At 42.1% G+C, this 72,089-nt stretch overlaps 2 protein-coding genes and 1 long non-coding RNA gene across 5 annotated transcripts in view; 2 read left to right on the forward strand and 1 right to left on the reverse strand.

The window, feature by feature from the left end:
• ltbp3 (latent transforming growth factor beta binding protein 3) overlaps positions 1-3,548 on the forward strand; it is a 26,263-nt gene extending 22,715 nt beyond the window's left edge. For 2 of the 3 annotated variants that reach the window (XM_084029568.1, XM_084029569.1), the window contains 5 exons: positions 565-693; positions 1,813-1,974; positions 2,061-2,150; positions 2,246-2,374; positions 2,515-3,548. In XM_084029568.1, the coding sequence (XP_083885694.1) occupies positions 565-693; positions 1,813-1,974; positions 2,061-2,150; positions 2,246-2,374; positions 2,515-2,666 (662 nt within the window). In that variant the 3' untranslated portion in view covers positions 2,667-3,548. The remainder of the gene's footprint in view (positions 1-564; positions 694-1,812; positions 1,975-2,060; positions 2,151-2,245; positions 2,375-2,514) is intronic. The other variant, XM_084029570.1, reaches the window with a different exon arrangement.
• Positions 3,549-14,998: 11,450 nt separating this feature from the next.
• On the forward strand, positions 14,999-42,490 carry nsg2 (neuronal vesicle trafficking associated 2). The gene is made up of 4 exons (XM_084028580.1): positions 14,999-15,170; positions 23,918-24,028; positions 39,558-39,668; positions 41,933-42,490. The coding sequence occupies exons 1-4, from the start codon at positions 15,042-15,044 to the stop codon at positions 42,128-42,130; spliced, it is 549 nt and encodes a 182-aa protein (XP_083884706.1). The 5' UTR covers positions 14,999-15,041; the 3' UTR covers positions 42,131-42,490.
• Positions 42,491-42,633: 143 nt separating this feature from the next.
• LOC311025608 lies at positions 42,634-43,458 on the reverse strand. Its single transcript, XR_014598403.1, has 2 exons — positions 42,768-43,458; positions 42,634-42,702 (listed from the first exon to the last, which is right to left on the reverse strand). It is a non-coding gene; the product is annotated as an uncharacterized lncRNA (long non-coding RNA).
• Positions 43,459-72,089: the final 28,631 nt, after the last annotated feature.

Raw genomic sequence — 72,089 nt, forward strand, 5'->3', positions numbered from 1 at the left:
TCCTTGTAATTGTTCCAAAATCACCCTAATGCCAGAGATCTGAAATGATAGCAGTAGCTTCAGACAGGCTAAACTGACTGAGTGCCAACATGGAGGTAACTTCCCCCCTTTAAACGCATACCAGACTCTTGTTCGTCAGCTTTTAGGCTAGTGACACCCTGTTTTATTTCATTTAAGCGTCAAGAAAAAATAGATGCCAAAAAGAAAGCAAAGATAAGAAACTTCACTCTGGCCGACATGGCGGTATCGTTTGTCTCTGCAGATAAAAATATTCCTCAGCGAAGTGTTGCTGGAACCAAGCTTCCTGTTTTAACCTGCACCCTTTTTGCAGCTATCGCAGTGACGTTGCATGTTTCCTCGAGACCCGACTGCAGTGTTTACGCATGACGAAGCTCATATAGTCATAAGCAGGACGTTGCATGGAAAATATAAACAGAAAGCTATTATTTATTGCAGGATTGTTGTACTGACTCTCATGATGCAGCACAAGTTTTTTCTACAGACTAAGAGCTGGCCCCAAGCAGATGTTCATACTGTAACCAGTGTCTGTGGTGCCCTTTGCAGATGTGAATGAGTGCCAGGACCCCTCGTACTGTAAGAATGGGAGGTGTGAGAACACGCCCGGCTCCTTTCACTGTTTTTGCGACCCTCCCCTCACCTTCAGTGCAGCGCTGAAACAGTGCGTCTACGACGGTGGGTAACAAATCAGCGTCGGCTCAACTGAGCATGACCGATCAAAATGAGTTTGGGCTTACCTCGACATCTGCCGCTCATGTTGGTCTTTGCCTCCCGAATTTGTGTCGCATCTGGCCTGTACTGGCTTCATGTTTCCCCTCTTACCAACTTTATAGAGACAGTTTCCCATTCTTTGGAGCGATGCCACTTTGTGTATTAAAACTACATGAACAAATATCAATATCCAGCATGTCCAGTGTGAGAACAAAAGTGATTGCTCTTGACTTTTTCTCTCTGCATGTCTGGTTTTCCAGAAACCATTTATGTCTGTTATAGATGATAACATTGATTTGTTTAAGACATTTAGTGGAGAATGGCCTGAGCTCACTAGTGATCATCTTGCATGTAAGATGTAATTCTTTTCATGTTTCCGACTGGCATTTCTACAGAGTAATGAATGTCTCTAATATGGCTGGTTGAACATTTGTATTTAATGCAACAGGAGTGTTTTAAGTGTGGCTCATTGTAACCATCACACCAGCAAAATGACATTGATTGCTGTAATATTCCACAAGGAAGGAGCTTTAATCTCAATCCGTGTCAGCATATCTTAATCATCGATGCAACACATTCAGCTCTATTTTAATAATTTCAAGTTTATGAATATTTTATTCTATTAAAGCATAATAGCTTCCACGTGCCATGACCAGATCTCAGGAAAACAGGCTGTAGGCTACACAGGTACCCGCCGTATTAAGGGGCGGACTACTTTCCGAATGCTCAGATAGACTCCCGACGTCCGTTACCCCCCAACGATCGCGTCTACAGAATAAGTAGTTGGGTGCATTACGTGCACTTACTTCAGCTCTCATAATACATGTTAGATTTATTAAGATATTATTATGACCAACATCCATCATCTTTAAGTAGATGATGGTCCGAGCCAAATACTGCATGTTTTGAAGCTTTCTTTTGGGTTCCCACATAACGAACACACCCGAAATATCGTTACGTCCTAAGATTTACAAATTTACATGACGTCTTCCACTGACTTGCATAACACTGTTTTCCTTAGATTAGAATTGTTAAACTACAGTAAACATGACTTTCTTGTCTTTTTTTTTTTTTTTTACCCAGATCGCACTGCAGCCCACAAGGATGTGTGTTTCCTGCAGGTTGACGAGGGCTTGATCTGCAGCGAGCCCAGGAACGGCTTGGTGGTGACCTACTCCGAGTGCTGCTGTCATTACGGCCGCGGCTGGGGGCCCGAGTGTAACACATGTCCACCCAGAAACTCAGGTGAGCAAGCCGAGGACCCCGACTGGCCGCTCGGCTTCGACCCCTTTGCTTGTCGAGTTAAAAAGACGTGTGTTCCTTGTGTTCAGAGATGTTCAGCCGTCTGTGTGAGATGCATCTGGAGACCGAGTCTGATGGGGAGCAGGATTTCCTGGCAGCTTTCGCCAACTACAACCCGGGTAAACCTTTTTCACGATCTTTGTCAATATGCAGTCATACGTCCTTTATACCAACCTTGTTTCCTTCCCTCATTCCCCCCGTTTGACTGTAAAAGGTGACAGTTCAGAGGAGGATTCGGACGAATGCAGCTGTGCAAATGGCCGGTGTGTCCGCTCCTACCTGGGCACCATGTGTGAATGTAACACAGGCTTCCGGCTGGACCACTCACGCACCCGCTGTATAGGTAGGCAAAAAAAATGTTTTTTTTATTATTTATTGCATTTTAAGAAAGATACTGCAGCGTCTGTATTGAGTTACTTTGTATATAGTACTTTTCGTCTCCCTTCCCCAGTTTAACGCTCATCGATTACGTTTATTTTCCAGACATTGATGAGTGTGCGGAACCCGGAGCTCGTGTGAGTCCATGCAAGAACGCTCGCTGCGTGAACACGGCTGGCTCATACAAGTGCTACTGCAAACATGGCTTTGTGGCAACGCGCAGGCCCAACATATGTATCCGACGCAGGACTCGGTAACCTCCGAGCGTCACCCCGTTTATCCTTATCTGCAGTATGCGCACACACACACACTTTCTGTCTCACAGTGTGAACGTGGGACCGTGTGAAGGCAGTGAACCCAAAAACATGTGTTCTCATCAGGAGCCAAATCATATCGATGGCCATATGAAATGTACAAAACATGTCTCATTTCACATTTAAAGAACTAATCAATACAGACAAGGAATATGTTTGTTTGTTTGTTAAACATTTTTGTAATTATTGTTTTTTTTAAAACTGTTTTTTAAGTTTAAACTGTGTTTTTTTTTGTGTCCCACATTGATCTCCCTTGTTGTCTTGATCTCTCATTCTTAATTTGAATCTTCCTCACGCCACCTCTTGTTTCATACGTATTTGTATTTCAAAGACCTGGTATTCTTGTCTACAGCCATTCAATATTTGCCCACTAGAGGAATGCCAAGAGAACTTTTACATATTATGGTGTTCCCCTTTACATTCCCATTTAAGTCCACGTTCTTTCATATTTAATTCTAAATTGACGTCACCTGATATTGTATTTTATAACCACACGTTGTTGAGTTTGTGTTGTTGTACAGTTTGTCCGATGGGTCAACAGCTTCTGTAAGAATGGTCTCTGTCCCACCCCTCGTTATTTGTTGATGTAAAATATGAGAAACCTGAAGTTTTTGTATAAATTGACATGTGCACCTAAGCTAGGTAAAAAAGAGGTAACGCACTTAGCAATGAATATAGTAGGAGTATTTTCTAAATGTAGTTTATTCCGGAAAAACCAAGAAAGTTTCACTTCTGTTGTCATGATTGCTGCATCAAAGTCTGCTGCAACCAAAGACTGTCGAGATGAGAAGAATTTGATTAAATTAAAAAGGTGTCAATCAGTCATGCGTTTTGTTTTTCTTGTGTTTTGTTCATACATATGAAGACGGGGCAGACAGACACATGCAGAGTTCACACATCGTCAGTTATATTAGTACGGGGACTGACTGCACTGTGGATGATTCAGTGTTGCTTTTCAAGCACACCTAGAAAGCAAATAAACCCAGCACATTGCAGGGTTTCATGATTCCATTAGCTTTACATCTGTTCTCTTTTTGCTTGTTACTTCAATCTTATACAAATCTCTCATTCATAAACTGAATACATTTTGGTTGTTATAGGATATTTGCTGTGATAAAAGTGTTATGCTCTCACACACATCCTGCAGCATTGCATTGGTGTTTTGAACCAGATATTTCGTTTTAATGTTAAGGTTCAGCTATCAGCATGAACAGCTATTAAAATGAGAGGCAATGTGCTGTTCCTGAGGACCTCACACAGAAAAGCCATAAAGAAGCTGTGATCTCCAGTGTTTCCCCTACCATTGTACAGGCCGGGGCCGCCAGGCCAAGGAGACCTGCCGCCAGGCCAAAAAAAAAAATCAATATGCCAAAAATAAGCCACCTATCAATTCATTCATAAATCAATAATCATTTACATTAGGAGCGCCTCCGCGCAGCCAGTGGCGGCGCCAGAGTATTTTTTCTGGTTCAACTACGGTGGGGCTAACTCATACGACGGTGGGGCTCAAATCAATGTCAGAATTTCAATGTGAATATATAACAACACCCAGTGGCGCTGCCAGCCGGAATCCAGTACGCACTGGGAGGACTTTTTTTGAAGGTGGAAAAAAAAAATGGATGCTGCTGAACCGGGCCGGACGCAGCCGCATTTGAGAGGACGATCGCGCGTGTGTGCGCAATTACGCATAGCGTGTGTTGGCCCCTCTCCACTACACAATACAGCTCGGCTCTAGTCTCGTCACCTCTCTGCTGCTGAGCACTGCGGGCCGAGCCGATGCATGTCTCTCTCCCCGGGCCGGCAGAGTTATCATACCGTACTGTGCGTGCGTGTCCAAGCGTGTGTGTGCGTGCGTGGAGTGCTCACAAGCGTGCGCTTGTGTTTAGGTCGGGGATGGAGGGCACAAAAAACGATTTGCACCGGGGCCTATCACCATGATATACACTACTGTTTCACTGATACTGAAAACATTAGATTTTGTCTTAAAAAGTATTTTTCCATTTGTTGTTGTATTTGCCGTTTCTGTGCGTACATTGAAATTGAATCCTGGCGGCGGCGCTGACAACACCCTCCCGCAGCTATAAACACGCACACAGTGAGAGAGAGAGACAGAGACAGCGAAACGTGAATAGTTACGTTAACAGCCGGGACCCGAGTGGTCATCTTCCCCTGCAGGTGTCAACGGTGTGTCCGTAGGTAGTTTTATCCAACACGCCCGCCACCGCCATCTGTTGTTCCGTCCGACGACGTTTAAAAACAAATGTATCCATGATCAATTTTGACCAGCTTACTAACGTTAACTTAACGTGAGTGACTATAAGCCGCTAACGCGAACTGCTAGAGCCAGGTAGCTTACACACTAGTAGCCTGCTGTCTCTGTGTCGAGCATACACTAAAAGCGGGCTCACATGAGTGACGTTTACGTACGGACAGTACAGTCTGTTAATGAACCCAGATCAGTGACAGTTGTCATCGCAGCTGCCTGAATGCCGTTACGACGTGACGTGGTGCTGCTGTTGAACTCCGCACTTTTCACATGGGAGAGAGAGGGGGATGTGACATGTATCAAAGGATCTCCAGCCGGGATTCGAACCTGAGGCTGCTGCATATATGCAGACATGGGTAAATGGCATGCACTCTAACCACTCAACCACCTGCCTGCCATGAATAAGCCTTTTTATGACTGTTTTGGACTCACTACACTCAGATTTTGATTGACACGCGATATAGAAGCATATGTTAGGACTTTTACATCATTTTTACAACATTTTATGAATTTTGTCGATTTTTCACTTTTTTTTCGTATGACTTTTTTTTTCCCTGAAAAAGTTGACCATGGCTTTTTATGGCTGTTTTGGACTCACTACACTGAGACTAGGCGCGTCAAGCGAGATGAGCGATTTTTATGCCTTTTTAACAATTTTAAATATTTTTTTATGAATATATCCTGACTGACTTTTTCGTGAATTTTCGACGTGCTATAGTATGACTTCTTTTGGGGGGGGGGGGGGGGGGGGGGGGTTGACTAAGCCTTTTTATAATTATTTTCCACTCACTACACTCAGATTTTGATTGACACGCAATATAGAAGCATATGTTAGGACTTTTACATCATTTTTACAACATTTTATGAATTTTGTTGATTTTTCACTTTTTTTTCGACATGCTATAGTATGACTTTTTTTTTTCTGAAAAAATTGATCATGGCTTTTTATGGCTGTTTTGGACTCACTACACTGAGACTTGGTGCATCCTCTAAAGGGACTTCATTTATTTAAGAAAAAAGAAATTGTGCAAGAAATGTCCAAAGCCGGATTCAAACCAGCAACATATCAGTTATGTGTCCAGCACTTTAACCATTCAGCTAATGCTCAAATCTGCAATTCCAGAATTAAATTAGGCTCATTAAAGACAGGCTTCTCACAGAGACACCTTAATGAACCAGGCAAACACAAAGACCACAGGAGGGAATTGGACCTACAACCTTCAGACTGGGAAGCAGTTTCTCCTCCAGCTGAACTATCTGATCTACCATGTAAACGCTTTAATGGGAGGCAACAAAACTGGTTAGTTTAGGGACGAAGACATCACGGTTTGTCACATAATTTAAAATATTTCCATGTTGGCTGAACTTCCTCACGTCCTTTCCCCCAAACTGGTAAACCACTGAAAGAGCTTTCAATTGCAGCCAATCCTGTCTTTGCTATTAAGTTTTTAATGAATTATCTGAACGTTTTCTGGGTTAAACGAAGAAACAAGAGGAGGGGTTTGAACCCATTACCTTGAGGATTACAGACCAGCGTCTCTAACAGCAGAGCCACCTCCACAGATTCTTACATTTATTCTGGAGAAATGTGTTTTTAGGGTTACAAATGACCGACTGCTGACTGTGGATGAAGGTCAAGGGTCATTAGCTTATTACGCTTCAACCTCTCCAACTTTTTGCATCTCTAAAAGTAACTAAACTTCCTCGATGGCTCCTTTCTATTTTCTTTACCCATGCTGCCTCTTGGCTAAGTTATTCATAATTCACTATTGTTATGCAGACGACACTCAGTTATTCTTTTAAATCTTTATTATCTTTCTTCGTCTTTTGCTTTAATGCCTGGGGAGGATGGTCGAGAGGTTCACGACTCCAACTTCCGACGTTGACTCGCCGACACCTGCGGGTTCGATCCCCGCCCCAGGTATGCCACACTGGAGTGGATGTGATGAATGAATGAGAGCTCTAATAAACAACAAACAACCGGTTCAAACTTGCGTTCCAAAACTTGCGTTCGTTGCGAATTTCCGTCGATTTCAACTTGCGAATTTCCGAATTTCATCAACATCAACCAACGAGGAGGAAACAGAGAACAAGTAAGTCAAAGAAAGCCCAGGTGGTTGAGCTAGCTAGCTTCACTAGCTAGCTTGACGGGCAAGTTTTTTTAAGTATGTTTTTTTAATCTCCTTTAATTACTTTCTTTTAAACCCGTCTTGTTTTTTATGGATCATCTGAAAGCTTTCAGTTAAGTTTGGTTTGTTTTAATGGATAACAAATAACCTTAAAATGTAAAGAATGACACCACAGATAGTAAAGCTTAATTTATACCTCAAATAACCTGGACATTTTAACTAAGATGCTAATTTGATTTGTAGCTGCAAAGCTCCACAAATATGGAGGAACCACATGAACGTGAACTTAAGTGTAAATATTTAGAAAGCTCTTCAGTGATCAGTTAGCTCAGCTGGTAGAGAAACTGCTCCTCAGTCTGAAGGTTGAGGGTTCAAATCTCTGCCCTCTTGTTGTATTTTCCTTCTGTTAAGCCTCATCATAGGTATTTAAATCTAAATTAGTAGCTTAAAGAACCTGGACTTTTTAATTAAGATGCTCATTTGATTTCCAGCTGTGAAACTCCACAAATAAGGATGAACATGTGTATGAATCAAATTAGAGTTGGATCAACATTCAGTTAGCTCAGCTGGTAGAAAAACTGATCTTCAATCTGAAGGTTGAGGGTTCAAATCCCTCTTCATCCATTGTATTTTCCTTCTGTTGACCCTCAGAGGACTCAGGTGTCTCTTATTGTGAAAAACCTGTCTTGAATGAGCCTATTATTTTAACAAATCCTTTAACTTTACTTTTTTCTTTGTTAAAAACAAAAAGGTGCAACACATATCTAAAGCTGGAATCAAACCAGTGACGTGTCAGTCACATGACCTGCAAATTGACCATTCACCTAATTCAGATTTAAACACTTTGTTTTGCGACATACAAGTGAACAACGGCGGTGACGTGCCTCAAACGCATCACAACAACCTTCACAGACCGGAGATTTGTGCGTAAAATCCGCTGGCTGACCTGTTAGCGTCACTTCACTCACGAGGAGATTAAAAGCACATAAACGGAACTGCTGAATGAAGTGAATCACCAAAAACATGTCCCTGAACGCGTCCTGGACCGGATAGTTTGGGGTTTGTTGGGAACAGGAAACGACCCACCTGCCTCGTGGATGTTCTCCTCGCACGAGTACCAGATGCCGGTGTGGAAGCAGCGAAAGAGGAAGCGGTCGTCCCTGATTTTTATGACTCTAACAATTTAAAATATTTTTTTATGAATATATTTTGACTGACTTTTTCGTGAATTTTCGACATGCTATAGCATGACCTTTTTTTAACAATATGATCAAGGCTTTTTTTTTTAACGATTATTTTCTTGCATAGACACCTTTGTATTTAGCGGTGGATAGAGAGGAAACATGGGAGAGAGAAGGGGATGTGACATGTATCAAAGGCAGTGGCGGCGCCAGAGTATTTTTTCTGGTTCAACTACGGTGGGGCTAACTCATACGACGGTGGGGCTCAAATCTATGTCAGAATTTCAATGTGAATATATAACAACACCCAGTGGCGCTGCCAGCCGGAATCCAGTACGCACTTGGAGGACTTTTTTTTAAGGTGGAAAAAAAAAATGGATGCTGCTGAACCGGGCCGGATGCAGCCGCATTTGAGAGGACGATCGCGCGTGTGTGCGCAATTACGCATAGCGTGTGTTGGCCCCTCTCCACTACACAATACAGCTCGGCTCTAGTCTCGTCACCTCTCTGCTGCTGAGCACTGTGGGCCGAGCCGATGCATGTCTCTCTCCCCGGGCCGGCAGAGTTATCATACCGTACTGTGCGTGCGTGTCCAAGCGTGTGTGTGCGTGCGTGGAGTGCTCTCAATTCTTGATGGGGCTATAGCCCAACCAAGCCCCTCCCTGGCGCCGCCACTGCGCGCAGCACAGTAGACTTGCTCCCGCTACGTTCTTCTTCGTGTACTTTACGCGCTTGATGTTGTTCTGATGCCGCTCTGCCTCGTTAAACCACCACGATGCCGCTTTCTACTTTGAAAACACGGAAAGTTTACACTGTATTTTGTGTGAGCGGAACAGGACATGCATTTATAAGAAAAATGCCGCTGTGTGTCTCCGTCCAAAATCCGCTTTCCTCGCGCTGCCTGCTCGCACAGATCCGCTCGTGCGCACATTCGCTGATGCAGGTCGAGTGTTGTCGAGAAATAAATGCAGAGACGGCGCTCCTTAAAAACAACATCCACCCATGCGTGTGTAGTATTAGGACGTAATGACGTATGTACAACCGGCTAACGGGCCAAAGCCCGTCGTTAGGGCTGGAGCAGTGTGAATGCAAAGCCGCGGGGGACCCTCCTGGGGCTATCGTGCCGAGGCACGCTACTGATCGCGCCCTTAGGCAGCCTATGTTAATAAAATAAGGATTGTTTTTGATAAGCTGTGGAACTCTGAGTTAACCTATTTCTCCCTGAATTTCTATGAACTATTAGGCTGTTGAGTAAACCTATAACTTATATTTTACTTGATAAAATAAGACAATATATGCACTCATATGTCGTTTTAGTGTTTTACAGTATCTGTAGCTATTAATGTGATGCTCCTCATTTTCCAGCCATATTTTTCCAGCCCCTAATTTTGGATCATTTCCATCAACCGGCACCTTAATAAGTCACTCTCTCCTTGAATCCTTGAAAACCTTGAATACACTCTGGTTGAATAAAAATGTTGAATGCAAATATAATAATATATAATAGCAGAATTGCAGACTGCTTGCTGTGCCACCTGACTTAATCCAACTGCACCAATACACCATCCCACGCGTCTCGTCTGTTTAGGGTTTTTTCGGCGGGTACCACCGGGCCTGAAAAAAATTCTAGGGGAAACACTGGATCTCAGTGCAGTTTGACTGGGACGTGGAGGAATGAAGCATGACCTGTATTCACAAATCAGTTGGTTATTACATACATAAATACATCCTAAACCATAGCATTTGCATGACTTTTTGAGCCGTACTAAATTATCATTTTTATGATATACCTCAACTTTTTAATTACCCTTTGTGACTTTGCTATGACAATTTTATGACATATTATACCCCCACACTTTTTATGACATACATGCATACGATTTTTTTCTTCTTCTATATTATGCATACTATTATGTATCAATGTACATAGCTTTTTGACAGGGCCTACTTTAAAGTGAGTTTTTTTTATCACTTTTTAGACAGTATGACAGGTGTGTGGCTTTTAAAACATACTCTTATAACATACTATACGTTTTTGTTTTCATATGTTAAGCACTATATTGTGAGAGGTTTATGGCTTTTAAAACATACTGTTCTACAACCTTTTATGACATAATATACTATAATTATTTTGTTTTGATATCTTAAACACTATATTATCACAATCTTAAACAAAGAGAAACTTTCATAAGAAACTTTCCCAAAAAAGAGAAACTTTAAAAAAAATGAAACCTTCCCCCCGAAAAAAAAAAAAAATCCCTGAAAAAGAGAAATTTCCCCCCAAAAAAGGAAACTTTCCCAAAAAAGAGAAATTTTCATTAGAAACTTTCCCAAAATTATGAGAAAACTTCCCCCCAAAAGAGAAACTTTCATGAGAAACTTTTCTACAATAATGAAAAATGTTCGCAAAACTATTGAGGTACTTTCCAAAAAAAAGAAAGTTTCAAGAGAAACTTTCCCAAAATTATGAGAAAATTTACCCCAAAAGAGAAACTTTCATGAGCAACTTTCCAAAAAACAGACAAACATTCATGAGAAACTTTGCCCAAAAGATAAACTTTCCCCCAAAAAAGAGAAACTTTCATGAGAAACTTCCACCATAAAGAAAACATTTCTTCAGAAACTCCCAAAAAAGAGAAACTTTCTAAACAAAGGGGATGAAAAACTTTCCCAAAATTATGAAAACATTTCCCCCAAAAAGAGAAACTTTCACGAGAAACTTAACCAAAAAATGAGAAACATTCATGAAAAACTTTCCCAAAAAAGAGAAACTTTCCACAAAAAAGACAAACTCCCCCCAAATTCCCCCCAAAAGAGAAATTTTCATTAGAAACTTTCCCAAAATTATGAGAAAATGTTCCCCCAAAAGAGAAACATTTAATGAGAAACTTCCAAAATAATAAAAATGTTCGCAAAATAGAAACATTCTGGAGAAACTTTCCCAAAAAATGAGAGACTTTCCCCAAAAAATAGAAACATTCAGGAGAAGCTTTCCCAAAAAATGAGAAACTTTCCCAAAAAAATAAGAAACTTTCCCAAAAAAGAGAAATTTTCATTAGAAACTTTCCCAAAATTATGAAAACATTTCCCCCAAAAAGAGAAACTTTCACGAGAAACTTTCCCAAAAAATGAGAAACATTCATGAAAAACTTTCCCAAAAAAGAGAAACTTTCCACAAAAAAGACAAACTAAAAAAAAAAAAAAAAAAAAAATCCCCCCAAATTCCCCCCAAAAGAGAAATTTTCATTAGAAACTTCCAAAATAATAAAAATGTTCGCAAAAAGAGAAACTTTTGTGAGAAACTTTCCCCCCAAAAAATAGAAACATTCTGGAGAAACTTTCCCCCCAAAAAATAGAGACATTCTGGAGAAACTTTCCCAAAAAATGAGCAACTTTCCCAAAAAAATAAGAAACTTTCCCAAAAAAGAGACATTTTCATTAGAAACAAAAAAGACAAACTCCCCCCAAATTCCCCCCAAAAGAGAAATTTTCATTAGAAACTTTCCCAAAATTATGAGAAAATTTCCCCCCAAAAGAGAAACTTTTAATGAGAAACTTTCCTAAAAAATGAGAAACGTTCCCAAAAAATGAGAACCCCCCCGAAAGTTTCATGAGAACCCAGCCCCCAGAAAAAGAACATTTTCTCCAAAAAATACTTTCCAAAAAAAAGAACATTTCAAGAGAAACTTTCCCAAAATTATGAGAAAATGTTCCCCCAAAAGAGAAACATTTAATGAGAAACTTCCAAAATAATGAAAAATGTTCGCAAAAAAAGGGAAACTTTCCTCCCACAAAAGAGAAACTGTTGTGAGAAACTTTCCCCCCAAAAAATAGAAACATTCTGGACAAACTTTCCACAAAAAATGAGAAACTTTCCCAAAAAAGAGAAATTTTCATTAGAAACTTTCCCAAAATTATGAGAAAATTTACCCCGAAAGAGAAACTTTCATGAGCAACTTTCTAAAAAAAAGACAAACATTCATGAGAAACTTCCCCAAAAAAGAAAACATTTCTTCAGAAACTCCCAAAAAAGAGAAATTTTCTAAACAAAGGGGATGAAAAACTTTCCCAAAATTATGAAAACATTTCCCCCAAAAAGAGAAACTTTCACGAGAAACTTTCCCAAAAATGAGAAACATTCATGAAAAACTTTCCCAAAAAAGAGAAACTTTCCACAAAAAAGACAAACTAAAAAAAAAAAATGTTCATTAGAAACTATCCCAAAATTATGAGAAAATGTTCCCCCAAAAGAGAAACATTTAATGAGAAACTTCCAAAATAATGAAAAATGTTCGCAAAAAAAGGGAAACTTTCCCCCCCAAAAGAGAAACTGTTGTGAGAAACTTTCCCCAAAAAATGAGAAACTTTCCCAAAAAAGAGAAATTTTCATTAGAAACTTTCCCAAAATTATGAGAAAATTTCCCCCCAAAAGAGAAACTTTCAATGAGAAACTTTTCCAAAATAATGAAAAATGTTCGCAAAAAAAGAGAAACTTTCCCCCAAAAAAGAGAAACTTTCCCAAAAAATGAGAACCCCCCCGAAAGTTTCATTAGAACCCCCCCCCCCCCAGAAAAAGAACATTTTCTCCAAAAAATTGAAACTTTCCACCAAAAAATTAAACTTTCATGAGAAACCTTCCCAAAATAATGAGAAACTTTCATGAGAAAAAAGTAATTAAAAAGTCATAATATGAAATGCTGAAAAGTCCCAAATGAAGTAGGTCAAAAAAGTCATTAAAATAAGCATAAGAGAAACATCAGCAGACAAACCTTCTCAAACTAGTTTCGAAATCATGTCAAAGCAAACAACTTGTTATTAAATCACATGAACTCAGCATCACATGTCGAACAAAGTACATTTTCATTTAGTTGGAACATCAGTGTCTTGGTCCTGTGTTTCCGTGGACTGCCACATAACCAGAAGGAACACACAACAAGGAAGGGGTGATAAAACTGGCATCGTAAAACCCCAATCTGTAGCTTAGTAGTGTCTCCAGTTTCTCATTGTGAGTTTAAACACGTAAAGCAGAGTTGCAGTACTTTTCAGATGATTAGTTAAACATGGCATATTAATGAATATAAATATTTTAATGGGGAAATTCGTTTTCATCAGGTCGCCAGTGTATTCTCCAAGTCTCTGACAGTAACCAGATATCAGGGTCCTTATCGGGGTAAAAAGTTGGAATTCCATGGGCCGGGTGAGGTGGTCAAAATGGAAATTTTATCTTGTTGTTTCTCTGTGAGTTTATCCAGACCTCGGGTCGTGACGTAAGGTTTGTCACTCAGCACCATAGTGGGGTCATGCAAACAGTTTCTGTTTTGGTGGTTTTAAGAAGATTTATGATCTACTTTACTATGAACTATTCATGACATCAAATTATGGTTATGCAATAGTGATTGTAATTGCAACAGTAACTGTAGTGAAATGAAATCCCTATATTTTGTTTTATGGACAGATTTTCTTAAATCTGACCACCAGATGGCGCTGTACGACCAAAAACACAGATTTGAGTGGCGCATGGTTTTTGTTGCTTTTAGGTACTGTGGGGAATGTTGCATATTTCATATACTATCCCATTTGTTTCTCCCTTCACATTTACAGTTGGGGAAGTGTGGATTGTCTGTTTGCTGCGTTATTGGGATGTGACGTTCAGGGAGGCACAGCTAATTGATTAGTCAATTTTAGATGTTTTGCTGAAGTTTACAATTTTTTTATTTTAATTCTGATCTGCCAATGCTACATGCATCTATTTTATTCCGGTAATCGAATATATCAACATCAAATTGATTCATTATTAAAAAAAAGAACATCCGTTTTTTATATATTTGTTGTGTTATGCAGATAAATGCTTTGCATAGACTTAGACGGGTGCGCCAGTTTACGAGGAGCCCTGAAAGGCAATTAATTCGGCTTCCACTTTAGTCAAACAAGCGAGACTCCCGACAGGAAGGAAAAAAAGAGGAAGAAATCCCCCTAGTGGCGGCTCCGGCGGCTGGGTGTAGCAGCACGCTGAAGCAGAGGCTGTGTTTGGATTAGGGGGTTGGGCTGCCTGCTGGTAGGAAACCTGCCGCCAGACATCCAGTTGGTCTCCGGCGGTGCAGCGTTGCTTTCCCGCAGCATCAGCAGCAGCGACTCCGCAGCGCAGCCTCCAGCATCACCTGCTCCTCATCCGCGCTCCCTCCGCCTCCGTGACCACAAACCCAGCCTGCCGCAGCGCAGACGGACGGACAAGGACGAGCAGCTGTAAGTAACTGATTTCTTTACTGCTTTTTTTTGGAGGGGGGATACATTGTTGTTGTTGTTTTTGTGCGATAGAGAAAGGAGGAGAAGATGGAATCTGCGGAGTTTTTCCCTCTTTGGTTTTTGGTAAATATTAAAAAATATAGATAGGATTATGTTACATTGCAATCAAAATGTGATATATTTTTGGGGAGTGTTTTGCTGCTCTTATCAGTCACTAATTAATTGCATGGTCTGAATTTGATTACATCCAGGCTCCTCATGTATAGACTTTTGTGTACTTTAAGGCCAAATTGAAGTTCAAAATGTAATTTAATCTCATGTTACACTAGAATCTTCTTCAGAAGATAGTGTCTCATTGACCTGAAAGGTAGTGAGGTAATCAGAAACATCCTTTCTCCACACCTCCTCTATTCAGGAGCGGTCTTCAGGGAAATAAAGGGGATATAAATATATATATATATAAATATATATATATACACACACACAAGGGCGGAGAAAGATGGTGAAACTGGGGAGTAATCTTCAAGACAAAGGGGCCAAACCTGTGAGCGTGGAGGACGGCTTTCAGAATGTTCCCCTCATCACTCCACTGGACGTCGGCAGCCTCCAGAGCCAAGCACCTGACAAGGTGAGAGACTGCAGCCCGCTGTGTGTGTGCCTGAGAGAGAGAGAGTTTCCCTGCTTGTTTGTGCATCTGCATATCTGTTTATATGAAGTCCATGCTGTTGACCCCCCCCCCCCCCCACACACACACACACATAGACACCCACGCTCAGGCCCCCTTTCATTCATTCACAAATTCATTCATCTCAGCTGTCACCCAGCTGCGTCCTTTGTTTTCCAGCCGAGATTAGGAGACGGATTGGGTGCCAGACAGACTGTCATTTATCATCTCGACATCCCATAGTAACTGCACCGCGGCTCGTTAATCCAGTTACCATGGTGGCGGCGCAACATGGAGAGCCCGACGGGTGTTTCTATGGAGTTGTGACAGAGAGCCGCACTGATTGCACATTATAAAAACCGATGTAATTAGACAACATGGCAATCCCGAATGGAAGCCTTTTTTCCTCCGTTTCTTTCTTTTCATGCACCGACTGCGTGTTTGGCTTGTTGTCAGTTACAGTTACAGTTGTGATGATTTCATTTTGCAGCTCTATGAATCCATATTTCAACCCCGAGCTTGTGATCAATTACTCATTGTGGAGCTCCTGGATGAAATTACTAATTACTAATTTATTATTGAATCGTTGCACCAGTCGGTTAGCTCACCTTATGAGGGATTAATGACACACAACATTATTAAAAGTAAAATCCCATCCTACCAGCAGGCACAAACTAAACCATCACAGCAGTGCTGACATGATTATTGATTAGCCCTTTTCAATATTGCAGCTCCTGAAATGTGAGGATTTGCTGCTCCTTGATTGAAAACAGGTTGACATGGCTAGCTTGTCTCTCTCCAAAAGTAAGAGAATCCACCTCTGAAACTCCCTAATTAAAAACACATTCATCTTATCCCGGGCCAAGAAACAGTCTGGTGTCCAACTGTGTTTTTACACTTTGTTTTTTTGTAGATTAATTAGTTAATAAGTTAGCTTTAGAGGTGTTGGTAGTGGATGTTATTATTGTTGGATGGAGACAGGCTAGCTACCTCCAGTCTTTATGCTAAGCTAAGCTAACTTACAGACATGAGTAGTATCTTTGAGTTTTGGGCTGTTGCTCATACAAAACAAGTTGATAAAGATGCCATTTCCGGCTCTGGCAATTTGAATTTGAATATCAATACAGTTGCAGCCTTACGTCAGATAACTGATGACTCCTCATAACAAACGAGGGAGAAAAAGAAAAGCTTCCTCACCTCAGATAAAATACTTTGGAGAGATTTCTGGGAAAAAGAATGTGTTGCACCTTTAGCAAATTTAAGAGGGCGTAAGCCTTTTATAGCATTGTGTGCACGGTCCAAGAACTAACCAAGTTACCTGCTGCCTATCTTTGAAAAGCATGACATTTGATCTATTTGGGGATAAATATATTGTCGTTTTATTGTAGAGTTTTCTCAGAAATAATCCCCAAAATGGACGTCTATTCATGCGAGACGGAAACAGCCTGAACCCTCAGCGAGCTTTCTGCTGAGGGAGGCACTATCTCTTTAGATTTTAGATTTCTGTTAACTCACTTTTCATTCACTGCACAAACGCACACGTGTGTGTGTGTGTGTGTGTGTGTGTGTGTGTGTGTGTGTGTGTGTGTGAGTCCAATGCAGGCATGTGTGCCCATGAGAGACAAGTCATTTCTGTCAGCACTTCATAACATGACATCCGTAGAGCTGTCAGGCATTTTACACTGATTAAATCAGTCCCACTCGACTCAAGAACACTGCCAGGTTCTGTAGGCAAAGCTACACACACACACACACACACACACACACACACACACACACACACCATGTCACTATGTGTGACTGCTGGAGTATATTGGACTGATTCCCTGATCAGGTAGAGACAGAGAGAGAAAGCCGGGTGGATTTGAGCTCCTGAGATCCAGGCGAGTTGTTGTCGTTGACATTTGAAAGGAAAGGAGGTCAGAGTGGAAGGCTTGCTGTTTTGTTGATCAGTGAATCTTTACATGCCTCCAGAGACGCAGGCACAAATTGTATGCAGTTCGCTCGCTAACAGAACTGAGAAATTGTCAGTTCCGCTGCTGCTGGTTCAAGTTATGCACACTTGCAGACATTAAGAAAACATGTTTTCTTTAAAAATCATTATGCAAATGAAGATGGACCCTGTTGTTTTTACATGGGATTGCGTTGGAGTTGTAAAGGTCAACTTGCTCTTTGAATTTGTCTCCGGTTGTAAGAAGAAGCGTTTGTCTTCCTGACTAGCGACGCATGAATGCAACCGAAGCCAAGAGAAGCAATAATGAAATCTGTAATTAGACATCAGCACATGTGAGGTGTTGCTGATGGCTCACACAGCTCATTAAGTGGCAAGTCTGCAGCCTGCTGTATGTGATCACACTCTTCTGTGTGATACCATGTAGAAGGATTTTTGCTGTCATTCTGAGGCCAGTTTTCAGGTTTGATATTGTATTGTGACATAAATATCATAATATTTAAATGTGATATGGCAAACAAGGATTTGACCCCTCCCCCCAAAAAACACAAAAAAAACCAACAGATTATTATATATCAGCAGATATTCATTTTCTTTACACATTTTACAGATATTAATATACTTATCTCATCTCTGGTGGACAAAATATATAATTTCTGTACTTAAATTTGGCAAAAATAAAAGGCATTATGATATATCTGCAATGAGCTAAAATCTGCAAATAAATGTGGTCTGGACCATTTGTTGGTTTGTCTCTAATGTACACGTCCAGTAGATATGGAGCAGCATTATCGTTTCTGGCCACCTGACCAATGTCAGTCTAATATTAATTAGCTCTGTTTTGGTCTCCTCCACCAACTCCTGAGGGACGTATCCGACTCTTAAGCTCATAAATGTTCCACTCTGTTGGCGTACATTGCTGTTTTTAATGTAATATTGATTATAGATTAAAGGACAATACCAGTTTTGTTAGGAAGCCAAACCCTTTATGTTTCATCTCTAGACCTAAATATGCTACAGATATAATATCTTGGAGAAAATCTCTTTAATCCAACTGAATTTAAGGTTGTTTTTCCCCCCCGTCCCCCTTCCAGAAAGAGTTTATAGTTAATCAGCTTTTATCAGCCTTTCAGAATCTGCTCTGTGACCAGTTTTCGCTCTCTCCGTCCTGTAAAGCTAAAGCGAGATTTATCGGGTCATGTGACCTGACTAGTACCCCAGATCAGCAACGCGGCTCTGAGCAGCTTTACCAATACGACCCCAGCTGTTTTGACCCTGATCCTGGCTGATGACGGCGTGACCTCCCCGGCTGCGGGGCTTGCTGGGGGATATTTGCAGGGCGGGGGTGCAGTCGCAGCAAAGTTCACACACACGACAATGCTGGTCTGGCCTGCAGAGGCCGAGGCATTAGAGAGGCATTAGATTTGATTCCATCTGGGCAGGGATGCGTCGCAGCCACCGCTGGGTCACCAATATCTTGATTGGATTGCTGGTTTGAATAAAATAAATAAATAAAACAGAAAACAACAACAACTGGAGGAGACAAACAGATCGGTTCTTTCCGTGCGGTGCCTCTGTGAGAACAAAGCTCAGGTACAAAGCCCTGCTTCAAAGGATATGACAGACTTATAATTATACTCCTTTCCTGTCCAACCTGAACTCACACTCCCTCATCCTTTTTCCGGTTCCCCTCCTCGGAGCTTTTAAGTTTCATTCATTGTTTACGTCTGTGTGTTCTTCGCCTCATGAATTCGGGAGGACTTCCTGGGAGGAGGATTTCTCAGTCAGCAACGTTAAATCAGTCACAGACTGATGGCTGATTCCCGTGACGATGCGAGGCCTCGTCACCGGATTCCAAGTTCAATTCGGACAAATGATCCAAAATAATACATAGGCCCTAAATGTATCAGGCTCTGGGAGTCGCCGTGACTCCCGAAGGCAACCAAATGTATTATGGTAATGACTCAATGGCATGTTGTTGGCATGAAAGGTTTTTGCTTCCCGTGATTCATTTTACATGTTGAATTTAACTATTAAATCTACAGTATTTAATAGTTAAATTTGGAGGATGAAACCCCAGTTTTGCAGATGAATTAGGGCTATATCTATCTATCTATATCTAAAGAAAAATAGAAAATATGCATCAACATATCCCAGAGGTCTGCCAGTTTGCATATTTAATTCATACTCTGGTACAGCGTCTCGTATGCTGTGTGATCCATCAGTGCTGCCTGTTGGTTGGATAACCAGAGGTTTTCAGTGCTGCTCCTCAGGACTCTGTGCTCTGCTGGTTTTTATTCTAGCCGTGTAGATAGAGATCGATTTACACCCCCGACGCCAGACGAATGCAAATGACTGCTTGTTCATACCTGGGAGGAGAGAGAGCCACTAGTGCTCGCCCTTGGAGACCGGCAGTGGGTTTCAGGAGTGAACCCAGTGATGTTAATAAAGCGTTTCATGCCCAAGCTTCTATGATAAACTTTTATTTTACCAACAGGATAAAGGACTATCTGTATGTGAAGCACGTTGCCTGTAGAGAACCATCACCCGTCGCTGCTGTTCTCTGCTCCACTGAGCCTTTTAACGTCTTTCAGCTAATTGTTTTGGTTTTAGTGTCGTTTTCAGCAGCTGCTGTCAGCAAAAAAACTCTAAAAACGTACTGTACTTGTACTTTGAGTTGGTGGAGACCAAAAACAGAGCCAAAGGGAATATTACGATTTTTGGACTGAATGAAGAGTATTGTTCCTCTGCTGATATTCAACCGATACATTTCATACGTCAACTTAAAGATGATAATGTCACACTTGTGTTTACAGCTGGTTTATGCTGTCCCCAATGTACAGAGACAACACAAAAACAGTTATTTGTATTGATTTTATTGTATTTTTTACAGTTCTAACGAGATCCATGAACAGGAGTAGTAAAATATATCTTTTTAGAATCACTTTTCATTCCTGTTTTTTGTCTGCATGAGTCAACCAAAATCTCTAAAAGGAGGCGTCGATTAAATATGTCACTTTTGATTTCATTCACCGTTTTTTTTTTATTCACAAGGAAAAACTCAAATCAAACAACGTCGAGAAAAAAATGTCTGCAGCTGCTTTCCAAAACCAAAGACAAACTCGTCTGCAACTCAGTCTTTGGGGGGATGAGAACCGCAATCATATAACAGGTCTGAGGAATAACATTCTGGGGGAAGACGGAGAGAAAAGAATGTTATGACAGCTCTTCCACAGAGAATATTATATCTAAAAAAACTGCTTTAAAACAGAAGGATGGAGAGAGAGACTGAGTTCAAGCTCAAATATCCTCTTCTTCATGTATCATTCATTCTCTCGTTCATTCACTCAAATATAAAGAATGAAAACGTAAAACGTCCTTAAGGGCTTATTTAAAGAACACATACCATCCTGTGTGGCAGCAGTGTTACCCAATTAATGAAGATCTATCCCATAGTTGAGAGTCAAAATGTGTCAATCTGCTGGGACTAGAGGAAAAGTCATTGGGATTTTAGTTCTTGGAGGATTTTTTTTTCTGGGAATGAAGAACATTTCATTAATTTCATGGCGATCCACCAAACACTCTTCATCCGACTGATCAACAGCGCTATTCCTAAAGCCACCGGCTCCAATTCCCAAGAGAAATCACAAATGAAAAATTAGTCAGCAAGATGTTATCACATTTCCATTAATCCTACCGGGACTGTTTGTGGCTGCAAGTTTTCTACATCAAGCTTTGTTAAACAACAGCGAGTTGCTCATAAATGAATGGTTTCCAGGCCTCGTCTAATCCACCAAACGGTGGCACTTTGCTTCGTAGATTAGCTGCTGCCGATAGCTAAAGGTCTGTGTAAATGAGGCAATGTTAATTGATAGCCACGTCATTAGGGAAACGTGAAATAAAGGAGTGAGCGGTACAGGAGGGGAAGAGAACCTGTTATTGCAAAATGAGTCAGTGAAAGAGAAAATTGAGATATTAGTTAGGACTGTGACGTCTGGTGTTGCTGCACTGAAGGCCACAAAGCTCCGGAGCCCCAGGGGTCCAATGAAATGCAATGTATTCAGTGCACCTACTGCGGCCTTCAACTCTTAGATAAGGGCTTTCTGGAGCCAGTTTGTGAGCACAGCAGTTTCTGGCTTCGCCTCAAAGTGAAGCAGAGCCGCTCAGAAGCAGCACAATTAGCCACAAGGACACAGAGACATTGTTCCGTTCCTCATCCTCCACCTCGCCTTTGCCTTGTCATTTGTACGCCATGCCCCCCCGTCCTCTTGTGCACATTCATATACAGTGGATGCACAAAACAGTAGGGCCACTTCCTCGTTTCAGTCAGTGAAGAGGTGAAACCCGGTAAAAGCACTAAAGAGATCATGCTGAAGCTGAGAAGATACATTAATAAAGTGTTTTAGGATTAAGAAATAGGGTACAAGTCAATGTTAATCCAATAATCCTATTTCATCAATTCTGTTCTGCTGTGTAATATGCCAGCTAAACGTTCATCACTCTGCTTTGTGCTAATCAGGACGAGTGGCCAGAATGTATGCCTGGTTTTAGATTTGCACATTTTTGAATAAAAGGCTGATCTATTGCATCAGAATTAGGAAAAGCATATGTGAGGAAAGGGTTGGGGGGGTTTCAAAGCAAAATCTTACTACGGATGACTTTAATTTAGTTTGGCAGTCCCTGTGGCCAACGAGGTAGTGTTTCCAAGCAGTCCCTCTAGAAAAGCTGTCATTTTACTAAAGCAGGGACTCCCTCAGTCCTGGTTCTCGTTCTTCAGGGACAAACTTTAACAATAGGTTTCATACAGACATCAGTTTGTAATTGAGACTGTGTCATAACCTCCTTAAAGTTATTCATAGTAAAATAATCAGGTATGACTATATGGTTGCATGCGTATCCATCTGGTGTCTTTGACTGACGGCCAAGTAGCAGAATTAAAGAATTATTCTGGTTCATCCAAACCCTGGCCTCATGCTTGTAGTTCCGACCTCTATCAAATGAATTAAGAGCAGAGAATTAAGAGGAGAGAAGAGAAGTAAGGTGAATTATAACTCGCTGTTGTAATCACTCATGTTGGAAAAGGGCAAACGAACGGTGATCTACCGCCTTAAACTCCAACGTTTTTTTAAACCATCCATCCACCCGTCTACCCACCACTTCGTCCTTTGCTGCTGAAGGCAAGGAGTCGTAACTCCTACGGTCACGAGGGAGCTTCATCATGCGAAACCTCCGATGCTTTCTCAAAATAAGACAGAATCATCGTTTAATTGGGGGACTGGAGTTGACCCTTGCTGGAATTAATGGGGGAAAAAATCCATTAAGAGTTTCAGAGTTTCTCTCCGTCTCTTCATCCCTCCCAACCGGTTTGCTTGAGGAGCGTTAGACTGACAGTACTGGGGCAGGACTCTACTACAGCAACTCTTATTTTGCTCCATTTAGCTGCCGGCACGAAGCACATAGTTTTCCCCGTGGGCTGGGGAGCTTGAATACCGGCCACCAGACCTCATTAACATACAGTAGAACTGTAACAGATGCCTGGCTGCTCCAGTGTTTCCTGGAAGGTGGTTGAAAGCCGTGTTGGTCTGATTTATGTTGTCAAGCCAAAGTTTGATCGGACGCCAAATTTAAAGCCGGGTCCATTCACTGCTGTTATAGTGTATTAACAGCGGTGCTATTCTATGTTATCTGTTCATCCTTGTTTTTTCAAGTCTATCTGTCTAATAGCAGCCTATGCTTTCATCTCTTCTCTTCTCTTTTCATCTTTACACTCATCTCAACCTCTCTTTTTCAAATGACCTTTAAATGGCTTTCTGCTGTATTCGAATACAGTGTGGAAAAGACCTCCTGATGTACTTTCTTTTGTTCCTGTATGTCCATCCAGTGTTTATAGGAAACAGCAAACATATTGTATTCCATATCTAAACAACTCACTATAGAATATCTGTAAATATTAAAAATGATTAAAGAAGTCTTTATGGCCAAGATGATGCTTTATGACTGTCAAATATCTGAGAAGACATGCAGACTTTGCCTTTTAAATCCTATGCCAGCCCTACGTCTATCAAACGGAACCAACAACATGCATTCGCTTACCATGTCAACAACGTATTGTACATTTTCAGAGTAGCATTTAAAAAAAACAAAAACATAAACACACAATGAACTTGAATGGCACTCGTAAGAATAAATAAAAAGTACCCGTTTAAGAAAAAGTGCACAGACTGAGTTTTGAGCAGCCCCGTTTTAGTGGAGATTAAAGCTTAAAGCTGACTCAGCTTTAAGTTGATTCCATGGTGGTCAAGGTGTGTAGTGTGTAGTGTGTAGTGTGTAGAGTGTAGTGTGTAGTGTGTAGTGCAGGGGACACAGTCTGAGCGACAGGGTCTGTTGCTTCATATTTCATGCTGTCATCTCCCTAAAATCTGATGGACACTATTGTTCTCTCTAACTGTCTAAAAGGGGAACAATCGATTTGATTGGCTCAATGTAATGAAGTTATTGCCATATTAACTGGATTAGAGAAACAGATTATTGTCAGAGCATGGGTCGCCAATTGGTGATGCCCAACATGCATAATCTGATTCGTTTAGATTGTGTCTCTATTTTAAGTGTGTGTTACATTAAGACCTTTGTGGTGACCTTTTTTTTTTTTTTTTTAAGGGTGACTTTACCATTCCCTCCTACAATAACATCCATACACCCTTAATTGCATGCAGCCCCAGCGAGTATTGGACTGCTCTAACGGTTCATCTCCCTCCTCCAGGTGGTGGTGAAAACTCGCACCGAGTATCAGACAGAGAAGAAGAGGCTGAAGGTTCCCAAGGTGGAGGAGTTCACCATCAGCTTTACTGACGGGGTGTCTGAGAGACTCAAGGTAAGGATTCACTGATAATAATTTAAATACAGTTTCTTTGTCCTTGAACGTCTACCTACTTGGTCTGTGGCTCCAGAATATCGTGAGCCTCCAAGTAAGATGTTTCCTCCTGGGTTGAAGTAATATTTGGCTCCATTTAGAAACAGGATATTTATTCATCTGACATGGCTTCCCAAAACCAAATCCTTCTAACCAGTTAGAACTTCCTGTTCATGAAGAAATACACCTTCCTGACAGTTTGCTGTGTAAATACTAATGTAGAGATACAAGCCGGACAAACAAGTTGAAGACTTTGTTTACATATTAAGTCTAGTCAAGTAGTCGAGGACTACTTCCACTGCTACTCTTCCCTGGCAAAGAGCAGGGCAGGTGACTTCAGCGCCGTGAGTGAATCACCGAGCGAGCGGTCCAGAAACATCTACATCAACCAGGCGCTGTCTGCTCCATTCTTCCGTCGTTAGGGGAGACCAAAGAGAATTCACGTTGTCATGGCAGCAAAGAAAACCTCCCGCCATGGCAACCCTGACTGAGAGTGAGAACAGAACAAGTGTGCACGCAAGAGGTGTGTGAATTGTCTATGTGTGTGTGTGTGTGTGTGTGTGTGTGTGTATAAAGATAGGTGTTTCAAAGGTCCTTGAAAGCGATCGAGGTGTGAATGAGATCTTAGGCACCGCAAGAGGCTGTGGAAATCTGTTTGGATGAGACATTGTGTTGACATGCGCTCACATACAAACAGCCTATTCTCTCTCTCTCTCTATCTCACACACACACACACACACACACACACACACACACACACACACACACACACACACAGCTAAACGGAAGCCATGTCAGAGCTCGCAGCCAAGGTTAAGTAGAAAACCGGCCTCACCTGGGCCTCTAGAGCGCTCCAAAGTGATGTCGTGAGCTCGCTGTTTTATAGCAGCATCCGTAAACAAGCGTGTCAGGAATCCACCATGTAGAGACAACATCTTCTACATACAGTAATATAGTGTTTGACATATGACATACTGTAGCAGAAAATGTTATCCATATCCCCCGCTCTTATCCTCGCTCAATCCGTCTGATTACAAATACAGGCTGGAGGACATCTGGGTAACACTTTCTATCACGCCCCCGTCTATAATGCATTAAAAAAATACTAAGAATGTGTTATAATCTGCTTATAGCACTGTATAAGTACAGCTTCAAGCACTAGCATAAATATTCATCATAATACGTCATCATTTCACCCGTTTGTCACCTACTGACATAGATTTTGCAAGGATCATAGTATTAAAATTCCCATTGATGTAATATATCATAATCTTTTTTTTAGAAATATTGAATTAAAATGTTGCCCACTAATAACATGGTGGTTATTGTCATAGTGGCTAGCACTTCAAACTACTGTGAGGCGAGAGGAGGGAGGTCAATATATAGGCTAAATACTAAAGGCTACATTAGCGGTTTCTAGCATCCGACCAGTCAGTGGGGAGCTGACTGTGGGTCATGTTTTCACACGAAGGATGAAAACAGAAAACATCTCTGGCTTCTTGTGCATCGATTTATGATCTTGTGTTAAGAGTCCATCATGAGTCTGACAATGTCGTACAGCAGCACAGGAGTGCACTTGTAAACCCATGGATATTCCAGGATACACCTGACAGCTGGAGGCTTGTGGACGTCTTGCTGTCGGGAAAACAATTTAGCACACGGTGTCAGACGTCCACGTTGCCACGCAGCAATGCTGAGCCAACTTGTTAGAAATTGTTGCTCATCCGAGTTGCTCGGAAAACGTTGCAGCAGACTTTGCTGTCATCTCCGGCTTGCCACACTGCATCAGCTTTTGTTCGGCAGAAATTCACTTCGGTCCGTGTGATTTTGTGCGATGTCGGTTGCTTTTGGGGCGCTCCACTGAACGGCTTGCTTTACTTGACTGACAGAGCTGATTCTGCAGGCAGGCACACACGCACACACACACACACACACACACACACACACACACACACACACACACACACACACACACACACACACACGGCGTGCAGTGCAGAGCAAACATTTCTGGATGAAAAGCTTGCACATCTCTTCTCTCTTCAAAGCTTTGCAGATTGTGTTGATGGATGAAGAGCTCAGAGTGTAAAATTCTCTCTAATCTGCCCTCCCTCGCCTCCTCGCTCCTGCTTACCACTCTCCATCCTTTTTCTCCACTCCACTCCCCTTCCCCACTGCTGCTGCTTTCTTTCCTGCCCTCACCTGTTTTTGCTTGCTGCATTCCTTCCCCATTCCTTTTTTACTTAAACTGCTTTATTTTGAAATTCTGTCGGGCTTGTTTAGCACTTTTAATCCACAGTGACACATCAGGCCATGAAAGTGTCAGGTGGATATATTAACAATGCAATATTGCCTAAAGAATAAAGCATCAAGAATATAAAACACAGTTAAAAAAGTAGGGCTTAAGAACAGATATGCAATGATGGATTCTCATAATAGCTCCCTCTTCTCTCATCCATTCCCTCCTCCCTTCATCCCTCTCTATTTCCCAAAGATTCCTCCCTTTAGACCAGGTTCTCCCTCTTCTCTCCCTTGCCGCTTGCCTTTTTACATCCTTCCTCCGTCTCGTTCTCTTTGTGATGACTCCCAGCAGACCTGAGAGAGAGATTATTCTCCTTACTTCTTTTTTTTTCACCAACAAACTGAGAAGGGCACGTTTCCCCCCTCATTAACTATCTGAAATAAAGCCAGACTATAAAATATCTGTGCTATCCTAAAAACAATATTCTTCTTACATTTTTTGGGATCCAATGAGATATCAAGTGTGTTGTGGTATTTGTGGTGTTTTAAATTTTAAATTCAGCTCATGACCTTTGCTGCAAAACATATTTTCTCTTCCGCTCCGGTTTTTGTGAAGCCGTGCTCAACTGCCGACTCTCCGATGAAAAGAAAATCCCACGAAGGGAAGATGAGGAAGAGAGGAAAGGATTAGCCTGGTGCGGCATGGCAGGGATTGAGAGATGCAGGTGTAGAGATTGATGAAAGGGAGATTTAATTTCTGTTGTCCTGCTTGGTTTCTGGCTTGCTTGCTATCCAGAAAACATGGTGTACTTAGCCAGCTCTCTCTCACACACACACACACACACACACACACACACACACACACACACACACACTGACCACGCGGCAGCGCCGTGACTGCCAAGCTGAACACGCCCGATGCCAGCAGAAGTTAGCAGGCCCGTGCAGGTATAGCGACGGGAGAGGCAGCTATCATCCAAGACAATTATCCCATTATTACTTCCACTTTGCCTCCTGATAAAAGCTTTGCTGCAGTCGACCGCCTCCACAGGCGGCCTCCGCGGTTGTTCAGGTTGGAGGTAATTACTGCCGCGGTTCGAAAACCTCGCACTGCCTCCTCGTTCCACGTATCGCTCCTCCTCGCTTTGTATGGATGACTAAAGGTGCGCTCATTATGGGGAGTATTTATAGCTGTCAGTTACGATCCAAACACGCACATTCGAGTAAGCAATGGGAGAGCAATTGTGTTACACTCTGAACCCTGTCCAAGCAGGGAGAAGTGTTGATAAAACCGAGATCATCATGTGCATCCACTCCTGCCGTGCTGTATTTTTATCTCTACATTTACAACTATTTCATTGTATCTGTTTGAGTTGTTTCAACAGATATCCACTCGAATGTTATTGTGTTTCCTGCTGTTTACTCTCAGCTCGTTACACTTGTGATAAAGGCAGGTCACAATGCAGAGCTACGCAAAGAGGAGGTTCTACAATGTTGCCAGAAATATGCAAGCATGCAAGGAATGCAGCGCTGCCATTGAGTCATCATGATTCAGAAACGATCTGATGAGAGAGAGACAGATCTCTCCAGAGCTACTGGCAGGAGACAGGGGAGCGACACCCTTATCACGCCAATGAACACCCCTCCACCCTAAAAAATAAAGGCAGGTCGGCCATCCAAGTCACATGACCTGGATGTGTACACTGGGCAGGTTCTCAGTGGTTACACAATAAAAAGCAACACATAATGAAATCAGCCTGTTATGAAAAATAAACATGCTAGCTGCTAGTGCATATGTATATAAGTGAATATCTAGGTAATATAGTAACATTACAAGTATTGAAATGAATTACTATTGATACCAGGAATCATATGACTTTTTAAAGGAGGAATATGTTACTTGCTCAAGTGTAATGTTTACCAGCTTGTTACCATTTGCTTATTAGTAGTAAAAATAAAGTCAGCTGATAAACCAATAAACTGGACATTGGTAATTTGACCTGATATAGTTAAGTTACAAAGTGAGGATGAAGATCTGTACACTACTTAATATTTATTCAATAGTTATATTTCATATTTAAGGGCATTATGTTCCATCTCACTTAGACGCAAACATATAGTGTTAGTACATAAATATGAGAAAGAAATCATCAACGAGGCCCACAACAACCTTATGGAAGTCTATAAAAGGTATATTCACTACTGTTCACCTCTTTCCTTCCATAATAGGAGATGTATGAGGTGACAGAAAACATAAGGCCTATATGCCTCACAGCTATCAATTTATAGTTGGAGCACACGTTGGAGATAATTTTTAACAGGCCCTGAGCTGACTTGAATGTAGTCATCATCTTAAATTATTATTATCAGCACCTCAGCAGTTGCGGTTGAAGCCCCAAAGGCAGCTTGTAAATAACCGGTAACAGAGGTGAGGGTTTTTAACTTGGCATCCACACTGGCTACTTATCATTGTTTGGCTAATCATTATCGCATTCCTTCTCCCTCCATCGTGTTTTCACCCCTCCAACTGTCCAGCCTACACTTTACTTTCCCATCCCTTCACCGTCCTCCTCTTTTTTTCCTCGTCATTGTGTCATAACAAGCCAACGATCAGTGGCAGCACGCTCCCGCTCTCTCATCAAATCCAGCTCCGGGAAGCATTTTTACAACATTTCTAACACGTCCGTGCCAGCTCCTATTGGCAGATATTCACAGACGTCTTATTGTTCAGAGTTGGCTTCTGATGAAATAATCTAGCCAGATGTGGTCCCCGGATGTGTACACACTTTGAGTCGCTGACTGTCATTGTTGAATTATGAATCGGTTTCGGGGCTGTGAAGCTCCGTTTAGAGCCTCGGCTGGCTATGATGCTTGCATTGCCGTTACGTCGGTTATCGGTGTAAAACAGACAGGAAGTCGATGCTTATATAAGACGTATGTGTGTCTTAACGCTCAGCTGGACCCCAAACAGAGTCCTGGTGAGGTCAGCCTGCAGAGTCAAGTCTGAGTCATTTGTCCCTGCAAAGAGTGTGTCAGTGGACAGACACTTAGACAGGCCGGACGGACAGACAAGACGCCGGACGGACAGACAAGACGCACTCTTCAGGCCAGATAGGAAGGCAGAGGGACAGATAAGCACAGAGACAGACGTGTGAGTGATATTTGGGAAGATTTAGAAGTCCAGATGGCTTCCGTTCTGCTCCACTTCTTGTTTCAGATCCCATATAAGCAGCACCTCAATGGACCGCACACTTCAATCACTGTCTATCGATATCAGCAGATGGGAATACACATCATCTCCATCAACCGTTCAATACGGATATGTCTGCATATTCTATTTTAACCTCAAAGGTCTGAGAGAGAATCTAATTTGCGATTGCAGAAAACGAATCCTAAATCCGTCTAGGATTGACCATCCTGTCCTGTTTTTATGCAAGGACGCGGCGGGGACCGAGTCCAAACTCGATTGTAGGACTTAATAAATCAGTTGCCAGGGGGTTGCCAAGGCTAAAAAGAATTTGTGAGTCTGATCGATGGCCAACGACTCCACGCAGTCGGTACTAAATCTCTTGGCACACATTCATATACGGGGCTGATTTGTTTGCTGTGTCAGTCAGCTCAGGAAAGGAATGGAAAAGTCTGGGTTTTTAAATACCTCTGTTTTCCAATATCACGGACGCCATCTCATCCAATACTGTTTTACTCCATTCTTGATTTGAGCCGGATTTCAAAGAAGGAACTCCCGCCGCTAGGCAGAGCATGCTCGACTCGGCCAGTCGATGGAGACGTGAGACCGAGGAAAAGTCAGGCTTTGAGGTTTCCATCCGGGGGAATGATAACGTGAAGCGAGCGTTGTGCTCCCATGTTCTCAGCCAGAGTCCTTCACTTTGCTGCTGTCGTTCTGACAAGCTGAGCCATGGGAGCAATTAGGAGAGACTGTGGATAACTAGTATGAGCACCGCTCGCCTCCACCTACATATCTACCATATGTTACCAGCTACGCTCAGCTGCTGTTTCATATCAGCATCATCTTTCTCTTCTGATGTCACGTCTATAAATCACATACTGAACAGATTTATTTTTAAGAGTGTTGATTGACATACGTGACTCCTCGCTTTCAATGGAGTGTGAAATGTGTAAAGCATGGCGTCTCTACCATCATGTGTTTTACCCCTAAAGCTTACCTTTTAAAGACGAACCCTCACACTCCCCATGAATCATATCCCTCTTCGAAATCTCTCCATCTCTAAGTACAAGAACCCTTTCTGTCAGTCTCTTCTACTTTTATTTCCAACACTTGTTCTCTGAACCGTGTCCCCTTGTGATTGTACCAGCAGGAGTGTTAGGATCCTGCAGTTCTCATGGCCCGCTTATTGTTGGCTGATTCAATACCTGAACCTCCAAATATATATTAAACACTGTGCAGTAGTGCACCTCTATGCAGTCATTAGGACAAACCACAATCATGGCATTTAATAATGATGTGATATGATGATATTTGTAAATGCTTTAAGGGGTCAAAGACATAGAAATATTTAAAAGAGACAACAGATTTAATAGGACTAAGGAAATGTTGTTATGTTCTTAACTTGAGGTCACTTGGAATTCACAAATAGGATGACTCATCTGTCAACATGACTCTGTTGATCACAGGAACATAAAGAATACCCAGGGGACTGAGAGCTGGGGATACATTAGAGTAATGAACCTAGTCTTATGATGTAAACAACATGTTAGAAGTGTGCTAAGTGACCTGTGTGTGTGTGTGTGTGTGTGTGTGTGTGTGTGTGTGTGTGTGTGTGTGTGTGTGGAGGTTACATCGTCCTTAATGTCCCCTCTCTTCCAACATCTTCATCCAGCAGTGTAGGAGCTGATTAGCCGATCCATTCCAGATGTTTAGTGTCTCCCCAGAGACGTATTACTGATTCATAATTAGTGTTGGAGTGTGTTGTTGTGTGTGTGTGCGCTCATGTGTTCACATTATTGAGGATGCATGTTGGATTCATTGCCATTGTTAGTACCGTCTGCCTCCTCAGTGCACGTGTTTTACAGGTGTGGTTTCAGATCAACGGAGCATCACTGAGGGATGTTTATTCATTCTTTCTTCATGCATTTTGGTCCTATTTCTGTCTCATATCTGTCATTTTTAGCCTCGTCCATCTTTTAGCATGAATAACTGACTAGTCGTTCATTTTGGTTTTTAGTGGACTAAGATCTTTTAGTTGCCTTTTTTTTTTTTTTTACACTTTCTTCATGCTGAATGACTTAATTTCAAGAAACGTATGTGTGTTACATCCAAACACAAGATTTAAAGTGGCTTTCTCAACAAACTAGGACTTCTCCATAATAATAATACCAGAGTGCAGTTTAGTTTGGAGGAGAACTGGTCGGCCATTTTCAGCCCACCTACACCCCATGAGCACATTCTCCTCTAACCATTATGACAGCATGTTCCAACAAGACCTTTTGAAGTTCCGTCTCCATAGAGACCTCCTTTAATTGGTTTGTATTAGCATAATTAGCATCTATCTCCTACTGAACATGCACTCACATTCAATGTGCATGTGAGTGAAAGACTGTTGATGTTACTACAAAAACAGCAGCCATACAAACTCACAATACCACTATCTCTATATACATATATATATATTTATATACACACAGAAAACCTTTCATATTCAGGCCTCTCATTGTACAATAACCCTCATGTTGCCCCTAAATGTTTAATTGTTGTAACGTTTCCGTTAAGCATGTGTGGAGATCTGCCCCGTGCTCTGATTAAAGGCCAACTCACCACGGACAGTCAGCATGTTATCTTTCAGCGTGCAGGATTTAAATCTCCCGTCTCCCAGCGAAGCATCAGAGCAGTTGGATCCCCAGTGATTACATTAGAAACATTTGATCTTAACTATAGGCTAATTGACTAATACAGATGTGATGCTGTGGTTTACGGTGATTAAAAAAAAAACTTTAATCAGCACAAATCAGTTGTTACACGTGTGACGCTTGTCCTTTTTTCGGCAGATTTTAAAATGTGCTCTACTGTGTTTGTGGATGGTGAATCGCCCGTAGAGCTTGAACACACAGTTTGCAGGATGAAGAGACACTTTACTTTTGCAAGTCAGTGCAATTGCCAACCTGGTCTGGCTCAAAAGCAAAATTCAGCAACTCTTACTGCGCTTTTGTGGGAAAAGGGCTGCAGAGGACGTTCAAGAACAAAGTGTTTGTTAGTCGTTCACCTCAGGCTGTGCATAGTCACGGAGGGGGAGAACATCATTTGTTCAAGCGGTGTTGACATGACCAAATCTGTCTTAGTCCTTGCATTCTGCGATCTAAGACGGCTGTCAACAACCCGCACCCTGAGCTTTACCCAACGTTTCCTTTATTGCATCCGTTTGACCTTTAGACTCCATAATAAAATCCTCTCACACGCAAAGAAAAACAGCAAGCGTGCCGCGTCAGTCTCCACTAAATCCATCTTCTATTCACCGTTTCTAGGAAGCGTAGCTTGTTGACCTCACCAGACAAAGGAGGGTGAGGTGCTCTCGTGTGCTGACCTGAGATCAGAGGAATATCTGATGTGTTGTCATGGTTTGAATGAGCCTTCAGAGACGAGACACATCTGGACAGTTTGGACTTTGTTGCCACACTCCTGCAGCCGTGCTCGTCTCGACCGGATAGTGTCCTCAAGAGTCCCAATCCCCCCCACGCGGTCTCCTTGACACCCCCTTGCCCCGTCTCCGATACTCCGCTCTGAGCTCGCCGGCTCCCCAGAGATCCCTGCTTCGAGTTGTCTTTGTTCCACTGACTCATAACAAAGAGAACTTTGCACTGACATGCTTTAGTAACAAAGAGATCTGCAGTCACCTCTGCAGAAAGTACCCTGCAGGAAAATCAATGAAGAAGCTCTCCTGACATTCAGCTCAAGAAATACCATTTTAGGGGGAAAAAAAGGTTTTTCTCTTGAACTGTTGCAGTGTGAGTATTTTTAGGTGTGTGTACTTTACATGTTAGGCTTTATAATGCATTTCAAAGGGAACTACTGTACCTTTGAATCCACTACATTTATGCAACAGCTACGAGTTGCTTTTTTATTCTGTGGTGTAAAATAAGCTTCAGAAATCAAATGCATTGTTCAGAAACAAACCCGTAGATTGGAGATTTGTGTATTATAGTTAGATAGAGTCACATTATATATCAATATTAACGCTTGCCGCTGGGTCAGAAGGTTTAGAATGACTGCTGTCTTGTCCTAAACTGCAGCAGTTAGCTAACGCCCTCATCCATAACTGACACATTTATATTCCATGAACAGCGAGAGAGTCGCTGGGTTTTTGCTCAAGGACACAAAGGGATCAAGCGCGTGACCTTTCAGTTATCCCTTGTAGTTTCCGACCACTTGCAAGAACAGGTATGCTGTCACTCGCTTCATTAATTTGTTTTACAAAACTGCCCGGGAGCAAAATAGGAGAATATTTATTTACATGTTTATGTAGCTAGCTGACTTTTATACGCGATGAACAGTGAAGGCTTAGTGTCTCCATTTGACACATTTCTGTTTTCTAGAGAGGGAATGAATAAATACCTTACTTTTTTATGTGAATGTAAACACAGTTATTTGTATTACGATCTATAAAAAAGGACAAAAAAGGAAAGAACGCTGAATCTTGCAGAAATGCAACGACATAAAACCGAGAAAAGCTGCAAATCTTCACAAGTAAAGATGGAAGCAGAGAATGTTTGCCATTTTTACGTGATGAAAAGGCATTTTACACAGAAGATATATGTGTTGTCACAGTAGGAAAAGCACAGTTCATTGTGTGTCCAAACATATAATATAAAGCTTATTGTGATTTGAATCCGCTGCCATCAAACAGTTAAAGGCTCGTTCCATTTCAACTTGAACTTCAACTCATTCAATTAATATAGTTAGTTTAGAATATCAGATTACCTAAATCACATTATTCATTTAATGATGCACTGATTAATGAATTAATTAAATAAAATTCAGATTTGAAGAAGGAATTTAGTGTGTAAAATATATGGATATTTACAACCGACAGTTCTGATATCACCATTTTCCAATAAACAATGCTATTATGATGGTTCGATGGCGTTCTCCCAAATTGTTCACCGTCAGGAGTCGAAGTGGACTTTTGTGGCTTTTGCTGCGATCTGACCAGTGACCTTTAAGTTTTCTTGTAATCTGTTTAGACGATGCTTTCTCTCCGCACTAGCTCACACTGTCACCGAGTTCATTAATTTCATTAATCACCAAACTTCCCCAAAGGCATCGGAGGTTATTACAGCCAAGATAAAATGTGTTTAATATTAGAAACTTTCTCATTTGATATAAAAAGCTCTTTTCTGAACGCGTGTCAGCACAAGGCTTCCCTGTAGAATATCAGGGAATAATCAATAAAACGCTGCTATGGAGAGGTTGTCAGAGGGTAATAGGAAGATGAATGAAAAAACAGTTGTTTATGCTTCCATCAGTGTATTGATTGAAGCATCAACCGATATCCCATTGTGTCTGCGGCCCACCTGCCTGCCTCCCTGTCTGTCTCGGCCACCTGCTTCCTACGAGAGGCCACGAGCTTCTCCATCTGGATCCCCATCACTCGCTCTCTGCCTCTTTAGTCGCTGCTCTATTGTCTCCGTCATCGCCTCCTTTATTTCTCACTCTGCTCCCTCCGTCACTCTATTATCTGTTTTTATCAGCATCATTTTTCTCTCGCAGCCCCCCCGCTGCCGTCACACACACCATACCCCCCATTCTCTCGCTCAGACTCACACTTGCATATTCTCCCCCTTTTCCTTGAGCGACTGTGAGGAGGTGTCTGCTCTCCCCCATATGGCCTGTCAACTTCCAGCAGTGAGAGTGTGGGTGGTGTGCGTTTCATTCTAACGTGGTTTGGTGTTAAAAAAAAGAAAGGAGAAAAGGAGCGGCATCATATGTTGAGTGACGGTGAAATAGGCGGTGAAGAAGCATATCCATTAAGGAGACCTTATGGTGCGCCGTGCTGTGTTTTTGAGGGAAAACATCAATTATGAAGTCAATCATTTTCTACAATCCAGAGGTAGGCAGCGTTACGCAGCTGCTGTGTGTTATGAAAAATGTGGTTTCACAAACAATCGATGGACCTGCAGTCGGAGATGAGAGGAGCAATCCTGCTGGATCTTTTATATTCCCCTTTTTATTGTTTGTCTTATTCTAAAAGACAAGACCGTCTGCAGCTGCAGGAACAAAGGCCAGAGACAATATGTGCAGGAAAACATGCACTACAATAAAGTTCATTCACAGATAAAAAGTCGACAGTGATTCCATGTTGATTTTAAGCCATAATGCTGTTCACCAGATCCAGCTTCTCATCTGTAAAGATTAGCTACTTGTCATGTCGGTCAATGATTATTGATTGGATTTTGAGTGGAACTCAATCAGGGCGACTCAAGGTTTAAAATGTCTAGAAGTTATAGTTTACATTAATATATATTACCTTTTTATCGGGATAAAAGAGGCAAGATATGAGTCCGAATCATTTTTCTTTATTTTTTGTGAGTGTTTATTCATATTTTTTTGCCCTCATTTTGTATTTGTCGGTTCCAGTTTCATGTGGGCAAAATGCATGTTTTCCATCAGCCCTGAGTGGATCACTGCAGGTGAAACGACTAAAGCCCGGTTGGCCCGGTCGCCTGCCATGCAGTCAATCCAATCCTTACTACTGGAGCCAATTCTTCTTAAGGACAAGTCACAAAATTATCCCAGCATGCTCTGCTTCAAACCTGCATCCAAGAAAAACAAAAGGCCCGTCCGTTATCGGCGCTGCACAGCGACCAGGGCGACGGTGGTGTCGGTGGTGATTGTGGTGTAGGACGCGACGCACTGCAGCGCTAATGACAAACAGCCCCGCCGACTGTGTTCCACAGAAAATAGGCCGATGTTGATGTGGGTGGGAGAGGTGCCACGCTGGGAGACAGCACAGCCTTGTAGTGAGCTAAAAGCATTATTCTGTTCTATTGCATTCTCCGGTGTTTTGTTCTGTTTTATTGTATTAACATGTCGGCCACATCCTCGGCACAGATCAGACGCATGAGAGTTTCATCTCATCGTACAGGAATGTTGCATCACCACACTGGCAGATAAATGCATGCCTCCGCTTCATGCACAGTGGGAGTCTTCAAGCCGCGAGCTGTGTAGCGTTACCCTGACTACCTCCTAAGGTTAACCGCGGAGTTCAGCCAGATTATGAATAATAGAGAAAGGTCAGGATAGATTTTTAATGGATTTATGCACCACGTGGCCGTGGATGAATCAACAGGGATTCTGGAGCGATCGCTCCTCTTACAAAGGGCAGGCTACGTTCTTGCATGAACTATGTTGGACTGCTGCTGCTGTGTTGCATCTGCATAGGAATTGTCAATGAACACAAACTCTCAGAGACCCATTTCCAGGTCTGTATATGCCATCCAACAGTTGGGAACCTAAAGATTCAAATCAAAATCATTCATTAAAATAACTTTTTGAACGAAGACATTATGATGGAACTATATTGTCGTGTCATAAGTTGTTGCAGCAATTTAGGTGTTGTTGCTCCAGAGATTTGGCACTAAATGATATAAACAAGATTTGATCAAAATGATCAAAGATCCCTCCGAAATAAAACAACACTTTAGGAACACTAATGAACATTCTGACTTGTTTTGTTGACATGTATTGAGTCCGTACAGCCAGTGAATGCCCTCGCCTCTAGTTTTTGTTAAAGTGTTTCACAAGGCTGTGTTATTTAGAGGTCAAACTAGCATCTTAAAGACAGTAAACCTGAGTATAAACATAGACTACACACCACTAATCTATTAAATGTGTATGTGCTTAGCCTCATTAAAGAGTGGTCGGGTCATATGTTTTCGCAGGAAGACGTTTAATTCAATCAATAAGGACTATTTCATACGGATGCGATGCAGACAAATAATTCAAATTCATACAGATGTAACTTCCTTCACTTTAATTGCGCATAGAAAACCAAATCTCTTCAGTCATTAGCAACATAAGTCTAAGTTTCATGTTTTAAAGAGTCAAGATTGGGCCTCATGCATAAAACACTGATTGCTCACTGCATGATATGAGGAGCTTAACAGTAATCCCTCTCCTTAATAAGCCATTTCCTGTTCTTCACGATTCAACAAGGGGGGGTCAGGGCTCGTCTAACTGGTTCTACGCCTGTTTCTGCTCCAAAGGGCCGGTCGTCATGACTTTAAATGTGTCCTTTTTCATGTATCACAGACGATGTGGGGGGGATGTAATTTACAGAGTGTCAGCAGCGACCAAGGCTGACAGTCGTGTCCCCCCGTTGACACCAAGCAAACAGTCACTTAGCCTGCGTGTCCCTGTCCACCTCCATAACGCTGATGGAGACTAATGATCACACCCATGCGTAATTGCTCTGACGTGTCCCAGTGACAGATCATATAGAGCGCACTTAATCGGGATCGGCTCTAATGCCAATCTCGGGATGGAAATTAGGAACATCCATCCATCATCGAGGCTCCGTGTTGTTCAACTCGCTCACTGGGATGATTTAGACTTGTTTTAATGGCAACGTTGGATGTTTGGAGCTTGTGGGGGTTAACACACACACACACACACACACACACACACACACACGCACACACACACACACACACACATGCATGCAGCAAAACACATGCCCACGTTGGCATCTGTGACCCACCAGACAACACCATTCTTTAAACACAGCTATCCGTTTGCAATTGATTTGCATAATTCTAATTAAATGCCCGCTCAGAAGCACCCAATCACGGTGTCAAGTAGAAAGTAGGAGGAAATAAATCCTTTTATATGTTAATCTGCTCCACGATGACATTGTCTAGCCTGCCAGGGAAATGAATATTTCACACCTCAAAAACTACACCGAGGCATTCTTATTTGCATCAGTACGCAGCAATAAATGTGTTATTCCCATCATTTTAGATTATCTCTGCTTTTTTATGCCGCTATTAAGCATTTTTCACACTGCAGATGTATTTTGATTTTCTCCTATCAACTGCTGGTAACATTTCACAGTTCCTTGTTGTATTGACTGACCAGGACATTTGAGTTTGTTCCAGTAGTTTTCAAATAAGCTGTTTTCTCAGCAATTGAAAGACTTAATTTGCACACTTGAACACCCGAGAGCTGCTTACGGCCTAAAACGAATCAATGCATTTCATCAAATCGGTTGGCATCTACATATTTACAAGAAAAGGAAAAGCTTTTTTCTTACCTCTGGAGGACAATCAGCACAGGAAGGAAATCCGTTCCATTTTCACACTGGAGATCATCGACACCAACGTCAGTGTGGATCATCATTGAAGGCTTCATCGACTTTAATATGCTGTATTTAATAGTTTGTATAACGCATGACAAATAAAATACCAAATCGATGTGCGATGCAACGGCATTAATGTGTTCACAAGAGAAAGCTCTCACATCAAAAACATTGGTAGATTTTATTAACAATTTGTGAGGAATAAACAATTTAATATAATAAAGTCTTGATATACAGCAAGTATATGCAAAAACATCGAGTTTTATTGGACAAAAGCCAAATGAATGTCATATTATCACTGAGATGCGATACACCCATTAAATATGGCCCAGTCTTTATGGGCCATAAACAGGTCTTTATGGAGATGTAGCTCGTCATAATGAGTCCTTTATATGAAGCTCACATCGCATGACGATATCTCACCATCTGCATAACAGGAGGTGATACTTCCAGGATTACAAAGAGATTTTTTGTAAGCCGAGACAAGTCTGCAGGAGCTTTGCTGCACTTTGATCTTTTTACTTCCAGAGCATTTGTAACTAAATGTGAAGGGAACGTTTTACGCATATTAATTAACCCAGTACCTACTTAAGAAACCCTAATGAGCATTCATATATTCATATTTGCAAAAGGCCTTTTTCCACGGAAGACGTCACTGGCTTGCTACCATGGCTTACTGGGACATTGCTTATGTTATTAGTGACGCCAGTGATCGTCCCACTACGACAAATCTATTGGGGGGAAAAAGGCTCTATTATGCTAAAAGGCAGAGGTCTGGGTAGAGGGTCACAACACCAGTCATCCATCACACATCTCAACGGGAACACCTCGCCTTGAGGAGCCATTCATCTCGGTCAGCAGCATCCTGCTCTACCATTTATACTGACCACACACACACTGACCAGCGTTTGTCCTCCCCTCAGGTGACCATTCTGATCATCCTGGCCCTGGCCTTCCTCGCCTGCATTGTGTTCCTGGTGGTTTATAAAGCCTTCACCTACGACCACGCCTGCCCGGATGGATTCATTTACAAGGTAAGACCCAGAAGTGGCCTGGATTTCATTTTACAGCGTTGCAACACACTGACTCACAGTCCAGGCAGGACAGGCAGGTGGTTAGCAGGGCAGCTGCAACTAATTATTATTTTCATTATCAACACATCTTTTCATCAGATATTTGAAAATGTCTTATCATAATTTCCAACAGCACAGGTTACATCGTCAGATCACAGTTTTGTCCAACCAATAACCAAAAGCTGGGGCAACAGATTTGAGACAATTGGAACAAATGGCGTTTTTGGGTTTATTAATAACTTTCTTTGCCTCTTCTTTATTTTCCATCAATTAAAGCAAAAGTTTGACATTTTGGAGGACTACGTGTATTTGCTTTCTGTCCATTGAATATGAAGTTACAGGCAGGAGCGGATTATCTTCTCTAAGTTCAGCACAAAGACTTGAAACGGGTTGAAAAAGAGGTGAAATCCACCTTCCAACAACTGTAAAGCTCAGTCGTTAGAACGTAGCATCTTGTTTGTGTAATCCATACAAAAAACCAAGAGTAAGAACAACAATGAGCCGTGTTGCGAGGGGCTTAATCGCTATAAACAGATGGTGCACCCATATGCAGCATCTGTAGGCACCATGACAGGAAGGTGTCTGTTTGTAGTCCAGGTATTGACCAATCATGTTCAAGCAGAACCTTGGCCGAATGCGGAACAAGATGTGGAGAGCAAAAGAGGTGGAACGCATTGGCGAAATGCAATCTCGGAGCCCACCGTGTGACGATGATTCAGCTATGAAATGAGCTTATGAACTGGCTTCTTATGAAACACACCAGTCAAACACATTGTCTCTCAACTCCAGTCTTGTTGCTAATCGGACTTTAAACAATGAGCATCGCAAAGCTCGGCCCGGATATCTGCTGGCTACGCCTTAACAATGGAGTATTCCCTTCAGAGCCATACAACCTCTCTGCCTAAGTGTCCCTATGCAAGGCACTAGATCCTCCCCATCACTATCGCCCTCTCTACTTCCTCCCTAATCAAAGAATTAAAGGTGCAGAAAAAAAACAACTCCTGCCCTACTCTTACTCATTTCCGAGGTCATGTTAGAGAAAGGAGCTGACAAGGCTCATCAGACAGGCAATTATCAATCAATAATTGTCATCATTTTGTCATGATCAGTATAATAAAGTGTAATTCGACGCTTATTGTTCCTTGAAACAGAAGCTAAAGACTCCATTGAGACGGCTCTCATATGTCGACTATTAGATGCAAATTACACTTACTGCCAATTTGACAATAATTGACACATTATGATCACTAACCCCCATTTATATGGCCGGGGTCATCACGGAAAACCGCTCCTACGGCCGTTCTTATCCAACAACCGGCCCTCCTGATATATGCAGCATGTGTTGAACCTTTAAAGTGTTTAAGTGTGAGATGCAGACAGCCGATCCTCCTCTCGTATATTTCCACTGCTCTGCACTCGTAACATAAGCTTGTACTTTGTGAGGTCACCTTGGATGTCTGTGTTTCTGGACAAGTCTGCTCTTTAAGGTGGAATAAATCTAGTTTCAGGCTCAGAGTCTCCGCAGGGGGCTCTTTGCAGTGTGCAGAGGTATTTCAGCAGAGTCACATGCTTTCTTCACCAGGTGCAAGAGTGTCAGCATCTTGCACACGCTCACACAATATGGCACATCCACCACAAACTGCACTCCAGCATTAATACTTAAATTAGACTAATTAATTACAAGTGCAGCACAGCATTAAGGCTTGTGAGTCCTCACACAGATATTTCTCTTCCCATTTCCCTCTAATCAAAACAGGAATGTGTGAAATTACATCTTTTTTTGGTTCATTTGGTCATCATTATTTATTATTGTTTTATTTCTCTGCTACTGATTTTTATTTCTCTGCCCGTTCTACCATGCAGTTTATTTTCTAGGGGGAAATAAATGAAAATACTTAAAAAAATTAAATAAGCACACCACTATGTCTATGAAGCTTCAGTTTATGTATGTGTCTTAGACATGCCATTATTATTACAATTTGAACATTACTGAGTAATGTCTGCATTATTATATTGTATTTTCATGATGTATAATTAGATAAATATGTGATTATGCTGAGTGCAAACATGTCTGTCATTAAAACGTTAGCTATTTTCTCCAATTGCAGCCCAGTGATGTGGTTCAGTGGATTGTGTTTTGCCCTGATATCATCTCAGCCTGATAACAAACAGTCAACGCAACACATTTTAAACAATGAATTAATTGTTCTGTTTCTCCGTCGCAGCACAAGCGGTGCATCCCAGCCTCCCTGGAGGCCTACTACGCTGCCCAGGACGCCAACTCCAGGGGCCGTTTCTACACAGTGATCAGCCACTACAGCATGGCCAAGCAGACCACCTCGCACTCCGTCTCCCCCTGGCTGCCTGGAGGGGCGGCGGGGCAGCAGCACGACCCCAAACCCCCGAACGCAGAGGGCCACTGAGTTAGCCGAGCGCTCCGAAAAGGGTGTAAACACATGCAGACATGAAGAAACACAGACAGGCAGATATAGACACACACAGACATGTAGGTGAATATTTAAAGATATAGACAAAAGAGACGCACAGGTACATAAACAGTATAACGTCAGAGTGAAAACATGCATGCAGACATAAAAAAAACACACACACAAGCACATGCTAGTGTTCTGATTTACCTTGACTGCCCATTAATGTGCTCACTCTCCTATCAAGGAGCATTTCCCATTAAAACTCCATCCTCTGGATTATCATTATCGCCTGCTGACACACACACACACACACACACACACACACACACACACACACACAGCCTGCTCTCTCCTCCCTCTGATGTATTATTTATTGACTGTCTTGATATATTTATTTTTTACAGTAACGTATGGATGATTTGTACGTGATTATCTTTGTACAAAGGCTGAATTTCACTCTTGAGATTCTCTGAAGTTTGGAGTGTTTTTCTTCAAGTGTGTTTACTGTAGTTAATGTATATTTATTCATTGTCCCTTTTCTTTGTTACCTTTCTTTCTGCGCTTACCTCCCCTGTCAAACACCACACACACACACACACACACACACACACACACACACACACACACACACACACACAGACACACAGACACACACACACACACTTTATATTACAACCACTAAAAGTATGCTCTTGTATTGCCGTTACCCATTTTGAAACAGTTCCGCCGTACTGTCTGAGGAAGGTTTGGCTCCAGCGTCCACATCCACAACACTTAACGCGTCCGTTTATTGAATGCATTTTTTTCCCATCATGACTGTTTGATATCTCATATACAGTGACATTTCAATGTGCTGTGCTATACATTTTAAATCCTTTAAATCCCCCCAGTGACCCAAGCTGTACATACAACTGTGCTCTCAGGCTAGTTTGTTTTTTTCTGTGTATGCATTGTAGTAGCTTTTATTAGGAAGTTGTTGTTTGTTTTGTGTTTTGAAACAGCCCTACAATTCTTTAATACGAGTTATTAACATATCGCTTCAATTCTTGTAGCTCCATCAAACACAACGTGGCAGACGGGAAACATCATTGCTCTTACCCAAACGTTGATTGATGGGCTCCGACTGTAGCCGAGTTTCGTCACTGTACCGTTATTTTTCCATTTTGTAACGTTAGACCTGTTGTCGAGGAGCGCTTTGACAAGATATTGTGATGTTGTTAGTTGATATGTAGCGATACCCGGTGTAATTTATCAGTGTGCATCCCCCCCCCCCCCCCCCCCCCCTCTTCTCTTGGTTTGAATTCAAAATAAAAACAAGCTGTGACCTGTACCGAGCGTGTCCGTCAGACTCACCGTGTCTCTCTGAGGCTTTTCATGCATTATATTATTCAGATGTTCATACTCACATTCATACATTAGATGTGTTCTGCTGAACTTTCCAGCTGCCGAACGAGATTTGCCGGCTGTAATGATGAGTAGCTGTGACTGACAGCAAAAAAAAAAAGGTAGAAGAAGAAAACCTGTATCTGTAACGGCTACTGGGTATATAATTCATCTACAGAGGGCTCTGCGAACGGCAGATAAGGCCTCCGTTTTTCTCATTAGCAACACTAACAACAGTGTCTTCAGTGAGTGACAAGAATAGCTGGCTTTTCTAATTGGAGACCTTTATTCTAATGAATCCATCAGTTGTCTGTGTTTTGCTCCCTCACTGAGGATCGAAACACCCACTGACTGCAACAGAGCTGCCAACGAAACAGAGAAGGAAACAAGACGAGCAGGAAAATACGAAACATCGGAAATATTCAAGAAATTGGCTTCGACTAGCAATACGTTGGGAATCTCCCATGAATGATGCAGGACGTGAGAGGAGGCATTTAACAGCAATACTTTATATCTCTGTGTATTCCGGGTTTACCATGGAAACTTAGGTGCTAGCATCAACATGCTACTGCAACACGCTCAAAATGCCAACATGTTGACGTTTGAGAAGTTATATTTTCACCGTCGTAGTTTAGCATAACATGCCATCATTTGCTAATCAGCACTGAACACAAACTACAGCTGAGGCTGACGGGAATGTCAAATTGGACAGATGGTAACGAACGCTTGCTGACGTGTTGTGAATTGAGCGGTCAGGTGAAGACGAAAAAGAGGTACGCAGTTATCCATTTCCTTCAAAAGGCGAACAAAGGTCGGCAACAAAGAGACCGAGGTACCCTGATGACTCCGCTGAGAGGAAGAACTGCTCAATGTAACATCCATTTCTTCGCTTGCGGAAGCATACAATCCTCACCAGGCTTAGACCGCTCATTTCCAAAGACCTTATGGCCCTGATTACTTACTAGGGACAATTGGCAATCAGATATTAGATGAACAGCGGCCTCATCCCCTCTCTGGCTCGCTAATTATAACAGCAAATAGCTTCCAGTGGTATAATTCATGCTGAATTCCTACCAGGGCAGGATATTAGATATTGATGTGAAGAAGGACTGATTGTTGCAGACAGGTCATTGGTGTTTTCTCTCAAAGTAGAAAGGATGTTGGAGGAAGGGAGGGGAGGAGGAAAGGCTTTGTGTGGATTGGCACTGAGGGAAATAAGGCCAGACATGTGGAAATGAACAGCCTCATAAGTCCAGCCAACACAGGGAGATGGGCTAGAAACATGATGAAAGGGCTGTGTTTGTATCCACCACACAATGATAACAGCTGCTTTTTCTGTTCAGCTCATATTTATTTTTCCATTATATGTTCAGGGTCTCTCTTGTCCTTTTTTCTGCTTTATTTCATATTCAAGCTCTCTGTCTGTCTGTCTCTCTGGTCTTTCTTCCCATCTCTACTTCAACACACAATGCGTCGCTCTCGTCTCTCATCTCCCTCGACTCCGAGGACGGGCAGCACTGGGTGTTTTTTTGTATTGTTGGAGATCTCAATACGAAGGCTAAATGTATCATGAACAGCTGCAGCGGTCACATCTGAAAGAACCGAAACCGTTGGAGTGAAATATTTGTTGTGCACAATTTGTTGAACATGCCGACAACAAAGCAAGGAGAAGCTCCCGTTACACACACCTACTCAGGAACTGCTCCTCTATATCTTTACATAGCAAATAGTGTGTTTGCTGCCATATTAACGCCGTTTTGTTTGTCGTAATTATGGAATCAGATTTTAAAAAGTCTTCGTAAAACGTGTTGTTTTTAAATGAGCTCACTGTTGTCAAAAACATGAAATGAAAGTACTAAAGGAACGGTGCGGCCTCGCTTCTTCCCTCTGACTCGCCATCCTGTCTCTCTTTCCACACACACACACACACACACACACACACACACACACCAAAACACAGGCACTTAAACATACACACATATGGCCATCTGTGGAATGTGTGCTCCACACCTCCATCTCTTCCCTGAGCCGTCTCCCCTGCTGTCAGAGAAAGGCTGCCTCTCCACAGTTGGCCCTCGGAGGAAAATAGAAGAACGATAACAGTGGAGAGGGACGGACCAGGAGGGAACGACCAGAGGAAACAGGTACGCCACCAGGAGCTTCATCAAAGCTGCACTAGACAGAAGTGCAGATGCTGACAGTTTTGTATTCTGCGTTTAAGCTTAAAGTTTGATGAATGTGTCACTTTTTTTGTGCTGGGTTTTCCCCGTCGATGTGCAAACAAGACTGTTATAGGAGCTGAAAGTACAAACGCATAATGTGTCAGCTAGACTTTGTGGAGATGTCTGATGTGGTTTTATGTGAAAGTGATAGTGTTTTAAAGCTTGGAAGAGAATAAACAAAACCACGTGGCCTACCACATGTCCACACTGTCTTAATTCAATGTTTTCTATTGACTTTAGTGTTGAAAAACACTGTTTTAGCTACAATACTTTACTGATTAATAAAGTAAAATATCAACGACAAAAACTAAAGAAACAAAAACACTATCAATCTAATCACAAACACGAAACATCACAAATACACAACTTGATGCATGATGGATTACAGACACTTCAAATTCAAATTATTCTCCTCTAACAACACCTCATACCCGGATAACAAAAATAGATTTGTCATGCACGACCCCCCAAACACATCATATGACTGAAAAATAATGAATTCATATTTTCTTAACTGCCACTTTCAGGATACCAAGGATAGAAAAACGTGTTTTATGTGACATATTGTGGTTAAAATAGGAGGCAGGGTGTGAACTGCAGCCCTTCGTGTCAAAGTCTGGCACGTCGTGTGCTCCAACCCTCCATCTCAGCTCCCTGAGAGACTTTGCAACTCCATCTAAGATCGTCCTATTGGTCGGATATTTGTCGTGGAGGCAGGCCGTATATAAGACATGAGTTGCTATAGAAAGACCCGCCTGCTGGCCTACTGGCAAAGTTACTACGTCCGCCACAAACCACCACATTGACAACTGCAGCATATATCACTCTTTTTGTTTTACCTTTCAGAATAAAAGTCCTCTATATAATACAAATAAATTCACTCACAGCATTCCGATAACTCAACGAAATAGCTTACAATATGTTTATATTACAAAAAAAGTACGGCAGTATGTATAATGGACGGTCCAGCAGCCACCATAGATCTTACCATGTTATAAGAAAACGCCCCGAGTAGTGTTTTTTCATTTTGAATTCCAGTGCAGCGACCGACTACCGCAGTGACCCCGATGCATGATTACAGTTCATCCATCACATTTAAATGTGCTCCGCCACATTGAAAGTATTCTGCACATAAATGTTAAAAATGTTAATGCCTCTAAGTGTGTTTCTCTGTAAGTACGCGTCCCTACGTGTTCTGGCCTAGTTTCTGCCTCCATTTAGGAGGATGTCAGCTAAGTCCAGGAACCCTTACCGCTGCCGGGGCACTCCTGCTGCGTTTGGTACATATAATACTCAAAACACAGAGCGCAGTTCAATTATTTAGGAAAAAGAATGTCTGGGTTAAGGGAAGCGGCTTCGGAGCAGAGTAATCTGTACGCAATGATAGAACACATGAGGCCAGAGGTCACGTGACTGCAAAGTACTTTGTTTTTTCATCACTATCATCGATCTGTAGACGCACACAGACACACACAGACACACACAGACACACACAGACGCACACAGACACACACAGACACTGACAGACACACACAGACACACACAGACACTCACAGACGCACACACACAGACAGACACACACAGACACTGACAGACACACACAGACGCACACAGACACACACAGACACTGACAGACACACACAGACACACACAGACACTCACAGACGCACACACACACACAGACACACACAGACACACACAGACGCACACAGACACACACAGACACTGACAGACACACACAGACACACACAGACACACACAGACACACGCACACAGACACACACAGACACACAGACACACGCACACAGACACACACAGACACACGCACACAGACACACACAGACACACACAGACACACGCACACAGACACACACAGACACTGACAGACACACACAGACACACACAGACACACACAGACACACACAGACGCACACAGACACACACAGACACACACAGACACACACAGACACACACAGACGCACACAGACACACACAGACACTGACAGACACACACAGACACACACAGACACTCACAGACGCACACACACAGACAGACACACACAGACACTGACAGACACACACAGACGCACACAGACACACACAGACACTGACAGACACACACAGACACACACAGACACTCACAGACGCACACACACACACAGACACACACAGACACACACAGACGCACACAGACACACACAGACACTGACAGACACACACAGACACACACAGACACACACAGACACACGCACACAGACACACACAGACACACAGACACACGCACACAGACACACACAGACACACGCACACAGACACACACAGACACACACAGACACACGCACACAGACACACACAGACACTGACAGACACACACAGACACACACAGACACTCACAGACGCACACACACAGATAGACACACACAGACACTGACAGACACACACAGACATACACAGACACACACAGACACACACAGACACTGACAGACACACAGACGCACACAGACAGACACACACAGACAGACGCACACAGACACACAGACACACACACAGACAGACGCACACAGACACACAGACACACACACAGACAGACGCACACAGACACACACACAGACAGACGCACACAGACACTGACAGACACACACAGACACACACAGACACACACAGACACTGACAGACACACAGACACTCAGAGACACTGACAGACACACAGACACTGACAGACACACAGACACTCACAGACACTGACAGACACACAGACACTGACAGACACACACAGACACTGACAGACACACACAGACACACAGACAGACACTCACAGACACTCAGAGACACTGACAGACACTCACAGACACTGACAGACACATACAGACGCACACAGACACTGACAGACACACACAGACACTGACAGACACACACAGACACTGACAGACACACAGACAGACACTCACAGACACTCAGAGACACTGACAGACACACAGACACTGACAGACACACAGACACTCACAGACACTGACAGACACACAGACACTGACAGACACACACATACACTGACAGACACACAGACACTGACAGACACACAGACACACACAGACACTGACAGACACACACAGACACTGACAGACACTGACAGACACACACAGACACACACAGACACTGACAGACACACACAGACACTGACAGACACACACACAGACACTGACAGACACACAGACAGACACTCACAGACACTCAGAGACACTGACAGACACTCACAGACACTCAGAGACACTGACAGACACACACAGACACTGACAGACACACACACAGACACTGACAGACACACAGACAGACACTCACAGACACTCAGAGACACTGACAGACACTCACAGACACTCAGAGACACTGACAGACACACACAGACACTGACAGACACACACACAGACACTGACAGACACACAGACAGACACTCAGAGACACTGACAGACACTCACAGACACTGACAGACACACACAGACACACACAGACACTGACAGACACACACAGACACTGACAGACACACAGACACTGACAGACACACACAGACACTGACAGACACACAGACACTCAGAGACACTGACAGACACTCACAGACACTGACAGACACACAGACACACAGACACTGACAGACACACACAGACACACACAGACACTGACAGACACACAGACACTGACAGACACACACAGACACACAGACACTGACAGACACACACAGACACAGACAGACACACAGACACTGACAGACACACACAGACACACAGACACTGACAGACACACAGACACTGACAGACACACACAGACACAGACAGACACACAGACACTGACAGACACACACAGACACTGACACACACACACAGACACTGACAGAAAGCAGTCATCGGGGAATGCTCATAAGCAGATAAACATATGCTCACAGAGACTCGAGTGAATATGTGTGGCGGTTCATGCTTGATCACACGTAAAAAGGCGCACACACACACACACACACACAGAGAGAGAGAGAGAGAAAAAAAACATACTCTGGTCTTTGTGTATCGTCTGTGAAGCTTATTTGCGACACAGCACTCCCTGCACGCCAGTCCCAGTGAAACTGGGGCAATGGGATAATCCCTGGTCAGATGTCAGTCATACTTACGAGCGGCTGCCAAGACACTGCTGCCGCAGACAGCAAACTCTGCTCTGTGAGAGCAGGGATTACTAAATTACTAAGAGACAACGTTAAACACCAGCCAGTGTGCATTTGGTGTGCCGGCTACAAGTGTGCTCGTTTTATGACTCATGCTTCTTCTAAAGAGGCCGGCCAACGTGGGCAGGATACTGTTTAATTGTCGTCACGACAACACAGCAGAATTTCGCTCCGCTGGTTGGTCCGCATCACCCTGGTGCCGCAAATGATGGATTTAGGAAACTAGCTCAGACCGTAACCATGTCCGCCCGATCCATCAAGAACAGCAATTAGAACTGGGCTCCAATGCACAACAGTAAAATGTTATTAAACTTCATATGATGAAGATATGCAATACAAGTACATCACAAACGTCAGCCTTAGACACATTTTAACAGTCTCAATAAATGTGCTTCACCTCGTTTAAACAAACCCTCAGACATCATCATTTATTATTATTATTATTTATGCATGTATGGATAGAGACTACATTATATCATTAAATTTAGTTTATAGTAGTGTAGATTACGTGGGACTTTCTGTATACATAGGATAGTAGAACCGGTGCATTTAAAAGTTATAGATCTTCACATTAGAGCAGTTTTACAAGAGAAATCCCCATAAAAGGAGCAAACCATTTAAGAATAAAGGACAACTTAAACATTAAAGATTAAAAGTGATATTTTAATTTTACAGCAGTATGAAAAGAAGAAGATGTTCCCATTTGAGAAGTTGAAAGCAGCAGATACTTGGCGGTTTAACATATTAATTTAACAATTATTGCCTTATGAGAGTTGTTGTGGAATCAACTAACTGATTAATCAACTAATCCCTTCAATAAATGGCATGTTAATGAGTGCAATTTTGTGCTGGCTTCAACTCTCAGGATTAATTATGGCATTTGTGGTTCACTCAACAACCATGATGAATTAAAATCACAATCTTTGCAGAGTCATAATCAATTAAGGGACATGTTGGTCTCAACAAAGCTGTTTTATTGAGATTTTTTAGAGTGGATATTCACAACTTTCCTTCATCTTCCCTCCTCCTCCTGTTCTTCTCGTTTCCCTTCTCTTCCCTGACTAATTATCCTGTAATTAGGCCTCCACTCATCACTTCATCCACCAGCATATCCGTCTCATCACCTGGCAACCAAACCTGATCAGGGAGGAAGAGACACCCAGACAAATCATTGGTAGTTTTCTCTCGAACCTCTCTTCTCTGATTTGCTGCTGACAAATACAACCTCATGCATTTAGAATATCTCGACATGCAAACTATAGATCCGGCTTTCTGCAGACACATTTTTCACTTCTCGTTTCTCCTACCATTCTAGAAAATAACAAAATAAAGGAATGAATTCAGTGGGAAAGAGGATGCCTGGAGGAATTTAGAGAATAAAACATGTGGAGCAAAATAGCAGTGCAGGGTGAGTCATAGAAATACAAGGAGTAACCGCAGAGGAAGCCAGATAATAACAGAGTGAGAATGCAGTCAAAGACAACAAAAGCAGAAAGAAGAGGGCGATCTGATCACTTGTTGATGAAAAAAACATTCCTCCTGCACACTGAGCTAAGGTGTTTAGAATGAATAAAGAAAAGACTGCAGAGATATATTGAGTATGTCCATAATAGTACATGTGTGTGTGTGTAAGTATCAGGGAACTTTGTTCAGAGGACAAAGAGAAAACGTGCATCCGGAATGTAATTAACATATAAATGGTTTTCCTTTTCACATTCAGGCGACGAAGGGAAAAAAATCAAGAAGATTTCATTGTGTTGTAAAAATAATGAAGGTATTTCATTAAAGCCCGGCAGGCTTTGATGAACCGTGACAAAAAATATGAACGCCTCGGGCACATTAGTGTGAAACACCTAAAAGAGAGAAACAATTTGCATTTACCTGACAATAACATACGTTACACTGATGACACCATCACTTCTGGCGTTATTATTTTCAGCACCGACACAGATATTAAATATGAGCCACAAAGAATATCAGACGAATACATTGTTTTTTTTAATTTAATTCAGCCTGATATAAAGCAGCGTTTGAATACAGCATCACTCAATTATGCACTTTGAACAGAGCTGACATTTACAAATAAATATATCAAATTGTTTGTGGCATTTAATCACACCTGCCTCGAGGGACTTTTTCTTTCTTGGTCCACTTGATTAATTTGTTAATTGAGCATAAATTCACTGAAAAGGTCCGCATAACAAACACGCACACGTCCAAAAAAAAAAGGAAAAGGAGAAGCTAGAATTTAACAGCATACATGATTGTTGATTATTGCAGAGATACTGTAGCTGATTTGTGTGTGAATCACACGAGATGCTACATGATATACATTTCTCTCTCTTGACCATCTGATTTCATACTCCCTGCATGACGGGTTTGCTGCATTGAATCAAGATCTTCCTCTGACAGCCTCAGTAACATGCAGCGGATACAGATATGTTCTGATTTGCACACACACACACACACACACACACACACACACACACACACACACACACACACACACACACACACACACACACACACACACACAGAAAACACACATAATGCACTGTTGTCTGTCTCGGTCCCCAGGCTGACGTGACTGGCTGGATGGGTGCATCCAAGGGAAAACTTAAACAAACGCAATCCTCCGCTGAGAGAAAAAAAAAATCAATGACCATCCTCTCTCCTCTCTTCATTCTCCCAATGATTATTTTAGAATCAATCAAACAAAGTGGGGAATAGTTTTGCTTTTGTAGCTGCACTTATTAAATATTAACAATTATGGTCCATTGTCTTCATTTTTTTCTTCTCTTTTGGAATAAAAAAGTAGACGCAACAGGAATAAATAGCAGGTAAAATGCCCCGTCTGCGCTGCACCACACTCCCCCGCTACAGAAACCTGATGTGACGGGTCACACATGCTCCACACAATCAGACATCCAAGCACAAGTTCACCGTGTTAACTCCCTCCCAAGTGCTAGGTCTGTAACGTTGCTCCAAATGTCACAAAACCGAGGATACCCAATCTAACGGAGGTCAGGACATTTCCCGAGAAGCAAATACTTCATATCCCTCCTCCGAACACAAGAACAACGCACGTTCTCAGTCCGCCCCCGAGAATGTCAAGAGAATAGAGGATGTGCTCGCCCACATCTCCAGACACATAAAGCAACTCGGGGCGACTCGTTGTGCAGCGGATCTTAAGTCTTTCATAGAGGAGTGTTTACACACGTGAGAATATATTGTGAAGTTTCTTCTTTGGGCATATTTGTGTCTTTAAATAACCTTTCAACCCTATTTATATGTATTTTATACCCTTTTTAACCCAGCATTTGTTCACCTGGCATTCACTGACTGCATACGTGCATCTAAAAACTCAGGTACTCAGGGTATGTCCTCATTCCACACACACACACACACACACACACACACACACACACACACACACACACACACACACACACACACACACACACACACACACACACACACACACACACACACACACACACACACACACACACACACACACACACACACACACAGGACTCTGGTGTCCGCCTGACATCCAGAGGCTGACATAGCTGGCAGATTCTGAACTAGATGGGTGCATCCAAGGAGAAACTACTCGGCAAACAGTCCTCGGCTGACACGTCCGACGCCGAGAGAGGGATACTAGAGAAATCGCTGCCCATTCATTCATTCATTCCGCCGTTGCATTATTTATTCTGTTGATGTTCTCCACGCTTGGAGACGATTCACCGCTTCCATCCGTCCATGCATTAATCAGTCAAACAATCAGCCTTACAGAGTTTTTAAAATAAACAGCAGCTCTCTTAGACGCAGCAAGTTAGCCTAAAAAAAGATAAAATAAATCTACTTGTTAGGATTGTTCCCATCTGCGACAAAAGCAATAATTGCTCATGGATGACGTGACTCATCTGCTCGCTGCACCGGCCGCTCACTGCTTTTTATTCTGTAACTTGATAGGGCCCAACATATTGGTGTGTATATATATATATATATATGGTGTAAATGGCTCAATTAGTCTCATATGGGTGCACAGAGCTCACTTCATGACCTTCCACTTCAGAAATCTAACATCCACAGTAAACCTCCGGTGTTGTCAGCTTCTGTGTGTGGGAAGATAAAGCCTCCTTCATATATACATCAGGGTAAAGGTCTCTGCGACTTAACAGCTGTTACTGCTTGTCTGAAATATTTCCTACATCCACTTCCATGCAGGTATTATTTCAACACTTTTCTCCTCAGTGTGTCTCCTGCAGAGAATCCAGACAGGTCCTTAAAGCACAAAATTAAGTGGAAAAAGAGGGGAGATAAGAAAGGCATTACAACGTCTACCTTTGGAGTTCAAACAGCTGCAGCTACACAGCTTGAACTCGCTGTATGCCGAGGTGGGGTTGCTTTCAGTTGATACCATTACTCAGCACTGCATGTGTGTGAGACTGTTATTGTATTAAGACAGGACAAGGACCTTTGGAGAGTAGGGCCCCGACATATTTTATGGGAGCTGCCGAAGGACATGGCGGTTCACTGAGTATTGCATTCAAAAGTGGGCACGTTTTTGTGAAATTCACATGCAAGGTGTCGGGGTCTGTACCACATCTAGTATGTTCATTTAAGGGTGGCATCTCTGTTATTTATCATTCTTTTGACCTTCGACGTGCACAGGAGTGCGCAGACAGGAATGACCACCAGCACATGCAAAGTTTGAAACCCCAAAACTCTGATTTGAATTTGGCAGTGGATACGACGCTGCAGGAATGTGGCCTTGGGACTTTAGTGGTAAAGACACAGCTGAGAAGGAAAGCTCCCCGTGTCCCGGCCAATCAGCATTTCTATCCTCATCTGCGATCCCAAGTATTTGGGTGGTGACCCAAAAAACTGAGATCAGTGATCCTGAAGTAGCAGAGATTAGGTTTTCTCTATCATTGTGATAAAGTGAGGTTCTCTCGGTGTCTTTAGCTATTTTGCTTTGGATAAAATCACTTGATGTGGTTCAAGAATGCAGTATGAATTCCTCATGGCCTCATTCTCTTTGGATACACGGGGGGGATAACTCCATTTGGCACAGGAACACTTGAGAAACTCTAAGAGGAGCTGGAAAAAAAGGTATTCGAGCCTGTCTGCCTGCCTTGTTGCCACAGCAACTCTGATAGACGGATGGATTATTAAAAGCTGTTACTGTATTATGTTCCTTGTTGAGTAATGCATTATATTTAGAAAAAAATGGACAAGATTGACAAAATTGTGATGTGGTTTTGACAGCATGTTAATAATCAATATGATGAGGGTACATAAACCATATTGTCATTATTGTGTGTAACCTTTAATTAATTACTTATGAAATGCTTTTGTGCATCATCATATGTAATGCAGTTCCTCAGACATTACATAGGCTAACTTTCCCTTTTTTTATATCCCATACTCACTTTATGTGCCCTCCAGGTTAAAAGCCACTAAAGCTGCAGCAGTTCATCAGCACAAAAATGACACATTCCTGCACACATCCAGACAATACATCATAGCATGATTATTATGTCCGTCCATGTATGGGCACCGAGGAGCGAGGGAGAGCTTTTTATAATCCTCCTAATCTGTTTACTCCTCTGTTAGAATATAAAATTCAATGACAAAAAAACAGATCAGAGGAATTCTGGCACATCATCCTTATGTTTAAAGTCATGGTTCTTTTTTAGAAATGCTAATTGCTCTGCTGATAAACCCTAATCTCCCTTGAAGAACCACACTGAATATGGGAATGAAATATCTGAAGAATTGGGTTTGGGCTCATATGGATGGCAAATACAAAAAAATGTGGTATTTTGACTTTGAGACACATTTAACTGCAGTCTGGTACATTAGATACAGTTTCAAGGGTTTATTTGCACATTTCTCCTGCTTTTCTTTTCCCTTCCTTATTCCAAAACACATTCATACATACAACCCGATTTAAATGAGAAGTTGAGGAGACATATTTCCACTATTTACCCGAGATATAATAACATTACAGAATTCTTTAAAAATCCCTAAAAAGAACCACAACTTGACATTGAGTTCTGACTGTTAAGTGGTCTATTAGGTGTTATAAGATAAATTACCTCCACTTAGTCCCACAGACGAAGCACTATGCAGGCGCATTACTTATGAAATTCAAAGTGTAGATAATGTAGAACAGCCTGTCCAGGAGACATCTGTCCTTTTGAGATATAATGAAATCTCCATATATGTGCCTATTATTTAGATTTTTTCTGTCACTGCCTCTTTAGTTTGGGCCTCTTCTGTTCACGTTTCATCCCCATAGCCGCTCTGCATGCCTCTTCCCATACATCAAAACACCTTGAACAATGGGACTGAATAATGCCTTTTGAATTATCATATGAAAGCAAGTTTCAGAGAGATGAGAGGTATCAACAAAATAAAAAGAAACTGTACTGAAAACCATATACGGAGTAATACAAACACACAATATAGACTCTGAGGAGAAAGGAAGGAATGCCAGAGAGAGAGAGAGAGAGAGAGAGAGGGGTGTGTTTCGACTAGGGGAAGTAGAAGTTTTAACGAGAATGTTGGAAGAGATGTGAGAACGATAAATGCAGAGTGAAGAGCCATTCAATTACACCGCCAGGCTGCAGAATCTCCACTCTGGTGTTTGCACATCGTCTGATTCATCTACAACAGCGCCAGGGACCCAGTGGGAAAAGCCCATACACCCCCGATAAGGAGGGAGAAGATCACTGCACTGCATCGCTCACTTCCCGCACATAGAAAAACTGTGCGTTTGGGAAGCGCGATTCGAAGTTTGGGATTTTTACATTTCGACTGACATCATGTGCCTTTGGCCCGGCTCAGCGGAAACAATTTCTATCCCCAACTCTCATCATCCACCTGAATGAGCAGTCGGTCTGCAGCAGCTTGGAGCTGCCCGGCATCCTGTTCTGTTGTTGTTGTTACAATCTGCCTGAAGTCTGCTGCCGTTATCATCGTCTGATGCTGACAGCTGAGCACTCCAACAGCAAAACCAATGACAATCAGGGAATTATCCCATCTAAAATGGGAATAAATAAACTATTGAGGCTCATTTTTGAGTGTACAAAAAACTCTTCTTTTGGCAATAAAAAAAAACATTGAATGGTTAATATTTTCAACATGATGATTGATTCCTAAAACATTATTTACAAGACGAGAACAACAATGCACAACATTTGGTGTAAAAATGCATGAAACCTGTGCGTAGGTTTTTGGGGGAGTTTTTATACATATATTTATATTTTCATTAAATAACTTGGAACTAAGAATCAATGCTTGATTAGAATGAGCCGTTTACGTCTACATATGGAGCAGGTCCTCTTCACAAAGTGTTGCGAACAGCAAGAGATTTTACGTTACCTGAAGGCCACCGTAGTTCTCCGAGCCTTAGTTGGATGCAATCTGCAACCTCACCACTAGATGCCACTAAATCCCACACAGTGCTCTTTGAATGTAGGGTTCAAATACCAGAGTATAGAGGAAAAACAGCTCAAAATAGTGATTCAGGTGGCATCAAATATATATATTTCTTTGTGCAGCAATCCACGTTTAAACATATTTTTTTAACCTTTCAAAAACCCAAACTAAAAAAAGCAAATGTGTATAAGAATGAATTAAATAGGTTCATTAATCTCCACTTCTCATGATGACAATGTTGCAAATTCACGTTTGAACATGTGCAGGATGTGAACCATTTGTTCCAGGTGCTGCGTCCTGACAACCTGAAACTATAATAAATTAATCCATTTAAAGTTATTTAGCTTAACGACACCAGGTCTCGGTTGTGATTGGCTCAGATGAACTCATTGCACAAAATTAGAAGAAAATTGACCTTGGAGTTATGAAGATAAATGATGCTTTTCAGCGAAGCAAATTGAAGACATTGTCGTATTCAACTGAATATGTTCACAATGTAAGTAATCTAAAATAATAATTTCTGCAATGGACAAAAAAACAAAGAATCTTAGGGTAGCATAACGTGAAATAGACAGAAATATTTATATTAAACATATCAACAAAGTTTATTTGAGACTATAACAAGCAGACAGAAGCAGATGGCTATTAAATCTCAAACTAAATACCTGCTAATGTAATTACATTTCCATCAGCCTCAACTATTCCTTTAACTGGGATGTGACAACTGATGCTAATACTTTTTACATAACTGCAAACTTGCAGCTGAATTATTTGCTTAGTATGAATAAATATGTTTAGCTTACAAAGCTATTGATCCCATTAGGAATACGTGGCCATAATAAATGCTACATATTTCTTTTAAACTGCTTTCAGCACGGTCTGCAGTTCAGTGAGTTACTTTAATCTCTTGAAGGCATACAAGGTCATTAAATGAAAAAAATAAATCTGTGCTTCTGTTTCAATAGATGAAATCAGCGAAATTATCCTAAGCTGGAGTTGTAAATGGTAATTAGGGTGGAGTGATGAAGATCTTCTGGCTTCTAGTCTGGAAAACATCTGATAATAAGAAATCATCATTATTGGCTCTGGCCATCACATCCGGCGCTTTTGCAGTTTACATCTTTCATCAGAGTTCCCTGAATAAAACCTGACATTGAAAGCATGCGTTTGAAAAGAAGCTGTAATATTTCAGGTCGTCTGGCACAAACATGCCGAACGCAACTCAACAAAACACCTCTGGAAGTTGAAGGAAAGCAAACTCCTCCTGTTTGAAAAGGAATAATAAAATAATTAAACTATGATTCCTGCACTTAGAGGTGAATTTCCTGAAGGAAACACCTTGAAGAAAATAAACTGTGATTGTGATGGAGAGCATTGTCTACACGATATATTCAATTAGCTGAGATGGATTTGCTGTCAGCATGTTAATGAACCTCTTGAACAATTACTCCGGATTAATCCCTGCAGTGCCAGTCATCCTGGTTTCACTGCTGGTATAGTGATATTAACTCACCTAAGATTTTCAACGCGTGCCTCCAGCTGCATGCAAACACACATACAGCAGAATGCAGATGGTTCTGGAGTGTGCTTCTACGTTAACTCTAGTGTGTGTTTTCCTAGGCTGCCTACAATAAAAAAAAAAGTATGGATACAGTAAGCTATTTGTATCCAATTATAATCCCTGAACCATGCGCTGCCCCCTGACTCAGCTGCGTCCGGCTTTCACTCTCGCCCTCCCTAATTACACCATAGCTTGGTGGTAATGGAGCTGCCAGCATGAGCTGTTAATATGTGGTTTATTTAGTTCATTAGGAAGGTAAAACTGCTCTCTTTAAACAATCGGTCTTCAATGTAACGTCTGCAATGATTTATGTTCTGCAGGTCTCCATCGCAAAAGAGTTACCAACTACATTCTCACCACGGACTGTGGAGAATCACACATAACATGCTGGTTTCTGAAGGGAAGTACTGAAACTAGATGTCAGTCTAAGCCACCATATTTGCCACTAGACATTTGTGCAACTATAACCTTATGGCATACACTAAATTGATGCAAGCACACACCATGTTGGCAGACAACACTGTTCAGCTTATATAGCTCCAGTGGTTTCAGAAAGAGTGGTAAACGCAGCGTTTCACCAGATCTCAAGGTCCCCTCAGTGACACCCTGTGCTGCCTTGCTCCTTTGTAAGTGTGGGTGTGATAATTACAAACCGTTTGAACAAAGGCTGCTATTGAATGTTGACAGCATCTTCAAATTGCCTGCGACATTTGTTCCTGCGGTTCATACTCACATAGCCGGATAATAAACACCTTGCACGACGCCCACTTTCTTTCCTTTCACTCCCTGTGCTGACAACACTCCCCCCCCCCCTCTCCCCTCTCCCCTCCCTCCTCCTCCCTCCCATATCTTCCAAACTGTCTCATCTCTCCTGGCTCAGTAATTACCACCCTGCCGGAGCCAGACGTTTAAGACGGCAGAGTTTATCTTCACCTCCTCTGTAGGGATCAGCAGAACTACAAACAAACACAAATTCATTCTGAAGATGTACAAAGAGGGGACACTCCCTTGCGCCGTCCCGTTTTCTTACGGAGCGAAACATCCAGATCCCCGGTCGATGCGAGTCTTGCCTTTGATATCCATCAGCTTTTTAAAAATTGTTATCCTAATCAGAGATATAAGATCAGATAAGTGGATGAAACGTTAATGGCCGGGGGATATGGGGTCATTGCAGCAGCACGGAACAACAGGGCAAAAAGGATATATGGTATTTAGTGAGAGATTTAGAGGCAAACACGTATTTGTTTTATTAATATTTGTGATGAAGATGTACATGTGTGGGTAAGAAATCCCCAGATGATGATCTTTATTGTGCCCTTCAGATTGAATGCCTTGGTTGCTTCAGAACGGGAAGAATAAAAGCATGTATGGATACTGACTGTGGCAGAGAGCTTCGTGCAGCTGCATGGCAGGCGGTGCAAATGAGCACTTGAAGCACTCCCTATCACATGTACTGTAGTGGCATCAGCTCACTGAAGAGAAGGTGGGAGGTTTTTATCAAAGATAAATGAATCATCCCCCTCCTCTCTCTCTCTCCCCGACGCCTCCGGGGTTTCCACGCTCGGCAGTGTGACTTTGCCAGACTGAAGAGGACGGGGTCGGTGATCAGAATTCATCAGTCTGTGGGTGGGGGTGGGGGTGGGGGTGGCGGCGGAGGGGAGAGCAAAGCATTTTTTGGATTCAGGTGTGCTGCACAGTGTCAGATTTCTGGAGGGCTGGGCTGATGTGCTTTTCTCCTTTACAGTCTCCTAAATTATATATCATCTGTGGATCCCTACTGGGCCGAACCGCACAGCTGGAAGTGATAGCTGGAACATAGCTGCGGTTAGGATGAAACCATGTACGGGGGTGCACACGCCCCCACAAACACATAGCAACCACACCCCAGACTGCACTGTCACGGGCACACTAAGAGAGTTATTACTACGATTGAGTTACAGTCTGTATTTTGGGAATTCAGGCAAATTGAATTCAAAATGAGTGCACACCATTTAGCCATTTGATAAAAGGCATTTACGGATCTCTGTACATTAATAACTCGCGTGGAATTCAAACGAGCTGAACTGCTTCGTTCCTGAGCCAGAAAAACATGCTCCCCGGCATGTGAAATATATTTAAATATCTTCCACATTCACGCTTTCAGCATCGAAGGCGAACGCTTCCCTTCAGTGTTTCAGAGGAACAAGTGACCTCTATCTCACATGTCATTCACTCTATCATAATCCTGGCTGGCACACACACTGTGCACACACACACACGTTTCTATCACACTGTTTTGCCGCGTGTTTGATACCTCATCACAACACGGCAGATTCAGTCTGACCCGGAGACTCAGAGATAATGACTATATGCTCTCAGAGTCTCAAGCACAAAAAAAAAGAGGATTCCATAAGTGTTAAGTTTTCAATATATATTCATAGAGCACAGTGGATGTGGTCCAACTGGATGAATACACTTCACTTTAGCTGATCTGGAGTCTTATTCATTTCTTTGGTACAGATGCTCTGTATTGTGAATGTGATCTATGATCACATGTTTTAGCTTCACACGAGCTTCAGTGACGAGTGGAGAGAGAAATAAACAGCCGTCGGCGAATCAAACGTGAGATGTCCACACAGCAAGACCTGTGTAGACACGCCATATCTGTTAAAGTGCACGCACACACAAACTAACTAATCGAGTGCTAAAAGCGACTATACGCAACTTTCATTGTGTTGTTTTTGGCGGCCCCTGTGGACAAAAGCTTCAGATTCCCTTAAGAAAAATACTCCTTTAACCGCAGCAGGGGGCTGACAGCGCAGTCCTGGTGCTGGTTCTCCTGTGCCTTCCTTCCCTCCAGCGGAGCCAGCAGCGCATGGATCACCAGCGTGGTGATGGTGTCGGCGCCCAGCAGGAGCCGGTGGAGCAGGGAAGCACAGCGCCGTCCCTGGCCGGAGGAGGAGGTGCTGCTGCCGGGCGCGGAGCTCTCCACCTCCTGCAAGAGATCTCACTACGGGTTTAAGGGGTTAGTCAGGCCAGATGAAGCTTATAATATGACATATTAGAATTACTACTACTAATAATAATAATAAATTATTATTATTAGTAGAAGTATTATTATATTAATTTCTTCTCTTTCTTCACTCTTCAATTTATACGTTTATATGAATGAATAGATGAAGGAGACTTAATTGCTTCAATTAAATTAAAAAAAATAATTGAATGCAGGAAGAAAGAAAAACATAAACTTGTGATTTCACATTGGCCTATCATGTCAATTTGATTAATGATAATGACTTTTCACAGAAGACATTCTGACACGTCAGAGGAGAACGGAGCCATCATGGATGTATTGCTAAGTCAAGGGACTTCAAGGGAAAGTAGGTCAGAGAATGTCTTACTGTGGGTCTACTTTATTTTAAAGAAGTACACCTACAGGTTTCCTGTGAATGCACTACCCCCCTTTGACAGAAATCAGGTCACATCACTGAATGTTAGATGCACCACAGAAAACCGGATTATAGCCCACAAACCGGATGTCCGCCACTTAGTATCCGCAGGAGACTCTTGATATGTGCTTATATGACAATTGTTGTTTAGTCAATCAAGAGACATGGCTTGTTTTAATACTATACTATTAGGCTCTTTTCAAAGTTGAACGATGATAAATCGAATGAATAACAAAGATGAAACGCATTACTTGCTCAAAAAAAAAAAGAAGATAAAAATGGAACTCAAATTTGTCCTTCACAAGAGACAAGAATGTACTTGAGTTTCAGATGCCTTCGGAGCAAATCTAAGAACGATCCATGAAATGTTTATTCCTCCCTGCAGCATTGTCCAAAGGATTTTTGTACGGTACATTGGGTATTTTCAAAGTAAATCATATCAAACTATCATCAACATCAGCCTTGAGAGCTTCTTTCACATTTGAAGACTCCAGACTCCTGTGCCTGGAGATGAATGTGCATGAAATGCATCACACAGGTTTTCCTTTTCCACTTTTACAAGCGACATGAGGAGAATTACGTTTAATTGCTAGACGCAAACACACGGACTCCCCTTCGGTTGTCCATCAAAATCAATGATGAGTTCCACTCCTTTGACGGGGAGCTCTTCGTGGTCGGAATGTTCCCCTCGTGAACCCACATCTTTTATTGCAGGTGGGGTATCTTCGTTTGTACTCAATACGTTTGCAGTTCACAGCTATAGATGAGGGTGGTGATGCAGACTGACGGAGACCTGCACAAGGAGGGGTTTAAAGTGCCACAGTGGGTGCTCTGAGATCCCTTGTGGTTTAGCCTAGAACTGTGGGGTACCCAGTTAAGGTGGGGGCGCTGTTCGGGGCCTTGGTGGTGGAGAGGCTCCATACTGGCAGGCGCGGGTGCACACCTGGCTCCTTTTTTTCCTCCACCTCTATTAGGGAGTCTAGCCAGCGGCGCTAGCTGTGAGCAGAGAGCAGCAAGCAGGGAGCAGGAGGTGGAACGCTACGCTACGCTACGCTACACACACACACACACACACACACACACACACACACACACACACACACACACACACACACACACACACACACACACACATCCTCATTGTTATCACATCTCTTGAGTGAGACTGGTAAGTTATTTTATCTATTTCATCATGTGTGGTTTGTGTGTGTATAAGTACACACAGTAGTAGCAGATCTGCACAATAATTTATCATGACCCTCTTGTAAGACATAGAAAACATTCTAATTGTATGGGTAGGCTGGGTACAGGATAGCAAATCCACATTGAAAACACTGAAATTAACAATATCCAACACTGTTTTGCAGTAAAGTCTTGCATAAGGCAAATATCGATTGTAGAGCCGACATTGTAGTTGGACTGTAAGTGTAGGGGGGTGAGCAGAGGAGGATGGAAGTAGTCAACACTCAAGGTCAACTCACTGGATCCATCGAGGTGGCTCTCATAGGAGCGAGGGGAAGAGCAAGGTAGGGTTGCAGTCTCCCCGAGTGTCGAGCTCCCTCTTCCCTCAGTGTGGTGAGAGAAATGCAGGAGACGAGCAGCATGGCGGTGTTTGCAGAAGAGGAAGGAGATGGACAGTAGTTGTAAGTAGCCTGTGGTTAAATGACTATTGGAGGCAGCAATAACCAAAATGACTGCATTAAAATGCTGCCTTTAAGAACCGTGTGAAGTAGCAATTTCCTTAAGTAATTGTGACAAACAGCCAGCTAAGATAGTTGTTAACAGAAGAAAGTGCTTGGTATTGCAATCACACATTCAAAGTCACAGGGCATAGTTTATAACCTCCTTACAGATAGTTCAAATATTTCTTTACAAATGTGTCGAATACGTCCACATTTCTCCGGGTTTGGCTAATATAGCAATTAAGGAGTCACAGCAGCATTGAACGTTAAAACATATTACACCATGTCGTAATCTGTGTAATGCGTTCGCTTCGCTCCAACCACGACTTTGACTTTCAGAATATTCCGCTTTCTGTGTAAGCCAAAACCTCTCAATCCAGCAATAATGAGAAGTCTCTCCACTCTGGAGTTGCTGACACAAAGCTTCAGAGTGATACATGGCTTATGAGTGTGTGACTAATAGAAATAGAGGGATAATCCCTCTCACTGCTTGGGTCTGCAACTGAGTGGCTCTGGCGAAGAGGAGAGAGGCTGATATCCCGTCTTTCATCCCAAAAGATAGACGGAGAGAGGGGGGATTGGTAGAGAAGGAGGAGAGGGCAAAGGGATGATGAGTAAATAAAGAAGAAAGAAAAAAAATCCCAGGCAGCCAATTCATGTTATATATTATATATTAGAATCACCATGGTAACGATGAGGAAGACAATGGATAGATAAGGCTGTCATTGTTGTTCCAGGATTGTCTTTGCCTTTCCATTATGGGAGCTATGTCTGAATGCAACATATAATTTCTCACTTTAAAGGAGAATTTTGACCTTTGGCTGACAGCTACTGTATTTGTCAGATATCAGTATTATTAGCTTTCTGACGTGTTTTCTCTGGCAGGAGCAAACTAATGTATGAAGCAAAGTAATGCGGCGGTTCTAGCTTTCCCCGTTTGAAAATGTAGATATTTTTTTATGCAGGTGATAATAATCAATTAATGCAGGTTACTGTTTTATTGTTTACAATGGTGGTTTATGGGTGATAAGATTAAATGTTCTGAACACAAATGCAGATCCTTAAAGCTAGACATATAGCCTTAAAAGTTTAACTCTGATTTAAATAAAACTAACAAAAAAATACATTAAAAGTGAGGATTGCCGTTTCCACTGAGAACAGCATTTTCCTGCCAGTTCATAAATAAACAGAAACAAACTGGGTATAGCCACAGTCTTCCCATAACCTCCCACAAGCACGCATCACCCAGCAGTAATAAATCTATAAATGACAAATATTTATCAAAGCAAAGAGATGTTTTTGTGGCGGACGCCGGAGACCAAAAGCTGGTAAACTGGAGTAACATAGGCAGGAGAAAGGTGAGGTCACCATACATTAAAAGAAACATCAGCAAACACATATTCCACAATATTATCTTCACATGGTCTGTTTCTTTCTTCGTATTTGTGTGGTTTTTTTAAAATAATGAATTTCTTTGTGACAGTAGAATCCTATCTGGAGCCCGTTGAACCTTACCTTCTACCTTACCTTTCTACGGCGGACATTGGACTGTGTTGTTTCCAGTCCCGTGCGTGGTTTCACAGCGGCCCGTCATTCATTCTGTTCATCGGAGCTGGTAAAGTGCCGCTTCGAGGCTGAAGGCGAGCTCAGGATGCCGGGCCGAACATCTCCGGATCAGTGGCAGCGGTGAGTCTGGAAGGCAGGGATTGAGTACGTGAATGGAGGCTGGAAACGGAGAGGGGATGTACAGATTAATGGATTCGGAGAGCTCTTAAAGTGTGTGAAGAGGGGAAGTGGGGGAGTTGCTTTGATCAGAGCTGCTACTAATCCCATAGATATTTGAGTAATTAAGCTAAACTAAGATGATCTCACTGTGGCAGAGAAATTAAAAAGGCATCAATTTATTTCCCATGCTTCCTTATGGGGGAACTGTGCGTTAAAAGGCCCTGCACACCCACACAGGTGTGTTCAAATATCCAAGTTAACCTCTTTAACTCCCCTAGGACCCGCCTGCGTTACTACTGTCTTTATTATATGAAACCAGACTAACTAAGGCATCCATTGGTACCAAACATGTCATGCTATATAATATTTCAACAGTTGGAATTGCATGAATTGTGTATGACTGGAAAGCTACGTCTCTTGTGGATCCAATGAGCCCATTTCCATTCATGTGTGATGTTAGTCCCCAGTGTAAATAAATAAAATAAGGAATAAAACCTGACCTCACTGTATAAAAAGGACATGTTGTGTCCTCCAGGATAATTATAGCCCAATGAAACCAAACAATTGCAAATTAGAGACCAAGGGCATTCAGAAGATGTATGGCCTTCTTCAGTATATTGACAACAAGGTTGTTTTTGAGCAGTTTCCAGAACAGAAGTGTCGCCATCCAATTATCCATAGAGTCCCGAGAGGAGGTCGAATCAGGCAGTACGTGAAAACACCTTGTAGATGGAGTAGTGTTTGCATTGTCCTGCTGTACTCCAATGATTTCTTTTCTACATTGGAAATAAAGAGTACTTTATATAGATATTATCTAGATACTGCTCACCGGTTCTGTGACATAAAGTACTCTTTAATCTGTAAATGAGATCCCTAGACATTGTTGAGTGATGTTTTTTTTTCTCCCACAATGTCAAAAGGTGACAAACACAGCAGTAGTGATCTTCTTATTGTAATGAGTTCCACATTATAAACCTCACGGGTTATTTATAGATAATCAGATGTGTCACTTGCTCCTCTGACGAAGGAGAGACATCAATCCAAAAACACAAGAGGGAAAGAAAGAAAGACACACAGGTGGAAATGCATTATTCAAAGCAGGAAGAGCGTGTTGTCAGAAATGCTCTGAAATCTCATCAATCTCAGGATTCATTTGACATTCAACATTTCAATGCACAAATTACACTGTTCCTCTGTTGGTATACCTCTGGTTGAAATACAGGTTTTAGGCTCTCTTTCTTTCTTTCACCCTCATTCCAGTTCAACCTTCTATTGGAATCTGAGTCAATAAAACAAATGAGTGGTTATGTAGAAGTTTGTTTTAGTGAAAAACTAACATTTTTTACAGGTGATTCTATCGTTACTGTGGCCACCAATCAAAAGCTCTGACAACCTGGACTTTCAATGAGCACCTGAGATTCACATTTTGGTGATGCCGCATTCAAGCGTTGCCATTTTATCTCATGCAAAAAATAAAAGAGAATAATGGGCTCCTTGTATGCTTTTAGGCTTCATGAAGGGTGGTATCTATGGCTAATTATTAAGAGTAGCAGCTTAACTTATTTTTGCTTTATTGTTCATACAGAACCTTGTAGTGCTTTGCATTTCTAATGGCACCCTGGAAGCCTGGTAGCTTATTAAAGCCTCTGTAAACCTGAAAAAAAAGATTAGCATCTTGTCCCAATGTGTTGGTTTCATGTTCATCTTTCAAGAACATTTATTTTAACAAGTCCATCGTGCTGAGAACTGAACCCTGCTGTGCTGCAAGCTTCTCTCTGAATCCGGGGCCCTGTTACAAGCTGGTGAGCGGTTAGGGGACATATCTGGAACAAAAATGTGCCACCACACCACCTCGTCACAAGACCAGAGTGAGAAACAAATTGACTGAAGGGAGACGGCGATGTTCGCTGCTCACTGTGCATTCAATGGGAAAAAAGAAATCTGACAAGAACCATCGTTTAGCAACTTATAAAGTGGGAGCATTAACCGTTCTAGTGCTTCTTGCCAGAGGACATTCTGACATGTCACAGTAGTGCTGTGCCAGAAGTCACTCCCTTGCTCATTAACTGCTCCCTGTACTGTAATGTATCAGACATAGTAAATCCATCCATCCATTGTCTACCGCTTATCCTGTATTCAGGGTTGCGGGGGGGCTGGAGCCAATCCCAGCTGTAGACATAGTAAATAAGTAGTTTAATCAGTAGTGATATAACATGTACGATCGCTCAATGCACATTTTCACATATTTAAAATGCAGAGCATTTAGGACTTTGTGGGAGCTGTATATAGTGGACAGTTACTCAAATCAAAAGGAGGACAGTAAATATAGAAATGTGCCATATAGAGTAAATAGGGAACGATTATGGACATATTGAAATTAACAATGAATGATATCCATAGGTGCTTCGGTTTTTTAGGTTACTGATAGACAGAACAATAATTCTTATTATTCATAACACATATGTTAATAGTCTGTGAAAAGGTCTGCTAGCACATTTTCGTCCTTATTTTCTATGAAACATATTCAAAATTCAATAGTGTGTGTCCTTATGTAGGGGGAAAACAACAACAAAGAACTGATGACTTCAATTGCTGCAAGTCGTGCTGCCGGTGATCCAAACGGTGAGAAGACTTCTGGGCCCTGGCATTTAACCAGCTCCCAATTAGCTGCAAGTTATCAAACTGCTTGAGGAACATCTGCGGTGTGCACGATGAAGGCACGGCTCCAAACAAGCAGCTGACAGTTGGACACCACGACTTCGGTCCTGATAAACAAGCAACTCGGCAGATCCCTATCGCTTGGAAATCAGTAGGTGTTGGACAACGTGCACTTCACTGCTCATATCAATTTCCATCTGAGCTGAACTGGTCTATTCTGCATGGAAAAGATGCACGCGATACGGCAAACTTTCAGGTATATTGCAGCATCAGTGATATGTGCAGACGTATTATTGGACTGCAGACGACTTAAATGGTATTCCAATACTGAGGAGTACGACTGGAAGCCCAGCAGTTGTGTTGATGTGCATTTACTGGAACAAAAGGGACATTTTTACTCTATTTAAATGCTAATATGTTCCCGTGCATTATTATGACCTTGCTGATGCATCCTAAGCAAGACGTACGAGTTGGGAAGCTGTTAAAAACACAATCACACGTGGCTGTTGGGTGCTCAGGGGATTAATGACTAAACGCACTAAATGGAAAATAGAACATGAAATCCTGTGAAAATCTGCAAAGACCACAAAGCATTTATAGTAGTAGTAACTTGGCTTTCGAGGCATTCTCTGGTATCCATTCATATTTTTTTACCGTCAAAAATGCATCATTTTTAAAACTGCACTTAAAACGCTCTCCAATTTATTTAATGGGGCAGTTGTGTCGGGTTGCCACTGAATCACACTTAATATTTGCCGAGGCAATCAGAAAAGCTATAAAGAGTGTGAAATCAATAATTGCTTTGTTCTGAGGCTTTACTCCAATTACACTTGAACCCACCATCCCTGTCACTTATTCCTCTTCATTTTACTGTCCTCTCTCTCCCTCTGTCTCTCTTCCTCTGTCTCTAATGGACATTCTAAAAGGAGAGGTGTGTGTGTGTGTGTGTGTGTGTGTGTGTGTGTGTGTGTGTGTGTGTGTGTGTGTGTGCATACTGTGTGAATACTGGTGATTAATCATTTTGTACCCATGTTGGTTTGGTCACATTGTGTATGTACGTGCACACAGCTGCATGTCCTCATGTGTGTGTGTGACTTGTATCTGCAGTAATTATAACGCTCAAACACACACACACACACACACACACACACACACACACACACACACACACACACACACACACACACACACACACACACAGTCTCGCAGCCAGGGGAGAATAAGTAAACTCTGAAGTACGTGGTCGGGGTATGAATAACCACTGGACTGTACGGCCCCGACGCTGGTGCAGTGGTTGGCAACCTCTGCACCAGCAGCGGATACACCAACAGGGAGCCGGAGAACCAGAACGCAACATCTCGCTGTTGACAAAACCCTGTTTGACTAACACATTGGGTAAGACGCTGCTTTGCTTTGATCCCAAATGCAAAAGCCGTCGAAGCCTTTCTTTAATAAATATATATTTCTATTCAAGCAGAAATCCTATTCATGAAAATTAGATCACAACAAAGAACAAAGCAGACACGGCGGGTCAAGTCCTGTCCTAACTTGTTCATTATAACGCTGCATTTACAACTAATGACTCCTCTACTGTGTTTTTTTTGTCTACTCTCAACTCTTTTAGACAATAGTAAGAAAATAAAAAGCCAAAAAAGTCAGATTTTTGGGGAGTTTTGTGTAATTTCAGAGTTAAATGAGAACTCATTGCTTGTAAAAAAAAATAATAATAATAATTTGGGATGATACATGAGTTCCTCATTCTATCTGTTCCTTCTTTTCTGTTGGTTGCCTTGAATAAAGTCTTCTCTTCACATTCAGAGGAAACACAGTGACATCTGCTGGCTGTTTATATGTATTCAGGTCTTAGCAAGGTTTAAGGGCTGACTCAGTGGTTGTCTGTGCAAAATGCTTATCAATGTCTTACATTTCTACTTCTTCTGTCTGCGTCTCCTTTAATAAATCATAAAACTATTCCTTTTGTCTGCAGCTAAAATATTCATGACTTAATGAGCAGAACTGTAAAGTCATCTTCAGGCGTTATTAAGAGTAAGACGCTTCATCTGCGTTCAACAGAACTACGCCTTTGTGGTTCGATCCCGTTTGATTGACAGTGACAGTAATAGCCCATCAATTGTCATCACATTATAATTTGAAGGTTAATTAAATTTGATTTGGTGGCATAACCTTTTCTTTTTTTTTTGGCAATGAGCCACACACCCACTCACAAGTGAGAGGAGCACAATAACCAAATGTGTTGGACCACATTGATTAAGTAAGAACCTGAGAACACTGGGTTGAAGGGCCCTTCAATTTGATGAAGCACACATAATAATCATTTTTAGCACACAAAACCCGAATGGGGCTGCATGGTGGTGTAGTGGGTAATACTCTTGCCTCACAGCAAGAGGGTCCTGGGTTTGATTCCCGGGTCGGCCCGGGTTCCTTCTGTGTGGAGTTTGCATGTTCTCCCCGTGTGAGCGTGGGTTCTCTCCGGGTTCTCCAGCTTCCTCCCACAGTCCAAAGACATGCAGGATGGGGATAGGTTCATTGATGACTCTAAATGTCCCGTAGGTGTGAATGTGAGTGTGAATGGTTGTTTGTCTCTACATGTCGGCCCTGTGATAGACTGGCGTCCTGTCCAGGGTGTACCCTGCCTTCACCCAATGACAGCTGGGATCGGCTCCAGCCCCCCCGTGACCCTGAATACAGGATAAGCGGTAGACGATGGATGGATGGAAAACCCAAAGTTCATATTCATCATCATCTTTGTTTTCCTGCTGCATTACATTACATCTGCCCGCCTTCATTCCCTCCTGTTTCACAGATCTTCCTCCGGGGCAAAGTGTGAAAGTAAACTGCCAGTGCAGTTTACACTGTGTTTATTTAACTGCACTCAGACGCTGTGACAATGAACTGCAACTATGTACACTGGTCCAACCAGAATCTCCTGTGTGAACTCACAACCTGTTGTTGTGACAATCTGATCTTGCCACAAGGGGGAGCACTCGCACAAGATAATTCCCTCGACATCCAAATACCAAACGTTTGGTGAACATGAATTCCAACAGAAGATTGAATCAGTATTTTGGAATATGTGGAGAGATTATGGATAAGAGAAGTTATGATTCAGTTGGAGATTGATATTATCACAATAAGCAAGAAGAATGAGGAACGACTGGCTGGCTACATTATAGGACACACCTCCTACAAAGCAGTCACCTTAAAACTACAGGAAGTGCATTTCTGTAGCACCTGAGAGCAGAGAGGCATGGTAGCTAAAGAAGTCATGGATAAGTTGAGACATCCAGTACGAGTGCAAACTAAAATGAGGCTGAGCCAATTCCATAACAAGTATGTATTACATAAAGACAATTTAATGCAAATAACAAATTTTTATTTAATCGATAGTGTAAAACAGCATTCAGTTAAAACTTAAGTTAACACGTTTGGAGCATGACAGTGGTGTCACTAAGTGTTCATATAAGCTCTGATCTGCACATCTGATGTGGTTGTGAGAGTACGTCTTGTTAAACTACTGGTGAGAAAATGAAGGAAGTTCAGACTTGACCTTAGAAATTCACCCACTTGCTGATACAGAGCCTCAACTTCCGCTGTGAAACGACAAAGATGCCGCAAAG

This window comes from Eutrigla gurnardus, assembly GCF_963514095.1.
Source record: "Eutrigla gurnardus genome assembly, chromosome: 15".
In the NCBI taxonomy this organism is placed as follows: domain Eukaryota; kingdom Metazoa; phylum Chordata; class Actinopteri; order Perciformes; family Triglidae; genus Eutrigla; species Eutrigla gurnardus.

Coding starts and splice junctions, on each gene's coding strand:
- nsg2 (XM_084028580.1), top strand. CDS start 15,042: ATGGTGAAACTGGGGAGTAATCTTCAAGACAAAGGGGCCAAACCTGTG. Junction 15,171..23,917: donor AGAGCCAAGCACCTGACAAG/GTGAGAGACTGC, acceptor TCCCTCCTCCAG/GTGGTGGTGAAAACTCGCAC. Junction 24,029..39,557: donor GGGTGTCTGAGAGACTCAAG/GTAAGGATTCAC, acceptor TCCTCCCCTCAG/GTGACCATTCTGATCATCCT.